Source organism: Onychomys torridus, chromosome 15, assembly GCF_903995425.1.
Source record: "Onychomys torridus chromosome 15, mOncTor1.1, whole genome shotgun sequence".
NCBI lineage: Eukaryota > Metazoa > Chordata > Mammalia > Rodentia > Cricetidae > Onychomys > Onychomys torridus.
Genome location: NC_050457.1, coordinates 45,762,858 through 45,834,946, shown reverse-complemented (window position 1 = coordinate 45,834,946; position 72,089 = coordinate 45,762,858). Strand labels below are relative to the sequence as shown.

The window sequence follows — 72,089 nt, the reverse complement described above, 5'->3', positions numbered from 1 at the left end:
AGACCCTATTCTAAAAGAACACCAAAATAAAGGAGGTTTTTCCACAATTCCAACCACCTCTCCATCCCCGTCAGTGGCCTGGGAGCCTGATGGGAGTCATCAAGGCACTGTAAGAAGTCTGGAAAAGCAGGTGCAGATGTAAGGTCACTTTCAGGGGCATCTAGGAGCCTTCATATTGAGAATAACTGAACTTAATTTTTCATAAGCCTGGATGTTTATGACATAGAAATGTGTTTAAAGATAAAGTTAGCTGAGCCAGGTGGTGGAGGCACACACCTTTAATCCCAGCACTTGGGAGGCAGAGGCAGAGGCAGGTGGATCTCTGTGAGTTTGAGGCCAGCCTGGTATACAAAGAGAGTTCCAGGACAGCCAGGGCTGTTTCACAGAGAAATCCTTTTTCAAGAAAAAACAAAACAAAACAAAAGTTATAGTGGTATTTGTATCTTAGAGTATAGAGAAGTAAATTTACTTTGATAAGAAAAATGGGAATCTAGAAGGGCACAAATTTTCTTTCTACAAAGTTTGCATATAGTGTATATATGCATATAACCTAAATATGACTTTATATAATATACACAGTATGACATCATAATATAATAAACAACATATACATTTTGCATTGAAATACATAAGTAATTATGCCACAGAAATAACCACTTTGGAGAAGAATAGATTAATTTATTCCACATCCACCTGGAAATCACATGGCCGTGACACATTGACAAGACATTATTAGCATGTGTCATGAGTTTTATAATCTTCATTTTATTTTTTTATTATCTAATTAATTAAGACATGTGTATTTATTTTGAGACAGGGTCTCACTGTGTAAACTTGCCTGGCCTCAAACTCAATAAGAAACCAGGCTGGCCTTGACCTTATGGCGGTCCTTCTGTCTTTCTCCCTGCCTGCTGAGATTACAAGTGTGCACGACCACACTTTGTGAACACTCATCCTCCTTTCATTACCTGAGTTTAATGAAGTTCCAACCGGGATTGTGTTCTGACGGTTTACACCATTGCTAGACTGATCTTGAAGTTTAGTGCACGTGCCTTGAATATGTCCTACAAGTTGTACTTTGTAATGACACATAATTATTTTTCAAAAGTTGCCTCACAGCACCTTGCAGAATGCCATGCAAATGAGTAGTTTTAGGAAAGAGATGAATAGATAGATGGATGGGTGAATAAATTACTTGTTTAATTTTTCTCCACATTTAAAAATTTTCCACCCTATTAAGCTTTGCTGTTTGACTTTCAGCTTCATGAAGTGTAAAACTGTGATGAAAATGTCACTTTATTGAACCATATTATGTAATTAGCTCTCCCGTGAAGACTAGGACTTTTAGAAATGTGATGTCATCTTCACACACACAACCAGAGCATGAGTCTGAGACTGGAGAAGGAGAAAGCTCCCCGGAGCAGTGCCTAGCTAGGAGGAAGGTGGGAAACAGCCTCTTTCCTGGTCTGGTCATTGGGATTTGAAGCTGGACAGTGTCTTCTCCTTCTCCTTCTCCTTCTCCTTCTCCTTCTCCTTCTTCTTTTAATAGACGAAATAGGAACATCTAGAATTTCCAAGAAGAATCCATAATAATTTCCATGAGAATTCTAGTCCAGGGGAGACATTGATGAAATGGGTTCTTTACCAGTTCCTGCCTGGTTCCTATTAAATGTTCTAGCCTTACGATTTAAAAAAAAAAGAAAGAAAAAAGAAGAGAAGAAAAGAATAAAGAGAAGGAGTGAGTTCATGCTTTAATTATTCAAGCTGACCTGTTTTCACTGCTATGGCCACCATCAACAAAAAAAAATATAAAATATATTTCCTCATTTTCTGTTTAATCTACTGCATGTTTGATTCCTGCTGCCAGTTCTAGGGGGCAATTGAGAGCTAACCAATGGCTGTGGAAGCTCCAAGATTGGTTTTCTGCTTTGAGAACATTCTGCTTTTCCTTGATTTTCCCATTTGTCAAGTGAATTTTATCTAATGGAAAGTCACCACTTTTCAGAAGCCATTAATGCAGTTTCTCTTGTGTTCCTACAGCATCTGCTATTGCATCGTAAGGGCTGAGTTAAGGTTAAAGTGAACAATGTGAGCACTAGTTTAATTCTTGTGCTTCCTTTCCACCCAGTGTCTCCTGGTCCTCATGTCCTTGAATGCCAACCCACCTGACTTCTCATCCCTCATCTGCCCTTCTGGCTAGGGTTCCCTCCCTCCAGACGAATGTGTCCCGGAAAGTTGTGATTTTGTTTTGACTGAAAATGAACTAAGAATAGAGAATAGTTATAAATGAAAGAATTCTGGACTCTCCCATGGAAAGCAGCACTCATTGGATATCCCCAGACAGTGTTTGAAATTAACCTCTCCAAGCCATTCTCCCCTTCTTCAAAGGGAGAAGTATAATGCCTTCCTCCTAGGGCTGTTTTGGGAAACAAAGAAAATGCAGAGCGCCAAATGTGATCATGCTGCCTTTCCCAAATGAAGGTCAGTGTGTTTCTGGAAATAATGGCTAATCTCTAACTCCTCTGTTAAACTCACCCTACTGTTGCTGACGATTGTTTTCCAACTCCTGTTGCTGATCCTCATTTTTCAAAGATGCTGGGATCCTGATGGACAAATCATATGGGATCCTAGTAGACAAATCATAAGCAAAGAGGCAAGAGGCTATGGGTGGACAACAGAGACTCTGATGTGGACTTTAATATTTCTTCCTAGTCTTTTGAATGGTCTCCAAGCAAGCATAGCCTGCTTTCTGTCATGCTTCAAGCCTCTCTGTTGCATAGACACAGTTTTGCCAGGATGTGAAAATTCCTTAGATGCTCAGCACTTTCTCAAGTTTTACTCATCTACATCCTACATGATTAGAGCTTCTATTCCTTTGAGATATCACCTCTTCTAGTTTTTCTGTATACACTACAGTCTAAAAGGGGCATATTTGGTTCCCATCACATGTCCTGTCTTTCCTGCCCTATCTTATCTATTTGTGTGTACTTGCCCTTCCTCTAACTCTGTGAATGAGCCAGATTCAAATATGACCTTTCCCAAATATTCTCCCTTGATCTTACAAGTAAGAAGAAATCACTCTGCTTATGGAATTGCTAGGCTATTCTTCTATACATCTGTAGTGACCACCAATCTTTCTATACTATACTTATTTTTAATAAGGCCCAGAGAGCTCCCACTTGGCCCAGAGAAAGAGAGAGCTCTCATTGGACAGAGCCATCATCAGACCAAGAGTAAACTCAGGAGACATGGAATCTGCCAGCCATGATTAGACCAAGAGTGGATTTCTGAGAAACAGAATCTGCCACCTCTCATTGGACCAAGAGAGGCTTCCTGCAACACCAAATCTGTCAGCTCTGTCTGGACCAAGAGCACTGATAAGACCAAGAACGAAACCACAAGGAGATGGGCAGACATCAAGGCAGAAATAAATACAACAAAATAAAGAGCAATACAGCATCACCAGAACCTAGCCCTCCTCCAACAGCAAGACCTGAACATCACAAAATGGAAGAAGCAGAAGAAAGCAACCCTAAGAATAACATCATGAAGATGCTAGAGACTTTTAAGGAAGAAATAAAAAAATGAAATTGAGGAAAAGACAAAACAAAAAATGGGAAGAACGCTATAAAAAACTAGAGGAAAGGACAATTAAAGCAGAAGAAAACAATAAATCCCTGAAAGAAAACCATGAAAAAGCATGAAACAGATGAGGGATACAGTCCAAGACCTGAAGAGGGAAATAGACAAAATAAAGAAGACACAAGCAGAGGGAATGATGGAAATAGAAAATCTAAGTAAACAAACAGGAACTACAGATGCAAGTATAACCAACAGAATGCAAGGGATGGAATAACGGATCTCTGGCATTGAAGATACGGTAGGAGAAATAGATTCATCAGTCAAAGAAAACACTAAAGCCAGCAAAGTCATGACCCAAAATGTCCAAGAAATTTGGGACACCATGAAAAGACCAAACCTACAAATAATAGGGATAGAGGAAGGAGAAGAAAACCAACTCAAAGGCACAGAAAATATATTCAACAAGATCATAGAAGAAAACTTTCTCAACTTAAAGAAGGAAATGCCTATGAAGATACAAGAAACCTATAGAACACCAGACTAGACCCCCCCACACCAAAAAAATACCCTTGCCACATAATAATTAAACAACTAAACATACAGAATAAAGAAAGAATTTTAAGAGCAGCAAAGGAAAAAGGCCAAGTGACTTATAAAAGGCAAACCCATCAGAATAACACCCAATTTCTTAATGGAGACTTTGAAAGCCAGAAGGACCTCGACAGATGTAATGCAGAAACTATGAGACCATGGATGCCAGCCTAGACTAATATACACAGCAAAACTTTCAATCATCATAGACGGAGTGAACAAGACATTCCAAGACAAAGCCAGATTTAAACAATACTTATCTATAAACCCAGCCCTACAGAAAGCACTAGAAGGAAAATTCCAACCTAAGGAAGTCAGATACACCCTCAAAAACACAGGCAACAGATAACACCACAGCAGTAAACCCCAAAGAAGAGAAGTACACACACACTATCACCAAAAATAAATAAATAAATATAAATAAATAAATAACAGGAATGAACAATCACTGGTCATTAATATCCCTTAATATCAATGGACTTAATTTAGGCTAACATAATGGATACAAAAGCATGACCCATCTTTCTGCTTCATACAAGAAACACACCTCAAATTTAAAGATAGACACTACCTAAGAATAAAAGGCTGGGAAAAGTCTTTCCAATCAAATGGTCTTAAGAAGCAAGCTGGTATAGCCATCCTAAGATCCAGCAAAATAGACTTCAAACTAAAATCAATCAAAAGATATGATGCTGGACATTACATACTCATCACAGGAAAGATCCACCAAGATGAAGTTTCAATTCTGAACATTTATGCCCCAAACACAAGGGCACCCACATATGTAAAAGAAACATTACTAAAGCTTAAATCACATATAAACTCCACACATTAATAGTGGAAGACTTCAACACCCCACTTTCAACACTGGACAGATCTGCCAAATTGAAACTTAACAGAGAAATAAAGGACTTAACAGATGCTATGACTTGAATGGACTTAATTGATATCTACAGAACATTCCATCCTAACAAGAAAGAATCTACTTTCTTCTCAGCACCCCATGGAACCTTCTCTAAAATCTACCACATACTTGGCCACAAAGCAAATCTCAACAGATACAAAACAATTGGAATAACCTCCTGTGTTCTATCGGACCACCATGGTTTAAAGTTAGACTTAAACAACAACAAAAACTATAGAAAGCCTATAATCTCATGAAAACTGAATAATGCTCAACTGAATCACCAATGGGTTAAGGAAGAAATAAAGAAAGAAATGAAAGACTTTCTAGAGATGAATGAAAATGAACATACCCAAACTTATGGGACACTATGAAAACAGTGGTAAGAGGTAAATTTGTAGCACTAAATGCCCACATAAAGAAGTTGGAGAAATCTCACACTAGTGACTTAACAGCATACCTGAAAGCTCTAGAACAAGAAGAAGCAAAGTCTCCAAGGGAGAATAGATGCCAAGAAAAATTAAAATGAGAGCTGAAATCAACAAAATAGAAACAAAGAGAACAATACAAAAAAATTAATGAAGCAAAGAGTTGGTTCTTTGAGAAAATCAACAAGATAGACAAGTCCTTATCCAAACTAACCAAAAGACAGAGAGAGAGCATCCAAATTTACAAAATCAGAAATGAAAAGGGGGACATAATGACAGACAATGAGGAAATCCAGAGAATCATCAGGTCATACTTCAAAAACCTCTACTCCATAAAACTGGAAAATCTAAAAGAAATGGATAATTTTCTGGATAGGTACTATATACCTAAGTTAAATCAAGACCAGATAAACTATTTAAATAGTCCAATAACCTCTAGGGAAGTAGAATCAGTCATTAAAATCTCCCAACCAAAAAGAAGCCCTGGACCTGATGGTTTCACTGCAGAATTCTACCAGATCTTCAAAGAAGACTTAATACCAATACTCTTTAAATTGTTCCACACAATAGAAGCAGAAGGTATATTACCAAACTCCTTCTATGAGGCTACAATTACCCTGATTCCTAAACCAAACAAAGATGCAACAAAGAAAGAGAATAACAGGCCAATCTCCCTCATGAACACTGATACAAAAATATTCAATAAAATACTGGCAAACAGACTCCCAGAACACATCAAAACAATTATCCACCATGATCAAGTAGGCTTCATCCCAAGGATGCAAGGGTGGTTTAACATACGAAAGTCCGTCAATGTAATACACCATATAAACAAACTGAAAGAAAAAAACATCATGATCATCTCACTAGATGCTGAAAGGCCTTTGCCAAAAATTCCAACACCCCTTCATAATAAAGGTCTTGGAAGCCGGGTAGTGGTGGCACAGGCCTGTGATTCCAGCACTTGGGAGGCAAATGCAGGTGGATCTCTGTGAGTTCGAGGCCAGCCTGGTCTACAAAGTGAGTTCCAGGACAGCCTCCAAAGCTACAGAGGAACCCTGTCTCGAACCCCCCCCCCCCCCAAAAAAAAAGGTCTTGGAATAATCAGGAATACAGGGAACATACCTAAACATAATAAAAGCAATTTACAGCAAGCCAACAGCCAACATCAAATTAAATGGAGAGAAACTCCGTGCCATTCCACTAAAATCAGGAACAAGGCAAGGCTATCTGTTCTCTCCATACTTATTCAATATAGTATTTAAAGTTCTAGCCAGAGCTATAAGACAACATAAAGAGATTAAGGGGATACAAATTGGAAAGGAAGAAGTCAAGCTTTCACTATTTGCAGATGACATGATAGTATACATGAGTGACATCAAAACTTCTACCAAGGAACTGATACAGCTTATAAACACCTTCAGCAACATAGCAGGATACAAGATCAACTCAAAAAAATCAGTAGCCCTCCTATATACAATAGACAAACAGGCTGAGAAGGAAATCAGAGATACTTCACCCTTTACAATAGCCACAAATGATGTAAAATACCTTGGAGTTACTCCAACTAAACATGTGAAGGACCTATATGACAACAACTTTAAGTCCCTGAAAAAAGAAATTGAAGAGGATGTCAGAAAATGGAAAGATCTCCCATGCTCATGGATAGGCAGGATTAACATAGTAAAAATGGCGATCTTACCAAAAGCAATCTACAGATTCAACGTAATCCCCATCAAAATGACAGCACAGTTCTTCACAGACCTGGAAAGAACAATACTCAACTTCATATGGAAAAACAAAAAACCCAGGATAGCCAAAAGAATCCTGTACAACAAAACAACCTCTGGAGGCATCATGATCCCTGACCTCAAGCCCTACTATAGAGCTACAGTAATAAAAACAGCTTGGTACTGGCATAAAAACCGACATGTGGATCAATGGAACCAAACTGAAGACCCTGACATTAATCTGCACACCTATGAACATATAATTTTTGACAAAGAAGCTAAAACTGTACAATGGAAAAAAAGAAAGCATCTTCAACAAATGGTCCTGGCATAACTGGATGTCAACATGTAGAAGGCTGCAAATAGATCCATACCTGTAACTGTGCACAAAACTTAAGTCCAAGTGGATCAAAGACCTCAACATAAATCCAGTTACTCTGAACCTGATAGAAGAGAAAGTAGGAAGCAGTCTTGAATGCATTGGCATAGGAGATCACTTCCTAAATATAACACAATAGCACAGACACTGAGAGAAACAATCAATCAATGGGACCTGTTGAAAATGAGACGCTTTTGCAGAGCAAAGGACATGGTCAACAAAGACAAAGTGACAGCCTACAGAATGGGAAAAGATCTTCACCAACCCCACATCTGACAGAGGGCTGATATCCAGAATATATAAAGAACTCAAGAAATTAGACATCGAAATGCCCAACAGTCCAATTAAGAAATGGGCTATAGAACTAAACAGAGAATTCTCAACAGAAGAAGCTCAAATGGCTGAAAGACATTTAAGGAATTGCTCAACATCCCTAATTATCTGGGAAATACAAATCAAAATGACTCTGAGATACCACCTTACACCTGTCAGAATGGCTAAGATAAAAAACACAGAAGACAGCTTATGCTGGAGAGGATGTGGAGCAAGGGGAACTCTCCTCCACTGTTGGTGGGAATGCAAGCTTGTACAACTACTTTGGAAATCAATATGGCACTTTCTTAGAAAATTGGGAATCCATCTCCCCAAAGACCTAGCTATATCACTCTTGGACATATACCCAAGGAATGCTCAATCATACCACAAGGGCATTTGCTCAGCTATGTTCATATCAGCATTGTTTGTTATAGCCAGAACCTGGAAACAACCTAGATGCCCTTCAATTGAAGAATGGATAAAGAAAATGTGGTACATATACACAATGGAGTACTACTCAGCAGAGAAAAACAATAACATCATGAGGTTTGCAGGCAAATGTATGGATCTAGAAAAAATCATCCTGAGTGAGGTAACCCAGACTCAGAAAGACAAATATGGTATGTTCTCACTCATAGTAGGATACTAGATGTAAAACAAAGGATGGCTAGACTGCTACTCACAATTCCAGGGAGGCTACCTAGAAAACAGGACCCTAAGAAAGACACAGGGATCCCCCAATGACAGAGAAATGGATGAGATCTACATGAGCAAAGTGAATGTGTGTGTGTGGGAGGTAATGAAGGGCAAGGATTGAGGGAAAGAGAGCTTAGCGGAGCAGAAGATACCAGCTAGTCAAGAACAGAGGGGGAGAACAAGGAAAAAGAGAGCATGATAAATGAAGACCCCATGGGAATAGGAAGAAGCAAAGTGCTAGAGAGGTCCCCAGAAATCCACAAAGATATCTCCACTGTAGACTACTGGCAGTGGTTGAGAGAAAGCCTGAACTGACCTACTCTGGTGATCAGGATGGCCGAACACCTTAACTGTCATGCTAGAACTTTCATCCAATGACTGATAGAAGCAGATGCAGAGATCCACAGCCAGGCCCCAGGTGGAGCTCCAGGAGTCCAATTGTCGAGAAAGAGGAGGGATTATATGAGCAAGAATTGTTGAGACCGTGATTGGCAAAAGCACAGGGACAAATAGCCAAACTAATGGAAACACATGAATTATGAACCAAAAGCTGAGGAGCCCCCAACTGGATCAAGCCCTCTGGATAAGTGAGACAGTTGATTAGTTTGATCTGTTTGGGAGGCACCCAGGCAGTGAGACTGTGACCTGTCCTTAGTGCATGAGCTGGCTGTTTGGAACCTGGGGCCTATGCAGGGACACTTTGCTCAGCCTGGGAGGAGGGGACTGGACCTGCCCTGACTGGATCTACCAGGTTGAGCTGAATCCCTAGGGGAGTCCTTACCCTGGAGGAGATGGGAATGGGGGATGGATTAGGGAGAGGATGGGGGGGTCGGAGGAGGGAGGACAGGGGAATCTGTGACTGATATGTAAAGTTAAATTAAAAAATATAAAATAAAATAAATACTACTAATATTATATGTATTGCTAGTTCCAAAGAGGGGTTTAAGTAACCAGCTAAATAGACATAAATAATGCAACTGGTAGCCATGTCTTATCTTGGCCTTGAGGATTTTAGTAATATTCCAAAGGACAGGAAGAGTGAAAAATAATTTAAGACTTCATTGCTTGAAAAGTAGATTTTAGACAAGTAGGGAAAAGATTTTATTTTACATTCCAAAAGTTATTTTTTCCTTTGTGTAAATGATTGTTTAGAATAGGAAAATCAGTCCTTCAGGAAAAGGAGATGTTCTAGGATTCCCACATAGACTCCACATACTCTTTCTTACAGTGCTTCAGCTCTAAGTGTTTTAGATCACACACTTTAGCACTACAACCTGGGACACAGAACCGACATTTTTTCCATTGTGAGACTGAAGCAGAAGCGACAGCTTAAGGGTTAGTATTTTCTTCTGTGTAGCAACACGACTGGGTTGGAATGAATTATAGACACATGGATTACATTTCCCCTCATGGAAATCATTAATATTAAGGTAATGAAAGACTTTCACATGTCTGAATTTTAGTGAAGTTTTAAAAACACAAATTCAAGAACCGAATAAAAGCCAGGCATGTTGCACATCTGGAATCCTAGCATTTTGGAGGTGGAATCAGGAAGATGAAGAGTTCAAGGCCAACATCAGTTACATAGTGAGTTTAAGGCCTGCCTGTGCTATGTTAGAATCTGTCTAAAAATGCAAGCAGGCAAGCAAGCAAAGCAAAGCAAAACTGAATGAAGGAACTGAGTGGGGACATTCTTATTCATGACTATAATATTTTGATTTGGGATTCTGATGAAAGAGAAAAGAATCCTCTTTTTTATGGCATGGTTTACTATCAAGTTTCAGGAATTCAGACATAGACATGGGGGACTTTCAGGGGCTTGGGGGCTTAGGGTCCTTCTTTACTCAGCAGTGTTCCCTATCTCCATAGGCATTATCTTTGAAGACACATTTATAACAACACCTGTTGCTAGTAATAGGGTTGAAAGCTGGGGTAAAATATATCCATGAAAGAGGAAATACTGACCATATACAGAAGGGAATAAATATGTGAGTTCCATATTTAGGCTGACTACCTTGTTTTGTTTGTCTAGAGCTTCTAGTTCCATGTTGAAAGTCTTGTACTGGAGTACCTCAGCCTAGAGTGACCCAAGGACAGTTAATTACCTCCTGTTTTAGTTAATTTTCAGTTACTATGCCAGAACACTATGACTATGGTAACTTTTAAAAGGAATTGTCTGATTTGGGGCTAATGGTTCCAGAGAGTTATAGTCCATGATGGTCATGGTAGAGACAATGGCAACTGATGGGCAGCAATGGCCTGAAGCAGTAGCTGATGGTTCACAACTGAACCCCAAAGCATGAGGCAGAGAGTGAACTTGGAATAGCAAGGACTTTTGAAACCTCAGAGACTTCCTCCAGTGACACACCTCCTCCAACAAGGCCACACTTCCTAATCCTTCCCAAACAGTTCCATCAATTGTGAAGTACATATTCAAATATAGGTGCTTTCAAGAGCCATTCTCATCCAAACCACCACATCCTCTTGAGTTCAGACATCACTGGAAGACACCATTCTCAGACTTCTCTGTACATGCTCTCTATACACAGTACCTGTGGGCTTGGCTAAATCACAGATTTCTGTTTTGCCTATGTGAGGTGAAACTAAAAATTGCATGTGTCTAGCAAACTCTCTCCTGCTGCCAAAGCTACTGCCTGATCAAGAGTCCTCATTTGGAGAATGGGAATTTAGACTCAAAGGCATGTCCAATCTATGGCCTGTGGGTTGCTTGCAGCTACATGCAGCGAAGAATAGCCCTGGATATGATCCAACACACAATCATAGATGTTCTTAAAATATTATGAGCACTTGAGAGACAGCTTAATCAGTGAAGTGCTTGCCTCTTCTTGAATTTTGTCCCCCAGAACTCATGTAAAAATGTCAAGCATGGCACCACATGCATATATAACCCCAGATCTAGTGAAGTAGTGGAGGGCAGATCCTGAGGATTGCTGGCCAGCCAGCCTAGTCTACTTGGAAAACACCAGATCAATGAGAGACACTGTATCAAAGAGATAATGTGGGTACTTGAGGAACAACAGTGGAGATTATCCTCCACCCTTTACATACACACAAATACATGAAGGTTTTTGGGTTTTTCTGGAAGTTTTTGGTATGCCAATTGCATAGTTCTTAGGTGTCACAATGTAAAAGTTAGACACAGCTGGTAATGGATGCGTGTGGACTCAGAGTTATACTAAGATCTGAATTCATGACATTCTGTGTCTCTGAACAAGTTACTTAACCTCTGTAAGCCTTCACTTTTTCATCTCCACAAGATAGTACTCTTAAAGGATTGTTTCAAGGATTCATGGAGATGATTATGACATAGGTTAAGCAATAAATGAATATTAACTATTTTCCAATCATTGGGATTCATATTATGTATCATTGAAGTTATTTCCCAAAGAGTGATGGGAGCTGATTATATAGATAGTACAGGAGAGTTACAGGTAAAATCCTGGTAGAAAGATTCCTAAGCAGTAATGTTTGCAAGGCAAATCAGGATGTTTGAGGAATAAATATTTCACCAGATTGGATGAGAATTAGGTTGACCCATAAAACATATCCTAAAACTGGTATTTCATACAAAATACTAATTTTCTACATATTTTATAATCTGCCTCTCTATTCTGAGTTCACTGGAGCAATAAGCCTATTGCAAAAGGATATCCTACTTAGGAAAAGGCAATTGAACACTAAGAAGTTAGCATGAAGGTCTAGCTCAGTTAGAGTTCCATTTTATGGACTGTGCTACTCTTTACTAGATGAATCTCGAGAAGTTATGATGATAATGTCTTTAAATGGCAGTCTTCTTTCTACAGAGAGCATAATGCTTGCTTCTAAGTGCACAAAACCCAACGTACAGTACATTATAGGCCTGCTTCATATGGCCAGTGTTAAATGTTCAATTAATAATGTCTATATACTACGTGTGCCATAATGAAGCTACTTCCACTTAATATTTGTGTAGAAATACGGGAAGTATCACAGTAGCTGAGCTCACACCACATTGAAGAGCTATAGTAATACAAAGATCATGGTCCTGGCCTACAGACACACAGTCCCAGAGATAAATCCATATAGCTATGGTACACAGAACACACACGGAGAACAGACAAGATCTTCCACCGGCTGTGCTGAAAACATCTGGACATCCACAAAAAGAAAGCTGAAACTGAATCCCTCCCTCTAGAAGACAAGTGAAGGCAATAATGGAAGGTGAGGATGGTCAAAGTACCATCATACAGTGAAACTCATCATTTTGAACACTTCATAGTAATAATTCATTATAGCAATGAAAAGTTATACGAAATATCCTCATAGAAAGGAGAGCTTGGACATACTGGCTCTAGATGTGTGACAGTAGTTTTGGGCTTTCACTGCCAGATCTCACTCTTTCCTGACCACAGCTTATGGACTGAGGCTTATCCCATCTCTCTTTTTCCTCAGCAGAGCTGGAAGCGGGGCTCTTTTGCCTCTAAAACAAAATCATTGTGTCACCAGTGGCCTCTGCCTAAAGCCTGTACTAAGTTAATTTGAATGTTCTATTTCTACATGTGAAATTTGGGGGTTGAGAAGTGAAAATTTGTCAGTTCAATGTTAGAGACTAGCAATTCTTTGTGTTTCATGGAAGATGAGAGAATTTAGGTTAGAAAGCTATAACATGGTGATAATCATGTCAGCAATATGAACAAGCACTGCTGACATCCCAAATCATTTCAGGAACAAAGTTTTTTAAAAATAGTTCTATGATTCACTTCTGATGTAAGATAGAGGAGCAAAAGTCATGTGTTCTCAGAAACAACTCCATTGTCCCATCACAAGTTTTACAAGCATTTTAGTTTGACTCGTGTAAACCAAATAAAAAGCACGACCTCAAGCCCTTCTTGAGAATTACTTGACCAAATGTTGCCTTGTTTTTCAACCGTGGCTATCCACAGTGGATATAGAATTACATTAAATATTTAAAGCTCTTTGGAGAATGTAAGGGGACCGGATAGTATAATATTTAAATGTATACTATACTGACTGAGCACAGTGCGGCATGCCTTTAACTCCACCACTTGGAGGCAAAGGCAGGTGAGTATCCAAAAGTTTGTGTGTTCCTGTAAGTTTTCATTAAGAAGAGCATACACACTCAGTTTCCATTTTTCAAATTTTAGATACCATATTACTGACAACTCTCGCTGTTGAAGTTTGAATCAGTAGAAATAATTTGAGGCTAGACAAATGTTCAATAAAATGTACTCAGGAAGTAATGGTTGGATAAATGTCCTCATCTTTTTTTCTTAACAAGAACCCAATTTCTTGGCTGGCCCAGTGGTAAACGCTCTTATCATACATACAAGCCTGGCAACCTGAGTTCGATACTCATATCTGATGTGGAAAGAAAAAAAACCTATTTCCAAAAGTTGTTCTCGGATCTCCACTGTGTGTCACCCCCACATTATTCTTTCATAAACAGCAAATGGACCTTGTGTATTTACACTTATAAATAGGAAACCTAAGTAATTAGACAAACTGAAGTCTCATTAGAACCCTTATCTTCTTATCTAAGTAATTGGTATCAAGATAGCTTGCTTATGTGAACATAATTCTCTTCATATCTATAATGACGGAGAAAACTAGGAAGATACAAGGGCGTCATCCAACTCTGAAACTTCATCATTCTGCGGAAGCTCTGACTTTTATTAAAATGGTGTGTATTTTTCCTGCTGCACATTGTATAGATATTATGCAAAAGAATGTGCATGTAGGTGTACACTTTGTAAGGGGCTGCTTTTCTCTTTGTAGATGGCCCTGTCCTTGTATTTGACTAGGGAAATCTTAGAATCCTTTAGAAAGCCAAACTACCATCAACAGCTTGGCATAATTAGCTGGGAATCACGGGGGAAGTTGAGCATGAAATTCTAACTAGGGAAGCATTTTATGATTTCTTCTCTGATGAGCCATTGGGCATACTCACTGTTTTAGGTTTAAAAGAATACATCTGTATTTTCTCTAGTTAAGAAATGAAATGTTAGACTCAAGCTGTGATTTTCAAACTGAGTAACAGTGTAGGGCATGGCCTCCTGCAAGTCGGAACAGATGCCAACCACAAAGAATTTCCACCTTGGACACCAGCTAAAAAAACCTAAACCAAACCAAAGAAAATATAACTTAAAAGTACCTTTCCTGCTCCCACCACCAAAAGGAAGTAATTACTTTTCAGTCTCTTAAAAATGCAAATATGTTGACCTTCAGCTTAAAAGGAAACAATGAAAACCCTGCATCAGAATCTTGTCTACCTCTTATGTCTCATCTGACCCCACTGGCCACACACACAGGCCTTCTCTCCATTTCTTGGGCACACACTCATGCACACCTCTGTCCCAAATACTTTCTGAGAATTGTATACAGACTACAGTTGTCTCCTAGTTTAGTCTCTGTTGCTCTGACTAAACATTGACCAAAAAGACCCTGGGGAGGAATGGGCTGTTTCCATCTTATAAATCCCAGTTTACAATTGCTCTCTGTGGGGATTCAGGACAGGAGCTCGAGGCAGGAGCCTGGAGTCAAGAATTGAGGTGGCAACCATGCAGGGACACTGCTTCCTGGTTACCTTCCTAGGGCTTGCTGGCCTTCCTATCCTACACAACCCATAGTCACCTGTTAAGGGACGGTACCTCCCAAAGTGGGCAGTCTCTTCTATATCAATCATCAACCAGGAAAATGCCCTCACAAATATGCTTTTAGGCCAATCTGATGGAAGTAATCCCCTAATTGAGGTTCCTGCCTCCAAGGTTATTATAGTTTTTGTTCAGTTCACAAAAAAGCTCTCTGCCCATCATGCAGACTCTGGAAAGTATCACTCCTATGAACAGGCTTATGCTGGCCATCTCAGATGATGCTGTCCACTTCTGCCATAAACACAACACCTTCCTCTATTTTATTTTCTTATCACAATGTGGTAAGTAATATTTGAGAGCTATATTCATTAATTACTTATTTTCTATATGTTCTATTAATTGCTCCAGGGAACAAGGAAGTTGGGCTACTTTGCACATGCCTAGCTATGAGTCAATTATTGATTAGCATTTTAATAATTATATTAATAATAGTGGAAAGTCTAATATTTTCATGATCATCTACCTTACAAGACTGTACAGAGCTGATCTATTTTCAGCTCAGATCAGCTCCATAAGATCATTTTTCTTGTAGTAGATGAGGAAAAGAGGTTTTTGACAGTTTAGTGAAGGAAACAGACCCAAGATTTCAACAATCTTAATTGTGTAACTCTTTTAATATAGTCATCTTCCTGCATATCTTGATGTACTTTCTCCTTATGTATTCCATATTTAACATACAAAGTAATACATAATTATTGCCTTTTTGGTATTACCAGAGTTCATTGGACTATATTACTCTTTAATCAGAAATCATTCAATCATTCTTAACATTATATCTTCAATGTATTTGCACCTCCTTTCTTGTAACCTACTTTTTTGAGGATGTGTGTCATCATGGTCTTTTCATCTCAGGAATAAAATATAATAATAATAACAACAACAACAAATAATAATGCTCCCAGGCGGTGGTGGCACATGCCTTTAATCCCAGCACTTGGGAGGCAGAGTCAGGTGGATCTCTGTGAGTTCAAGGCCAGCCTGGGCTACCAAGTAAGTTCCAGGAAAGGCACAAAATTACACAGGGAAACCCTGTCTCAAAAAACCAAAAAAAAAAAAAAAAAAAAGAAAGAAAGAAAAAAAGAAAAAAAAATAATGCTCATTTTTGAACTGACTACTACATATAATATTTTCTCTAAATAAGCACTAGAATATAAGAAATGTCAGATGCACTAATATATAGAAGATTTAACAGAAGGATGGATTGCATAAAAGAAATCCAGGAACCAATAATTTAAAAGGTGAACAGGTATACTAGAAGTGGCAGCTCTGTGTAAATATAGTGTTAGTGTTTAAGTTTTGAAGAGTTCCCCAAGATTTCCTTGTTTTTATACTGGGTTCTAAAACTCACTTAAGATAATTCTTAAAACTAGAAATGTCATCCAGTCTCAAGCGTAGTTATGCAACAGAACCTGAACTCAACTGGGGGTGATCAAAAGGAAGAAAACTCAGTAGGCAGACAGAAAGGGGAAGGGAAAAGGGGAGATGTGGAAGAGTTGTGAGGGGGTACAAATTAGATCAAAAAACATTCTATAAAATTCCAGAAGAATTAATATAGAACACATGTTTAAAAACAGGTCAAATACTGTCCTTTCAATTAATCAATTGGTTATAAACTAACTACTAATTCTAGTACAAAAATATGAGCACAAGAATTGATGATTATTGGTCAGTTATAGAGGGTTATACAGAATGGCTAAGAATATGCTATTTCTTTGAAATTATCAATCATGTGAAAAACAATTTAAAAATTAGAAATTTTAGGTCCTAACTCCAGATCAATTAAATAAGGACCTGGGATATGAGTCAGAAAAAGTTAGTTCAGGTGAGTTCCATACTTAAACAACTCTGGAGAGGACACTGCTAAATATTGTGTATTCAGCCAGGTACAGCATCCCAGCACCCAGGAGGCTGCATCAGAAAGAAACAATCCATATATAAGATGTGCAGAGATAATATTAGGTCAGTAAGGCTTTATGGAGCTGTTCACAGCAAACAGCAAGATTAAAAGTTGTTGTTTGACTTCTGTGGTATTTTGTCACCACACACACACAGACACAGACACACACACAGCACACACACACACACACACACACACACACACACACACACACACCGTCAGAACTCACCAACTGTTTAAGATGAATACTTTAAAAGTGCAATGTCTAGAAAACCCTATCATTGAGGTTTTGGGTTAATTTATTGACTCTAAGGGCCCAATTCTTTATTTTACTTAAATGTGTGTACGCCCACACATTCACACAATTCCGTGGCAGCAAAGAAATCTTCACATTCCAAATACGTCTCAGCGAAGCACGATGGTCAAGAATTCTCAATATTTTCACATTACTTAGAGCACCGTAGGTAGGTTGCCCTGGCCCTGTTCCCAGACTTTAACAGTAGGGGCCTTGTGAAATGCTAAACGATGTGTATAACAGCATTTAGGCTCTCCAAGAGCCAATCCGTCAAAACATTTGCTGCTTTGAAAATGTGTTCTTCAAAAAAATGGGCATATGGAACTTATTACTGTGCTTGGTGGAGTTCAGGCTGTGGTGTCCAAAATAAGCACAGAACCTTTTGAGGACACAATCTTACCTAAAGGTGACAGGGTCTCCGACACTGTCCTTCCCTAACCCAAGGGTATGAAAGACTAATGGGAAATGGCAGGCTTCTGAACATTTTTAGGGGGATCCAATGGTTAGAATAGCACAATGCTAGATAGAAACATTAAAAAGAACAAAGATAAGCAGAGTATAAAAGTGTAAAGGACCCCATTAGCAATTTCCAGCTTAGCCTTCAGACCATAGTTGTTTAATCAACATTCATGAACATCTAAATCAGTGACATTTTACTGCTATATATTTAGGTTGAAGTTACAATGTGTAGCTACAAATTTTGGAAACGTGATGAATGGAAGAGAAATTAAAGTGGTCGAAGACCAAGGAAATAATACTTTCACGATGAAGAAAGCAATCAGAAGAACCCAAGATTATCTTACCGAAATTCTCTTTACTATTTACTGTTTACCTGCTCTAGCTCGCCTCTAAGTTACCTATGTTTAAGAAGGTAGATACTCTAAAGTTTACCTGTTCTTATTTAATTGGAATATCAAAGGAATATAGATGATGGCATTTCCAAAGGTTTATTTACTTTTCTTTGAACCTCCATAGCATTTGCTGAACTGGCTATTAAAATAGCACATCTCCATCACAGCTGAGAAAGGAAACACTACTCTCAGTCATTACAGACCAGAGCAGAAGTTCGTTTTTGAAGCTGAAAAGCCTTAAGCGCCTTGCTGTGTTTTATTATGCATAACTGAAATTCTTCACAGTTACAAAAGTGTAAACTTCTCTTGATTGCATCAATATGGACTTGGAACAAGGAGATGTATGGGTCAGTATGACTGGGAATATACACATTTACATATGTGCTTTGAAGAGGTAAAAGTTAATCTATGAAGTATGCACCCCTGCCCCCACTTTTATAAAAATCCATATAAACATACTATTTCTAACTTCTTTAGGATCTTTGAATGTTTTCATTTGCCTCATTGTAAAATTTCCTCTGCTTGATATTTCCTGACTGTTCCAGACACTTCATTTCTAGAGTGTTCAGCTGTATGGGCTGCATTGTGCAGACCACTCTGGTGGCTTAAATTTACCCAGCGATGCTCACATTGCTCAGTCCCTTACTTTTCATTATTTTACGATTTGTGTTTTGCATTTTATGAGTGCTTCCTTGGGGATGCCCCCCTCCCCTAAAAAATGACAGGAATGATCCACATAAGTCCATAAGAGAGGCTATGAAATAAACATTATACCATGTGTGGGGTAAAAAAAATATAACTACAAATGGCTGTTCTCACTTTCTGGCCTTTACACTCATGGCCATCTGTTTGAGGACTGTTTTAGTTGGCTTTTTTCCAGAATTTATGTAACTGGCTAATTCAAAGGAAATGACATCACCACGTTTCCTGACGACTGTCATTGGAGCCACAACATTTTCTGGACACAAGTTGCTTAGTAAAGAGAAAAGACATCTTAAATATCTCTTCTACTTTCACTTTTTTTTCCTAGCATATAAAAGTTATAAAATGGGTTGGGGATTTAGCTCAGTGGTAGAGCACTTGCCTAGCAAGCACAAGGCCCTGGGATTTATTTAAACCTGTGTTTCTTGGGTTGGGGAGTTGGTCAGTGGTAGAGCGCTTGCCTGGCAAGCACAAGGTCCTGGGTTCGGGCCTCAGCTCAAAAACAAAAACAAACAAACAAACAAACAAAAACAAAACAAAAAAAACCCCAAAAGTTATAAAACACTTTTTCCTCCTATTGCTGTATATTTTCTGTTCATGGCTCACAGTCATTTTTATTAGTTGGGGCTTCCCCTTTTCTGCTGTAGGGGTATCAAAGAGGAAAAAGAAGGCTTTTTGTTGAGTATAGACAACATTTTCAGGAGCTGAGGAGATGGCTCAGTGGGTAAAGTGCTTACTGTGTGTACGTGAGGACCTGAGTTCACATCTTCAGAGCCTACAGAAGGCTAGAAGTGCTAGCATGTGTCTGAAAATCCCAGTGCCACTGTGGTGAGATGGCAGGTGGAGATGGGGAAGCTCTGGAAATGTGTGTGTGTAGGGAGGCATGGGGGGGGGGGGGGGGAGGGGGGCAGCTAAACTGTGTGCAGCAGCAGATCACATGAGATCTTGTTTCAAATAAAGTGGAAAGTGAGGACGGACATTCAAGGTTGTCTTCTGACTACCACACGTGTGCCAGGCACCCCCCCCCCACACACACACATTTAAAAACACATTATGATTTGAACATAATAAAAAGTAGAGTTGTTGAGTTCTTCACTGAAGTTGCAAACTTCTGTCATTGTTTGAAATCTGCATCTAAAATAATTCTGCAGAAACCTAAATCAGCCTGCTATGGGGCAGCCGATCAGCTCGTTTCCAGGTTAGCCTGCAGAGAATGATGGACTGAAGAAGGATATTTGGGAATTCACTTGCTGATGACACCAAATGATCAGAACTAGGAAGGGTGAAGGTTTGAAAAGCATCATTTACAGATGCTCTTATCCCAGAGGGTGATCTGGACCACTGCACCAAGGAATCCTTTTATCTGATTCCAAAATTAAAGCATCTCTAGGGGAAACCTAGCAGCTGTTTTCAAGGTTCACAGTTGTATGGAAAAAGAAGTAGTATTAGAAGAAATTAAGTATACCTGCTCTTCAAACTTTCTTGGGAATTCCAGCCAGCAGCATGCCCATCTAAGCAGGAATCCATGCTCCAGTGTTAAACATTTTGGAACTTTTAGATGCCTTCGGATGACTATGGCTGACTTATGGTATCCTACCACACCTGAGTGATGAGGCTGCATTTGCTTCAACCAGCATCCTTCCAAGCCAGGATGTATGTGTCACTTCAACACTTGCCTGGATTAGTTTGCAATTGACTTTCCATCTTTCTTTTCTCCTTCATTTCCTCTTCCTGTCCATCACTATGGGAGAAGACACCCTTGGTACTCCACCTGACTTCCTTTGCTAGCTGGAGCATCTGCTTTTTGGGTGTTTCTGAGTCTTTCCTGAGGCTTGCTAGCCTCTGATGGGCAGAATTGCCTCCTGAAAGAGATTATAGGACCACCAATTTCTTCATTTTCCTGTATGATCACATACGATTGGGGTTTGCAAAAACTTGGCCATACTGGGGGGCGTTCTCCAACCTAAGACAAAACGCCTGTGTGGCCTGGACAGGTGTCTCCATGATGGGTAAGGTGACCTGCTGACGTCCCACACAACCTAAGTCAGAAGCTCATTTTTTAGTAAAGGGGGGGGGCTGTAGGGCCCTGGCCCCTGTTTTGGGTAACTGTTGCAATCCTTGCTGACCTTGACCTTGATATCCTCCCTATGCTAACTCCCTGTGAGATTCCACCATCCTGAATGCTTAAGAGAGGCTCCATGTCTGTGTATCTAGCATATTCGGTGTTAACAGTTTAGATGTAAAATTGTAAAACATCAGAAATGGGTTTGGGGATTTAGCTCAGTGGTAGAGCGCTTGCCTAGCAAGCGCAAGGCTGGGGTTCTATGGGTTTGATCCTCAGCTCACCCCCCCCAACAACAACAACAACAAAAACACACACACAAACAACAACAACAAAAAAACAAACAAGCAAACAAAAAAACATCAGAAGCAAACTTCTGCCCTCCAGGGTTCTCCCATTATGCTGTAAGCCTGTATTTAAGACCTCCCCCCTCCTTCAGGAAACCCACAGAGACAGCTGACCAGTGCTAGTTGGAGCTCACTGACTCTGGACTGACAGCTCAGGAACCTGCATGGGACCGAACTAGGCCCACTTAATGTGGGTGACAGTTGTGTGGCTTGATCTGTTTGTGGGGTCCCTGGTAGTAGGACCAGGACTTAACGAGGTATAAGAACTGACTTTTTGGAGCCCATTCCCTATGGTGGGATACCTTGTTCAGCCTTGATACAATGGGGAGGGGCTAGGTTCTCCTTTCAACTTGGTATGCCAGACTTTGTTGACTGCCATGGGAGGCCTTACCCACTCTGAGAAGTGGATGGGGGTAGAGCCGGAGGGAGGTGTGGAGAAGGGGAGGGAGGGGGAACTGGGGTTGGTATGTAAAATGGAAAAAATTTTAATAAATAAATATATTTAATAAAAAAAGGAGTAAAAAAAAAAACTTGGCCATGTGTCCTCAACGTAAAACAACTCTGATGCTCCAAGCTCCTACACACTAGCCAAGAGTCCATATTCATCCCTAATTCTCTCTCCCTCTCAGCCTAGCTTAATCAACTTCCTCTGGGGGCTCTTTCCTAAAGATTCCTCTCCATAAGTCACATGCTTTAGAAGTCTTTTCTAAGATTGTCTTTGTAGCTCCCTCCTCCTGCTTGAAACATTGATCATCAGTCAGGATTCCTGTGAACTCAGCAAAGGATTAATAAGTAGGTATCTACAAGGTGAGGAGGAAAACTCTTAGAGTGGATAGCAAGGTGGAAATTGAATAGACAGATATGAAAAGGCAGAAATATTAAGGTGAGAGGTTAAGAAAGAAGATAATATTAGTAAATATTTCTGCTGATAAAGGTACCTGATATAAGCTGGTAAGGGTGGTGGAGATTGAAAAGGTGGATAAAAAATACACAATGATACCCCCCCACACACACTCATTGCAGCCCCAGTAGGCAGGACTCCTCCAGGCAGGCCTTACTATTACCCCTTCATCAGACTTCTTAACCTACAAGCCCCACTCCATCCCCCAAACCCACCCATCCTCTCAGACCACAGCTGTTTTCTGAGATACAGACTCTGCCAGCTCTGATTGGACCAAGAGCTCTGATTGGACCAAGAGTCTAAGAAAGGTCCCCATGGACACAGACACTGTTTGCACTGATTGGAGGAAGAGATAGGTAGATGCCAGTTCAAGAATACATTGAACAACATAAAGAGCAATATGGTACCACCAGAACCTAATGGGTCTATGTCAGCAAGACCTGAATATCTCAACGTAGAAGAAGCAGAAGAAAATGACCTTAAAAATGACTTTAAGAAGATGATAAAGGCCTTTAAAGGGGAAATGAAAATTTTCCTTAAAGAAATTGAGGAAAAGACAAACAAAAAATGGACCTCTACATAAATCCAGTTACACTGAACTTGACAGAGGAGAAAATAGGAAGTTGCCTAGAATACACTGGCTCAGGAGACTACTTCCTAAATATAACACCAGTAGCACAGACACTTAGAGCAACAATTAATAAATGGGACCTCCTGAAACTGAGAAGCTTCTATAAGGCAAGGACACAGTAAATAAGAAAAAACCTGACAGCCTACAGAATGGGAAACGATCTTCAACAACCCCACATCTGATAGAGGACTGATCTCCAAAATATATAAAGAACTGAAGAAACTAGACATCAAAATACCAAATAATCCAATTAAAAAATGGGCTACAGCCAGGCAGTGGTGGTGCACATCTTTAATCCCAGCACTCCGGAGGCAGAGCCAGGAGGATCTCTGTGAGTTCAAGGCCACCTGGTCTACAGAGCGAGTTCTAGGAAAGGCTCCACAGCTACAGAGAAACCATGTCTCAAAAAAAAAAAAAAAAAAAACAAAAAATCCAAACAAAAAAAAAAAAATGGGCTACAGATCTAAACAGAGAGTACTCAACAGAAGAATCCCAAATGTCCAAAAGACATTTAAGGAATTGTTCAACATCCTTAGTCATCAGGGAAATGACTCTGAGATACCATCTTACACCTGTCAGAATGGCTAAGATCAAAAACACCAATGACAAGTTATGTTGGAGATGATGTAGAACAAAGGGAACACGGTGGTGGTATTGTGTTCCCCAAAATATTGTGTGTTCCCTGAAATAAACATATCTGGGGTCAGAACAGACAGCCACTAGAACAGAGCCAGAAATGGTTGTTAGAAAATGGGTCAGAGCAAGCTATAGCAGAAGTTGGGTGGTGGGGGTGTGCTGTGGATATTGCTCTGTGTAAATAAAGTTCTGATTGGCCAGTGGCCAGGCAGGAAGGATAGGCGGGACAAGAGAGAAGAGAATTCTGGGAAGTAGAAGGCTGGGGGACTCCGCCAGCCGCCGCCATGAAAAGCAACATGTAAAGACACTGGTAAGCCACAAGACATGTGGCAAAGTATAGACTAACAGAAATGGGTTAATTTAAGATAGAAAAGGTAGATAACAAGCAGCCTGCCATGGCCATACAGTTTGTAAACAATATAAGTTTCTGTGTGCTTTCTTGGTTGGGTCTGAGTGACTGTGGACTGGCGGGTAAGAGAGATTTGGGCCTGACAGGAAAACTCTAACTACAGGGGTGCACGCCTTTAATCCCAGCACTTGGGAGGCAGAGCCAGGTGGATCTCTGTGTGTTCAAGGCCACTTTAGAAACAGCTAAACATGATGACCCACACCTTTAATCCCAGAAACCTAACCTTTAATCCCAGGGAGTGGGGGCAGAAAGAGAAAGGTATATAAGGCGTGAGGACCAGGAACTAAGTGAGTAAAGCATGTAGTCAGTTAAGCATTTGGTTGGTTAAGCGTTCAGGCTTTGGAGCAACACAGTTCAGCTGAGATTCATGTGGAGGAGGACTCAGAAGCTTCCAGCCTGAGGAAACAGGATCACCTGAGGAACTAGCAAGGTGAGAGAGCCGTGGCTTGTTCTGTGTCTCTGATCTTCCAGCATTCACCACAATAACTGGCCTTGGGTTTGAGTTTTATTAACAAGTACCTTTAAGATTCATGCAACAGAACACTCCTCCACTGTTGGTGGGAGTGCAAACTTATACAGCCACTTTGGAAATTGGTATGGCAGTTTCTCAGAAAATTCGGACTCAATCTATGTCAATACCAAGGATATCGCTTGGGCATATACCCAAAAGATGCTCAATTATACCACAAAGATACTTGCTCAACTCTGTTTGTAGCAGTGTTATTTGTAATAGCCGGCACCTGGAAGCAACCTAGGTGCCCCTCAACCAAAAAATGGATAAAGAAAATGTGGTAGATATACACAATGGAGTATTAATCAGATGTAAAAAACAATGACATCATGAAATATGCAGGCAAATGAATGGAATAGGAAATATCTTCCCGAGTGAGGTAACCCAGACTCAGAAAGACAAACATGGTATGTACTCACTCATAAGTGGATACTAGATGTAAAGCAAAGAATAATCAGACCAGAACCCACAGCTCCAGAAAAGCTAGAAAACAAAGGAGGACCCTAAGAGGGATACACAAATCACCTTGGGAAGGGGAAACAGAGAAGATCTTCATGAGTAAACTGGGGATGGAGGGGGCAAGAGAGGGGAGGGGTTGGGGGATGAGAACATGAGGGAGCAGGATGGTCGAGCTAGAGGAGGGATGGAGTGAGAGAGTAATTAATGAAAGAGACATCTTGATAGAGGGAGACATTATTGGGCTAGGGAAAACCTGGTGCTAGGGAAATTCCTAGCAATCCACAAGGATGACCCCAGGTGAAACTACTAGCAAGAGTGGTGAGGGTGCTTAACTGGCCTACCTTGGTAATCAGATTGGTAAATACCCTAACTGTCATCATAGAGCCTTCATCTAGTAACTGATGGAAGCAGATGCAAAGATCCATAACCAAGTACCAGGCTTAGCTCCGGGGGTCGAATTGAAGAGAGAGAAGAGGGATTATATGAGCAAGGGCAGGTCAAGATCATGATGGGGAAAGCTACAGGGACAACTGAACCAAGCTCATAGGAACTCATGAACATTAGCCCAACAGCTGTGGAACCTGCATGGGGCTGGACTAGACCCTCTGCATACGGGACAATTGTGTAGCTGGGTCTATTTGAGGAGCCCTGGCAGTGTGATCAGAATCAGTCCCTGGTGCATGAGCTGGCTTTCTGAGCCCATTTCCTTGCTCACCCTTGATGCAGAGAGGAGGGGCTTGGTCCTGCCTCAAATGTATGTTCCAGGCTTAGCTGTCCCTCCATGGGAGAACTTACCCTTTTGGAGGAGGGGATGAGAGGTGGAGGATGCAGAGGAAGGGGAGGCAGAGTGGGAGGAGGGGTGATGGGGGATCTGTGCTTGGTATGTAAAATAAATTAAAAAAAAAATAAAAAAATACACAGTGCTTTACAATCCTAGTACCTAGGAGGCAGAGGAAGACAGATGTTTGTTTATTTAAGGACAACCTGGTCTAGATAGCGAATTCTAGGCTACCAGTGCTATATAGTTAGACTTTGTCTAAAAAAAAAAAAAAAATCAATCAGAGACTGGAGAGACAGCTCCCATTTAAAAACATTGGCTGCTCTTCCGGAGAACATAGGTTCAATTCCCAGCACCCACATTGCAGCTCACAACTGTCTGTAACTCCAGTTCTAGGGAATCTGACACCCTTTTCTGGCCTTGAAGGTACTGAACTCACAAAGTACACACACACACACACACACACACACACACACACACACACACACGTAGGCAAAACACTTATACACATAAACAACAGTAGACTAACAACCCTCCCCCACCCACCCCAAAAACAATTGAATTGTGTAGCTGTCTTTAATCTTACCACTGAGCAAGTTGAGCCAGAAGGATTAGGCACTTGAGGTATTCTTTAGCTATATAGTGAGTTCTGGGCCAGTTTGAGCTACCCAAGACATTTTTGCAACCCGCTCTATCCTTACAAAATTATATGACTGGAACACAGAAAGGAACAAAAATAGTTTAAAAATTACTCATAATCCTACTATTAAAATATAACCAGTATTTTGATATATTTAATAGCAGTTTTTTTTATATTTATGTTTTATTCATATATTACATTTATAGATGCAATTATATATAATTTCATTTCCTACATTTCTTTGTGAATTCTACATGCATTTTAAATGTCCATCTTAACTGACTTCCTTTCAATAATTTCTTTAAGATAATAGAAATAGAAACAGTTTATTAAGGAAGTGAAAGACATTCATGAGACTAGGAAAGGTCCAGTGAGCTAGGGAAGGAGATACATTCAACAGCCCCTTTCATACTTGTCTTAAAGATTCTTTCCTCCACAAACCACATAAACCCAAACCTCTTCTCACACATTGTGCGTTTGTTGTTGTTGGTGGTGGGTTGGTGGTATTTTGAAGCAGGATTGCATTATGTCTCAGGTTGACTTTTAACTCACTGTGTGGCTGGAGTTGACCATATGTAATTCTTGAACCTCCTCCCTCTACCTTCTGAAAACTGGAGTTATAGATATGTACCACTACGTCTGTCTTAAAACTCTGACTTTTGTTTCCCTGAACTTAAGATACTTGGCTGAATTGAGACCTGGCTGATTGACCTACAAAGCGCTAATCTGAAATATGCCTAGAAACCTAATTCTCAGTCTATGCATAATATTAAGATGTATTAATTCATGGACATTTATAGCTATCATCATAAGTTGCTGTCAATATTTTGCTGTTTAGAAGCCACTGTAAAGGATAATAAGTCTTATTTCTGCTGTGTATTGATGGAGTAATATTGGATCAGATGTATGAAATTTTCAAATAAGTTGTCAACTTATATTCCAATATTTTGTTGACATAGTGCTGATCATTTTCCGGAATGGATTTGCTAGTGCATAACAGCTGTCATTTATGATGTCATAATGTTCCTTATTAAGTATTGCAGCAAAATTTATCATTGACCACATGCTTCTTCTTTTTTTGTAATTTTTTTGCTCTTTATGGAATATTGTTTATGTGGTTGTTTTTCTCCTTCTTCGTCACTGGAGACTGAACCCAAGGCCATACACATGGCAAGCAAATGCTCTACCAATAAGCTTTATCCTATGCCTATTATAACTTAGAAATAAACTTGACTGTTTTCTTTTAGTAAGGCCTTATTTAAGATTAGAAAAAAATACCCCAAAGAAATCATATGTTTCAAACAGGAGAAAGAGAACTAAATTGTTGGGTGAGTAGAGAAGAAGAAGGCAATCAACTTATTGTTTCAGGATTTTGAACCCAAATAATCAGTGTAATGCTTCTTTGTTCTAGTTGTATTCTCTTACTTGTTGACAGGGTATGCCACAAAACAAGTGATCTGTGCTTTTGTCTTAGGAATATTTCACCCCAAATTAATGTCACAACACACTCAAGTGATTCAAGAACTGTGCTCCATGACAATAAGATTATAATAAGAAGAGCCCAGAAGTCAGTATGGTATAAAACAAATTTAACATGGTGCAGAAGTATCATATGGCAAGAAGGAGCATAGAGATGAAGATGACTGGGTGACAGACACTAGGCTAGGCATGCACAAAGAACCAGCCAGGCTGTGGGCACAGGGAAAGAAACAGCTGTAGATTCCTTTTGTATTTACCAAAATGTTTCATCTGGGCTAGAATGATTCTTTATTTCATAATACATTGAGTGATATGCAGGGTAAAGGCATGGTGCGGTAATAGTTAAGTTGCTCATTTAACATATATCCTGTTTTTTAAACATTTATTATTTATTATTTTTATCTTATGTATATTAGTGTTTTGCCTGCATCTGTATGCACATCTTGTGTGTGTCTGGTACCCAGGGAGGTCAGAAGAGAGCATTGGATCCTCTAGAACTGAAATTATGGATGACTGAGCTATCACGTAGGTGATAGGCACTGAACCTTGGTCCTCTGGGAGAGCATCCAGTGCTCTTTAACCACTGAGATATCTCTCCAGTCCCTACATGGATTCTACTACAAGCAACCTTAAAATATTATCCTTATTTGACTTAGGACAGTGAGGTTTTACAGATGTTTGGCACATGATATGTGCTTACAAATGCAATGATTTCAATAGTAAAACATCATTTAATTTTTTAAATACATGGTGTATGTTGCCAGCAGGGGAAAAAAAAAAAACAAAAAACAGCAGATGAAGAGGAAGAAGAGGAGGTGGTGAAGGAGAAATAAAGGAGAAGGGATTCCTCAAGTGGTTAAAAGAATAGAGCAGTGAGGAACTGGTCAGGGTGACTGGTATCTAACAGAACTCTGCAGCAAAAACCCTCAGATATGAAGCTGATCGAGGCTTTCTGTGATCAAATACATAGCTCATTTTCTGTGTGCTTTGGATTCTCAGGTTCCTCTTTGTTGGCTCCCCAATGAGGCACTTTCCTCACCGTTATCAGTGTGCCTTCTACAGCTGTGATAAACACCATGATCAAGAACAACCTGGAGAGGAAAGAGTTTACTTCCTTTTACAACACCCAGGTCACAACTCTGTCACTGAGGGAAGTCAGTGCGAGGACCAGGGCAGGAACTGAAGGCAGGAACTGAAGCATGGACCACAGAGGAGTGCTGCTGACTGGCTTGCTACCCATGATTTGCTCAGCCTGCCTTCTTATACAACTCAGGACCACCTACCTGTCCAGATCTGATACCACCCCAAATGGACTAGGCTCTCCCACATCAACCATTAATTAAGAAAATGCCCAGTAGACTTGCCTAATGGCCGATCTTATGGAGTCATTTTCTCAACTGAAGTTCCCACTTCCCAGATGACTCTGGCCTGTGTCATGCTGGCAAAAACACTAACAAGTCTACTTACCTTCATTTCTCCTCCTTCCCTCTTCTTCTTTTTCCTTTTCTTTTTTGGTTAACATACAAAAAAGTGGGTGTCATTGTGACTTTTCCAATCCATTTACATTGTTACACTATACTTGATTCTTATTTACCTTTCCTGACACTCATCCCTTCTTGCTGATGCCCTTCCTTCTACAAACAGTGGTCCTTTCTGCATGCTTGCTCTTTATTTTTGGTAGGTTTTCTTGTCGTTGTTATTTGTTGGTTTGTTTGATACAAGTTCTCACTATGGACCCCTGGTTGGCCTTGAACTTAGAGCAATTCTCCTGCCTCAGCCTATCTAGTGCTGAGATGATGGGCGTACCCCACCAGGTCCAGCTCTCCCTTTTGCTTTCATGACACATGTATTTGTTCTCTCTTTATCTTCCACTCTCTTCCACTCTTCTCATGGTCCTCTTTTTATTTTTCTGTCACACATATACTTATCATTATGTTCTGCATAGTTACAACAACATTTATAAATATGTTCTGCATAGGAGAGAATGTGTGAGGTATTCGTCTTTCTGAGTTTGGCTTATTTCCCTTAGCCTCACAATCTCCAGTTCTATCCATTTTCCTGCAGTAGAATTCCATTGTGTATATGGACCATGTTTCCTGTACTCATTCATCTCCCAGGGGATTTCTATGATGGTTTTGTGCTTTGTGAATAGTGCAGCAGTAAACATGGGTGTACGTTGTCTTCTGTGGTATACGGAATTAGAATCCTTCAGGTGGTACGTTCCCAGGTGTGGGTTTCCAGGGCCACCTGATAGCTCTACTTTTAGTTTTCTCAGGAAAATCCACACTGATTTCCAAGTGAATTCCAGTTTACATTCCCAGCAGGAGGGATGACTCTTCTCTCCAGGTTCTTCTCCAGTACTTCCTGTTATTTCCCTTTTTCTCGGTGATGGGCGTCTGGTCAGGGTAAGAGGAAAACTCAGAGCACTTTCAATCTGTATGTCCCTGAGGGCTAAAAGTATAGAACTTTTTTTCAAGTAAACATTGACCATTTGTATTTTTTTTCTTTGAGAACAGTCCAGCTCATTAGCCCAGTTATTGATCAGATGATTTGGCATTTTGATGTGAAATTTCTTTGTTCCTTACTGTATGTGTAAATACGATGCCGTTGCATTTTTAGGAAAATCATACATTTCCCTTGCACCTTCATGTTCATAATTGATACCGGCCATTCATTTTACAACATAGCATTAATGGATGCCTTTTAACCTTTCTTTACCCTACCCTCACTTCAAAATTAATTTGATGAGCTTTAACTTTGGAAAAACTGTGAATTCAATCAGCTTTCATTGGCTTGTTACCAAATTGTGTCATTTTAAATGCATTGCTCTGGTCTTGTATCAAGCTTGCCTCTTGTCTTTCATTCTTGTCTACTTTTGGATTATGACATGCAGCCTCATAAAGCATTCAGCTCCCTGGAAAATGATTGCCCTGCCAGATTGAATGACATAAGCTTCAGCATTTTCCAAATTATAACTTCAAAATCTAACACACCTTAATGCAGACCTGGAGTGCGTGTTCAACAAGTATGTACCAAACTGTGTCGACTCCCTCAAATTTGCTTTCTACAGGTGACTTCAGTCAGAGGATACCTTGAGGGATAATGCTTAATGGCATTTCTGACTTGAGCCACTAAGCAATTTTGTACACAGGAAAAGATCAAGATGGTGCCTGAGAGTTCGAGAGACTGATTTCAAGTGTACATGGTTTTCCATCTCTTCCTCTTAAGATATAGCAATAGCTAACAGCTTCTCTGAGTGAAAAAAAAAATACAGTGCATAGGTGTTTTCAAACTTCTGGGTATGTTTCTCTCTTTCTTTTTCTCCTCTCTCTCTCTCTCTCTCTCTCTCTCTCTCTCTCTATGTGTGTGTGTGTGTGTGTGTGTGTGTGTGTGTGTGTGTGTGAAAGAGAGAGAGAGAGAACTTAATGAGTCCTATTAGTCATCTGAACTAATTATATAATGTGAGATGTATATTTAAAAATATGTACATGATAAACGCATGAAAGATACATCCCACATTTAACAACATTTGTAGGTGTGTATATGTGTGTGTTTATGTGTGGATATGGATGTATCTACAGAGAGAAACAGATTGTCCTGGAAGTGTCCTGTGTTTGATAACCATTTCTAAAAAAAAAAATAAAATGAAATAAAACATACTCATATAGTTTCCCTGTACCTATCTAAAGTCATGCAATGATGTTTATATGTGTATGCAAAGTTTTATAAATCATACCTTGGTTGGTGTTACTATTTTTCCCTCTGACCATACAATCTTGTTTTGAATGTGAAGTAATGGGCTTAAAATATTAATTATAGATGCCAAGCTCCTCTGAGTCACACAGTGACCTTCCTCCACACCATCCCACCCCATCCCCTCCCACTGTTATTTTTGTACATTTGGCATTACCAGTTTCTTGAATGAAACAGAGATTTCCTTTCCCAGATAGGAGTCCAAGCCCCAGACTAAAACCATGAAAACACTAACAAATGATGCTTGCTTCACCCAAGTTGTTCTTTCTAGGTGTGTTGCGCACGTGTTATTATTTGCTAGTGTGTGAAGAGTCCCATTTCCTTCATCAGAATGTTCAATTTCTAAGGAACAAGAATGTCCACTCCGTAAAACAATGGTGTAAACTTTGGCTGCCAGGGATTTTACTCCCACCCCCCACCCCCTTTGTCAGGACAAGAACCTTTATCTTGCTAATCCAAACCTAGAAAGAACTTTATACCCAAGACTTAAACATTAAACAAAAGTATATCCATTGAAAATGTTTGTCCGGATGGTAAACAGGTGGCTTTAGTTCAGTCTTGGAAACAACTGGGGTGGACTTCCTGAGTGGGGAGTGGGCAGGACCTGTCTGTTTTGCTCTCTCAAGAGGTTTGATCCGGAAACAGTAAAAGGCTTTAACTCCAAGTCTAAGGAATTAAGAAGGTCAAAAGACAAACAGAAACAGGACTGCAGCTTCAGAGGCTGGGTTCCTTATTGCTTATGTCGTAACTTGAAGGACTAGTTCCCTGTCGGTCACATGGTCTCAGTGTCATCTATCCCTTGCTACAAATTCATTCCTTCAAAAGCAAGAAGTGAGTAATTGCAGATGTACAGTGACTACCAGACTGTTTTTTTGTCACTGCTTTCCTGTTTCAGCTGGGAGGAAGTGGCGGAGCGAGCTGAGCTGAGCTGTGAGGGTGGGGAACCCAACTATTGCAGTGACCCAGCGAGCTCAGAAGCCTTCTTTTGCCTTAGTGGAAGAGTGATGAAAACACTTTAAACAGTTGCCAACAGCCCAGGGGGAAATATTTGACATCTCACCTATATCAACAAGCAAGAGTTAAAGGTTAAATCACACACAAGTCAAGTGCTGGGAAAAAGGATATGTTTATGTCATCAACTTTCTTTGTTCTACAATGGTCTTATGTCAACAAGGAGACACATTCCCCATTCCTGGCTGGAGTCACAGAGACAATGGAGATTGGTGACAGATACTTTGTGCATGAACCTCAAGCAAATCCCTTTCTAAGCACCTACAGTTTGCCTCTGGTTTCATGGGCACCCTTACCATTCATTAACTGCTCTAACAGCCATCTGTTTAGGATGCTGTGGTAGATGACCTTCTTGTGTCCTTACTAGATTCTTGAGATTCCAAGCAGAAAGATTAGTGTGGAAGCAGGAAAACCTAGGAAAAGAGAGACAGAGAGACGCTTCAATTTATACATTACCTGTATTAATTTCAACTCAGTGAGCTCCTCCCTAAAATGCTTTGAGTGGGAGGGATGCTGAGGAGTCATGCACAGCCAGTTTTCACGTGCTATAGGTTCAGTGAGAGGGAGATCTTCCAGGAAAGGCAACTGGCCAAAGCTTAACCTCAAAGTCAAAATAACTTTAAATCAGACTTTGTGTAAAAAGGGCAATATGCCCAAAGGAAAAATGCAAAACTTACATTATGGAGGCAAGGGCAAAAAGTAGTGTAGAAAGCATGGTGGTGTATTCCCGTAACTCTAACACTCATTAAGCAGAGGCAGGAGGATTGTGAGTTTAAAAGTCAGCCTAGGGACTAGGTGGCTCAGTTGGTAAAGTTCGCCATGCAAGCACAAGGACATGAGTTTGGATCCCCAGCACCCAGATAAAAAGCCATATGTACTAGTGCCCTATTGTAATCCCAGGGCTTGGGGGACAGAGGCAGGTGGGTCTCTAAAGTTGATCATAGCCAAATCATTGAGTCCAGTCAGAGACCCCACCTCATAAAGTAAGGTGGGGAACAACTGAGGGAGATAATTAAATTTGTCCACACATGCAGGGGATCGAGAGAGTGAGAGAGAGAGAGAGAGAGAGAGAGAGAGAGAGAGAGAGAGAGAGAGAGAGATATTCAGACATGCATGCATATCCACACAGTCCTTAGTCAAGTGCTTTGGATATAGAGGGTCTTTGTGGCATAAGGAACAATAGCCCCCATTCTATCTCAGAATTTTGAGAGCTAGATAAAAAGTTAAAGAAGGCCAATCTCAACAGTAAAGATCAGGTATAGTCAAAAGCACTTTCACAGTGTATCATTTTCTTTCTAAAAGATATTTTGTTTTATCTGTTTGGGTGGTTTGCCTGAACGTATGCCACATACATGCTTGGTGCCCTTACAGGCCAAGAGAGGTCACTGGATGCTCTGGAACAAGATTTACAGAGGGTTCTGAGTCACTGTGGGGTGCTGGGAATTGAACCAGGGTCTTCTGTAGGCACAGCCAGTACTCCTTACTGCTGATTTATGTCTCCAGTCTTACTGTAATATTTTCTAAAAACAGGATTCTCTACACATTTCTCTGGATAATGCTGGCATAACAAGCTCTGCTGTACCCACTGGCAAAGGTATGGTTTCTGTAGATAGCTCTATAAATATACAGATCAATTGCTAGATTATTTTCATCTCTGAATATTCTCTTTTAAGTTAAAATATAATTCACTTGCTGTTCTTATTTGTAGACTATGAAACACTTGGCTATACCCAAGAATGTGCTTTCTCATGTGAAATGTCAGTTAGTGCAGATAACTCAAAATAAAATTGGTTCTTTTCTACTTAAAATCTACAGTAGGTTTTAGATGTTTTTGTTCAATGCTTGAAAAATAGAAACAACATTTAAAAAATTATTTTGATAATTATTTTCTACAATAGTTTGCTTTCTTTAAAATGCCACTTATTTGTTTAGATTTATTTTATTCTGTCTGAATGCCATGTTATGTGCACCACAGAGGCCAGAAAAGGTCATCAGATCCCCTGAAACTGGAGTTATAGATGGTTGTGAGCCATGATATGGGAGCTGAGAACTGAACCTGGATCCTTTGCAAGAGCACCAAATGCTCTTAACAAACTGAAACAAACCATCTCTTCAGCTCTAAATAGAAAATACTATTTAGATTATTTTATTTTTATTTTATGTTTATGAGAGTTTGCCCATAAATGCACCCACATGTATGCCTAGTACTCACAGAGGCCAGCAAAGGATGCCAGATCCCCTGTAACTGGAACTACACATGATTTTAAGCCACTATGATGGGAATCAAACCTGAGTCCTCTTCAAGAGAAGCAAGTGCTCTTAACTACTGAGCCTTTGCTCCAGCCCAACAGAATACGATGTTTAATACATACTTGAAATGTAATAGTAATATATAAATGAAAAGTGGTCCATGATTTTCATTAACCAGAGCCCATGCTCCATGCACAGAATATTTAACAATCTTATCAAAAAGATGATAGAAATAATTTTCCTTGGAACACGGATCAGAACTTAAAGTTTGAGGACTTTTGAGGTGTTCAAAAGTATCACTGGCTTTGCCTTAATGGGAAGCAATTTATAAGGTTAAAGGCATCTTGTCACTAAGTAGAGGATTGTATAAACCGGTCAGAGTAGGAGTCAAGCTGCTTTGCCAGCTGGTTCTGTCTGCCTTGAGTAAAGCATTCCTGTAAGGCGTTTCTCAGAGTAATTGAGGCAGACACAGGGAACAAATTTATGAACTTGTGGGGTTTTTTTTTTTTTCTGTCCCATTGTTACTAAACATTAAAAAAAAAAAACCTTCAGAATTTAGATTGAGGATTCTTTCATCACAATCTAAGCACATGACATGATATGGTTTGGGGGAAGGAATCTGTGCCCTTACTTCTGACTATACGTTTAGAACCTACTAAAAGGAGCTCATGAGTTGAGTAGCTGTAGACACAGGATGTCCTTGTATAGCCTTGGCTGGCCTTGCATTTATGATTCTCTTGCCATAGCCTCCCAAATGCTGGAAGTATAGGCATGTACCACCATAGCCAAATTTCTCTAATTTTTATTAGTCTTAGCACTGATAAGTGCAGTGGCCTGGAACTCCTAATCCTCTTGTCTCTAACTTCCAACTTTTAGAATAACAGTCATATACCATCGTGCCTGGCTCATTGCAGTGTTCACAACAGGCAAATTATTTGCCTTTATTTTTAGTTTATAAATCTTGTGGTAGACCATTTTCTCCTTTGTTTTGGTTGTTTGATGGTTGAGTTAAATCATTTGACACCCCTAGACTGTAAATAAAGTTCCACAGCATAACTTCTATCTTTTGATTTCTTTCCTAGGGAGCATGGTGAAAGCATGAACTGTGGAGGCAGATAACTTGGACTCCAAACTAGCAGCTAACTAGCCAAGTGACCTTGGATATGTTGGCTTTTCAGTTAATTTGTTAAACCTATAGGAGCCTCTAGGAAGCATATAAGACCTAGACTAGCATCCAAGTACCTGCGTGGCCATTGTGAGTATTTATATTATTTGTGATTTCATCCTTGTTTTGTCTATTTCCTCACTACTTTTATTTACTAAAATATTGCCACATTTTAAAAGGACTTTTTGGCAAACTTTCTCAATTCCACTTGGAATCTTGACAGAAATATGGAAGATGAATTTGGAAGGACTAGATTGGAAGTAGACTATAAGAAAAATCAGTTTTGTTAGAAAATAACTAAGATAGTAACAGCAGGGATGTATAGAGGAGAGCTATTTTGGAGAGACTTGTAAGACAAATTGATGAGACCTGGTGACACATTTATGGGAAGGGTAAATAATAGCAAATCCAAAGTGGCTCCTAGATTCCTGGCCAGCAGATGATGGCATCATTTATCAAGATCAGGAAAACAGGAAATGTCATGGAGGTGGTTGGGGATTGTGATAAATAATGGCATAAGTTTTGACCAAGTTGAGTTTGAGGGGTTTTGTGGGATAATTTAGTGGAGTCTAGTAAACCACTGACAAGACGCATCTGGAGCCAGAAGAGGTTGTAGAGCTGGTTTACAATTTAGTAAAGTTTACATTTTTCAGTTCAAGTAATGATTAGAGACAAAACTGTCCAGTGATAAGCAAAGGCCAAGAGAATTTAGGGAAATGGCTTTTAAAACAACAGATGTGATTTAGCTTTTTTGTATTTCCAGCACTCAGTCGAGTCCCTGGCATGGTGGAAATATTCAATAATTAATATTTGTTTTGTGACTTATAAATGAGTGAGAGAAGAAGCAGAAAATGACTTCAGAAGATGTTGAGAAAGAGCAGGGAGAAAGATAGTAGAGATCTAGGGATGGGTGACTTCATAGAAGATACTTGAGTAAAATGTGTGTGTGTGTGTGTGTGTGTGTGTGTGTGTGTGTGTGTGTGTGTTGTATCTCTGTGTGTGTATGCCCATAGGTCTTCCTTTAGTGTCTTTTAACATTCTACACTTTATTTTCTTTAAGGTAAGGTCTGTCATTGGACCTAGAGCTCACTATTTTGGCTAGACTAGCTGGCCAGCTAGCCTCTAGAATCCATAGTCTCCATTCTACCCCAGCACTCAGGTTCCAGATGTTAGCTGCCTTGGCTAGCTTTGATGTTGATGGTGGGGATCTAAAGTCAGGTCCTTATGTTTTTGATGCAATCACTGTTAGCCAATGAGCCATTTCCCTAGCCCTGAGAGTTGAATTTGAAGAATGGATATACACTAAAAAAAAATGTGAATGACTTGAACATTTGAGAGTTCTGGATGACATATAACTGAGACTAGATATCCAAACAAAGACTCAGAAAGATCTCAAAGGTATAATATTAGAATTAAATCTCATGGACATTTATCACAAATATATGTAAACTCCAACTTATATTCACAAAATCAAATGCATAAGTCCTATAAGCAGATGACCTGGTCTAATCACATTCCTGGTATTTAATAATGTGCTGAGCGTTCACTATAAATTAACAGTAGAGCCTGACAGCAAAAAGTATGTAATTAAGTGATGTTAATAATAGAAATATAGGATAACCATGCCTGTTGGAATGCATAGTCGAAAAGTGTACCTATACATTTCAGGAGGAAAAAAATCATAAAAATGTGCAGAGAATGATAAACAGAAAAATGAAAGATCTATAAGCCAGTCATTCATTTAAAAATTGTCTGGCTTTCTCTTCGCCATCTTTCCTCTGGCCAGCAGCTCTCACCAGGAAGGTCAAGCTGTGCAGTTCCAGTGGGTACAAGGTCTACCCCGAAGGGCAGCTCTATGCCAGGACCGACTGGAAGGTTTTCCAATTTCTTTCTTTCTTTCTTTCTTTCTTTCTTTCTTTCTTTCTTTCTTTCTTTCTTTCTTTCTTTCTTTCTTTCTTTCTTTCTTATTTATTTTTTTGTATGTGGAGCTGAGGATCGAACCCAGGGCCTTGAGCTTGCTAGGCAAGCGCTCTACCACTGAGCTACATCCCCAACCAGTTTCTTAATGGGAGTCCGCATTCCTTCCCAGAAGGAATCCTCGGCAGGTAAACTGGACTGTCCTCTACAGAAGAAAACACAAAGAAGGACAGTTGGAAGAAATTCAAAAGAGAAGAACCGGCCGAACAGTCAAGATCCAGCAAGCTATCACTGGTGCATCTCTTGATGATATAATGGTTAAGGGGAATCAGAAACCAGAAGTTAGGAAAGCTCAAGGAGAGCAGGCTATCAGGGCTGCCAAGGAAGCAAAGAAAAAAAAAAAAAAGGCTAAGCAGGCATCCAAGAAGACAGCAAAGGCTGGAGCCAAGGCTTCTACAAAAGCAGCACCTAAGCAATAGATTGGGAAGCCTGTGAAGGTCTCTGCTCCCCGAGTTGGTGGAAAGTGCTAACTTGATGCTAACTTGGTGTATCAGAGTTTTGGATAAAGATCGATCTCTAACTCTTAAAAAATAATAATAAAATAAAACTTGGATGTGGAAAGGAAATGACATGCTCTGTCTTTATGGGGGAGGAGAGAGAGAGAGAGAGAGAGAGAGAGAGAGAGAGAGAGAGAGAGAGAGAGAGAGAGAGAACATCCTTTGTGTGGTCTAGAACAAAGGTCAAGAATTTATAGATGGAAAGAATTTAAGGGCTTGTTGTTTGAGCAAGCAGGAGACCCTGTCATTCATTTACCTGTATTTGAGGAGCTTCTCGGCCAGTTTCTACACATCCCTAGATAGCAGAGTTATAACAACCAACTAGAGATGTTACATAGCTCCAGCTCTAATGGAGCTTTTTTGGGTGTGTATGATAAAGCCTCTTCTATATCACCAGAGGTACAGTAACAAAGGTTTCTGCACTTAGGCCTTTATAGATTGTAGGAAAAAAATAGATGAAGCAAAAAAAAAATCATAAAACCACACCTAAAATTTCAAATTCATCAGTCATTTGCTACATGGAAGGATGGGCGGATTCTAAAAGGGAGACACTGGCAACTCATGGAGTTTGGTGATGTTAAGAAAGGTTTTCCTGAATAAGTGATGTCAGTGACAATCTGGGAGGTGGGTAGAATGTAGGTCATTATGGAGGGAACAGTACATTCTTCCATGGTACATATAAGAAACTCAGGAGAAGTCAGTGACCAGAGCATGGGAGACAAGACGTCAGCATGTGCTGAATTTAGTGAGATTAAAGAAAGTCACTCCGGGAAAATCTTGGAAACTTTTGAGAAACATTGTTTTTATTCTAAGCACAATAGTGATTCATTGGATACTGTTTAACAGAGAGGGTGATGAAATAAAACACATCAAACAAAATAAATCTGGGTTCTGTATAGAGTATGCAGTAGAGACAGGAAAATTAGACATGAAGAAAACAAGAATCCTATAGCTTTGGTCTATACTGAAGTTGGTGTTTTGGAAGAAGACAGAGGCCTTAGATTAATTGAATCATTAAGTTCAAAAAGATACTTTGGCAATGTTATCATGACTTGAGCTGACATCCATTCACTTGGTATGGGGAAATAGGATGGGGGATGAATGTTTCCAATGCACCTCTCCAGATCCCGGCTCATATAACTTGATGGACTGAGACTGATTTTGGAAGGAATCTTGGGAGATGCATTGTTAATTGGCAGTGAAGAGGATTTATCATGCATGGAGGTCAGTGGGCATGTGAAATCTAGAGTGATTGTAGGCCTCCAGTTAGAACCAAATAAAGGTTGCAGTAAATGATATGGCTCTTAAGGACAGGGTGATCTGTAGACCAAGCTTGGCCTCTAAGTAGAGATCCGCCTGCCTCTGCCTCCTGAGTGCTAATATTAAAGGCATGTGCCACCACTGCCCAGCCTATTTTATTTATTTTTTGCAGTGATTTTTAAGTCTTATTTTTTTTTTTAGAAGGAATCTGTGATACCATTGTGTATTCAAATCAGAGCTTTAGAAATGCTGGCTGATTATCTGTGGAGTTACACTGGGGATCTCCTGCTCCTTGTTCCTTCTCAGTACTAAGGGTGATCTCAGTACTTAGCTTAATATGGTGAGGATATTCTCTACACTGTTTCCATGCAGTGAGATAACTCATTGGAACGCATGCTGTTAAGCTCTCTCTCCAGAATTAGGCTATGCGTGTTTCATGCCAGAGATCTCCTAGAAGTGGGTCAAGGCTAGTAGTTTTTGATAAGATTGGGTGAATTTGAGGGAGAAGGTATTACAGCTTATGATATGCTCTGGTAAGCATGTTCAAATGCCAAGGGGGCTTTCAAATAAGTTTTTGAATTGGAGAGGAAGACTAGGCATTGAGTCTCCCCACCTGCTTCCTCTGTGCAGCGCTCAGTTCCTTGAACACGTTAAGCATACATTCTGCCACTGGCCTTTGCATTAAATGAAGTGTCATCCCTATTACTATCTTTCAACCCCAGCAACTCTTTTTATTTTATCCAGACTCTTGATTACTCCAGTTAATCCAACAATTTCCTCTGACAACTTACTTCAGCCATTATCTGCTGTATGGCCAATTCAAATAAGCTCCTCTCTGTCTTTCTCCTGCCCTCCTCCACTTCACCATCAATTTGAAGTTTCTAACACGCTTCTCTCCTAATATCTTTCTAGGGTTCTAGATCCTTCATTAAATCTATATGTTACAACAGTAAAAGGAAAAAAAATCCCATCTTCTTAGGTTGGAAATTAAGAACCTTTGAAATCGGACACAGTGTTGCACACCTGTAATCACAGCACTTAGAACCTGGAGGGAGGAGGAGGCTATGTAGTGAGTTTGAGGACAGTGAGTATTATATAAGACTCTATCTCAGAAAACAAAGCAAAACAGAGCAGCCAAACAAAGGGAAACAAAGATGGGAAAAATCATTTTAAATATTGTAAAAGACTTGAGCATGGTTGTACCTACCTGGGAGGCTGATCCAGGAGGTGATGAGTTTGAGGCTAACCTGGATTATATAACAAGAACTCATATTTAAAAAGGGGGAGGGGAATGTCTATGTTTCACTACATAAACATTTTCTGGAGTATTTTGCTAAAGCTGTCTTTCACCATTCCTACTTCCAAAAGTGAGCTTTGAAATCCACCCATGTTCTTTCCTCTTTTATTGTTTCATTATTCTGTTTTGTTATTTTTCTGACTCAGCATCTCCATCTCCTGCTGTCCAAGCTGGCCTGAAACTGGTTATATAGATGAAGATGACCTTGAACTCCAGATCCTGCCTCTACCTCCCAAATGCTAGCATTACAGGCATGTGCACCGCCCCCCCCCCCTCAAGTTTAGAGGACTTGAACTTTCAGATAGCCAATGGGGGGGGGGTTTCTTGTGTTTGCCTTTATAATACACACAGAGATTAAATCTCTGTGTAAAGTGGTTGTTTTTGAGAGAAACCACTGCCTTAGATCATTTGTATGTTATGTAGTGAACAGTGTTGTTAGATGCATGTACAGGATGGTGTTGTCATGATTTCTAAAGTGAATTGATGCTTTTCCTAGCTGTGAAACCACATTTACTCACTCTCAGGCAAAGTAGTAGTTTCCTTCCTTCTGATTAAAACAAGTTCTTGTCATAACAGTCCTAATCTCTTGGGTGTTATTTACTCAGCATATAACAGCAACAGATAAACTCAAAACAATTGTCTAAATGTGAACTCCGTCCTGGGAGGGGAAGGAGGGAAATGGAGTACATAAAATTTAAAATGAATATATATATATTTTACACTAGCACTTAGTGAGTTTCCTTCTAATGTGGCAGATCCGAGAGTGGGATCAGAAAACTTAACCCTCAATTAGGCATAATGCTCATACCCCTTCTCCCAACACTTGGGAGGCTGAGGCAGGAGAATTTTGAGTTTGAGGCCAATATGTTCTACATATTGAGACTATTTGAAAAACAAACAACAAACAAACAAAACAAAACCAAAGGTAAAACTCAAATATACAATACTAAATCATAAAATTTTTTGAAATTCTGCTTTCCTGAAATTTTTCCAGATTGCAAATGAAAGAGCTCATTAATTTGAAAAAATGCCAATGTTTCTCTTAAAGTGTGAAACTATTTTTCTTCCACTTCTGAATACACTTCACTTAATTCCTGAGTGTATTTTGGTGCAGTTTCTAGGGACTTGAGTTTTCTCTAGCCTGAGTCTTTCTATACATTTTTGACCTTCTAAATTTTTGCCATATCTTCTGGTGACTTTATAAATGAAACAAAATATTAAGAATTACAATTGTTGATATGCATTTAGTAGTTAACATAAGTGGAGATTTGGAGAGCACAAGATCAATGTTTTATACTAAAGCTGTGTGAAAAGATTAATTGATTTTGATGTAGCTCATACTCATGATCATGTTGATGTTATTAAAACAGAGTCTCAGCTGGACAAAGTGAAGAATCAGGAGCTCAGAGTCACCCTCAGCTACAGAGTAAGTTCAAGGCCAGCCTCAGCTACAGGAGACCCTGTCTCAAAAGAACAACAGACAGATACATGTGTGGTATTGATCTTAGTGCTCTTTTTGTGACTCCAACCATCATTTCACAGTTCTAAAACTTCAGATTCAGTCTCTATATAGGTTATATTTATTTTTAGGACCTTACGTATTTTAATGACAGCTACAACAAAGCGAATGAATACCGATGGAGCCTGATTCATGGAACCAATACCATTTCCCTGTGCAACTAATAGAAAGAAATAGATATTAAGACTAGAAACCCACTTGGACTTCTAATATATGGTATCATTACTTTAAAATAATGCAGATTATTATCTAAATTAGAAATATGAAAGCTGGGCATGGTGGTGCATCCCTTTAATCTCATCACTGAAGGAGGCAGAGGCAGGAGTTTCTCTGTGAGTTTGAGACTAGCCTGGTCTACAAAGCAAGTTCCAGTACAGCCAGGGATATTACACAGAGAAGCCCTGTCTCAAAAAAAAAAAAAAAAAAAAAAGGAAAAAGAAGAAATATGACTGTCGGAACATAAATAATGTGTGGAATGTGCAGAATGATATTCAATACTCCTTAAAACCTCTTTCAGAACTGTTTCTTAGTATGGCTGATATTTTTTGATGTTTCATCATATAAGTGATGATAAATCAGGCTATCCTGTGCTGTTCTTGTGATGAGAAGCTTCCAGGTTACTTGTGTTTATTCCCAGAAGTAACATTATGCTTAGTGGGTTCCTTGTGGCCTGTTCCACAGAGCAATAGGTGTTCTTCCCAGTGCCCTCTACGTTCATTGTGTCCGTTCGTCCCCACAGCAACCCTAGGTCATAATTAAAGTGCAGAGATGAAATAACTGGCCACAGAGTTAATAAGGACTTTTGAACTTGGGTGGTTTTACTCCCCAAGTCAGGCTTCACCTCTTTCCTATCAGTCTATTCCTTCAATTCTTGCTCAGCAGTCCTGGAGTAGAGTTGTGAAGATTTTTAGCATAAAAGTGAGAAGAAGAAACTCCCTTCATGCTATAGAACAAGAAAAACAAAACCAAGACACTCTCCCACAGTGTGGTTTCCTACAGAGATGACTTACTTATTCCAAATGATACATCAATTAACTTGTAATTCACTCCCTCTTTCCCGTCACTGTAAATCACAGATGGACCTGTGATTTACACTCATAACCTGTGTGTAAGGAGAGGGGACACATTGCAAACATGTTTCAGTAGAGGAATTTTTAAGTTAGTGTGGTTGCTTCATAGAAACGAATGAGAGAATGTTTGGAGGGTCCCGTAAAACATCAGTGTGCCGCCAGTGACTTGTGTATAATTTACTCCATTTAGTCTTTCCAAGGAATGTGTGAGCTCATTATTATCTGGCAGATGGGAAAACTGAGATTCAAGAAGTCTCACTAACTATCCTAAAACTGTGAAGAGCAGAGGCAGAGTACAAACCCATTTTTTTTTTTTTCCAGAGCTGAGGACCAAACCCAGGGCCTTGCGCTTGCTAGGCAAATGCTCTACCACTGAGCTGAATCTCCAACACCCACAAACCCAGTTTTGCTGGCATCCAGAATCCACACCCATCATTTCGGAGTACCCAGAGATTGTCCTGTTGAATGTTGGACAGGTTGAGATTTGTACTGAGCCGTCTTGGATGCAAAGCAGCAAGCTGTGGTCTTGGCAAAGGCACCTTCTGTTACCGATCGGGGCAAGGAGGTGGATGCAGAGGACAATAGAGGGTTGAGATTTCTGGTATGATGTGTTATATTTACTGGGGATATAGTTTGCTTGGGAAAGTGACTATAAAAGCAAGTAATGAGCTGAATTTGGGGCATGTTAAGTTTGAAGTGACATTTGAACATACTGACACAGCTGGCTAAAAGGCGACAGAGTCTCAAGAATGAAGTTTGAACTGGATTTAAGAGTACTCAGTGTATAGATGGGGCGGGTGAGTCTATCAGTATGTAAGATTCTTCAGGTTGCTAAGATAAAAGGAGCCAGGGACTAAGAGAATCCTGTGAAATGCCAAACGGCTGTAGCTTGGAACCAGAGTGCAGTAAAGGAGGTTGTCGAGTAAGTAATTAAGAAGATAGGATATTTAGGGCAGGCTAGAGTTTCTGAACACAAAGTGAAAATCCAAAAACAAAAATCCCAACTTTCAAACAGAAAACAAGGTTGCCATAACGACAATTTAAAATGAAGAGTTGAAAGAGATTACATGACAAAAAGTGTAGTAAGCCAACTGGAAAAGCAAAAAACAAAATGTTTTATTAGTGGAATTTATAGACATTGTTCCCAAATCACAAACCAACCTAGCTTTTTACCATAAACAATTTCTCCCCAGACCAAGCTAATTTCTCCCTGTAGCCCAAACAATAAATTCCTACAAAGAGGCAAAACTTGCTAGTAGCTCATTAGGTATGGATCACATTATCACTTGGGGTGAGTTGAGTCACTTGATGAGCTTGAAGGATGGCAGATCAGCCTGTGTGGTTCAAGCAGAGTTGATGACACAGAGAGATGCAGGAGATGGAGCCAGGAAAGAACTCCGAGGAGAGAGCTTGGGTCCTAAGAAATTACTGGGTAAGTAGGATTCACTTAAAATAAGAGAAAATGTATGGGCCTGAGCATAGGAGAACTAGAGGGTTTGGATTTGACATATTCTTCAACAGGAGCACTCCAGATACTTTTCTGGGAAAAGTATGGGAACAAGGTAGAAACAAGCGCTGGCAGGCCAGTTTGGAAACTTCTGGGTCTAACATTGAAATGAGAGGGGCTTGGATTGGGCTGTGAGTGGTACATAAGGAGACTAAACAATTCAGACACAAGATATGCTTTGAAATCAAAGTCTATAGAACTGTATGAAACTATAAAGATACACAATTTTCCTACACTCCCTCAGAATCTTGGTTTTTTTTTTTTTTCCCTCTCTATCTCTCCTCAGTAAAATTTAATTGCCTGGGACAGGAACTGGTTTGTGGATGGACTGAGAAAATTGAGTAGAAATCAGAAAAACTTGCTTGGTGAGGACCAAGGGGTAGTAGGAAAAAAGGTCAAGTCTATGAGCAGACAAGCCAGTAAGAAACTCTACCCACAGCCAAGGAGAGACTCCTGGAAACAGTGAACTTTGACCTGGTAGCCCTGAACTTTTTGTCAGTAGATCCCTTTAATATTAACAATTTCCCAAAGCTCCCCGTGTTAGAGTTATACTTTGAATGCTCACTCATGAAGGAAACACAGAACGATGGCTTTATTGCTAATCATCACAGTAAATAAATTGCAGTTAAGAGAATAACTCTGGGCATATTTTTGCTGTCTTCTTGGCTAGTCACATCTTTGGCGCATGTGTGGGCAGACACGTCTCTTAAAGCCTTGGAGACACGTGTGCAACATACAGTTGCTCCTGTTTGTTTTCTGAGTAGTCTGGGTGCTTGTACCTTTGCCCCTCCTTCAGGAGGCCCTTTGGTCTCACGTGTCCATCAGGGCAAAGGACCATTCTTTTGACAAAGACTTCTCAATGCCTGTCAGACTTCACATCCTCCTTTGGGTCCCAGGTGCCGTTTGTTTTCGAACTTTGCACTCAGGTTCTGTTTAAACAGCGATTCATTTTACAGCCTGTATTTCTGGGCACTCAAATACTTTAAAAATGTGTCCTATCCATGTATCTGTAGGAATGTTTTATTTCTTCTGTTACCTAATGTTATATTAGCCTGGGATTATGTCTCCTTTATCTAGTTCCCAGGAGTGAACAGTTCGGTCCCGAGTGGCTTAAAAACATTACAGAAACTGGACATATCAACCTGTACTTAAGGAAATCGATTTGGGACTAGCAGGCAAAATAAACAAGAAGAAAGAGTTTTGGCTTAAGAAAAGGAAAGACTTTGTAATGTTTTGAGATTTCAAAACAAAAAGGGGGATAAGTTACTATTGAAATAATGAGTCTGGGGTAACTATAAACAGTCAAGTCGCTTTCGTCTCAACTACCATCTAAGCTCCAGGTAATGGAACAAGTGTGTGACAACGCAGTGTCATGTACAGTCATTGTAATGCTGTCTCAGAAAAAGGGCATTTAGCAATCCCGATTTTTCTTACTATAGCTAGGCACCTTGCGTGATCCCACAACTTATATACAACAATGTATAGATTGGAATTCAAACCTGTATAATGATGACTAAATCCAGGCATTGAACACACTTGCCTCATGGTACAGAAGGGACTCCCACATTAGTCGGGTCAATTTCGGAGGGGACAATGGTATATGAAGGTCTAGGGAAATGCAGAAGATTTAGGCAGCATCCTTTGCGCTTGCTGTGGTTGAGCAGATATTTCTGATGGAGAGCCAGGAGCTGGCAACTTGAATAAGAGATAGGTCGGTCTATAGTGAGATATCTGAGAAAATATGATTCAGTTTATCCACACCTATCAATTTTTATTTCAAAAATAATTGAACAGGTCCAAGATGAGAGATTTGTAATTCCTTTGTTGTAGTTTGAGACAGGATCTCATGCAGTTCAAGGTGACCTCAAAGTACTAGTCAGCTGAAGGTGGCTTTGAACCTCCCCAGGGCTGGGATAATAGCCATGGCTCACCGTCTCTGATAATTTTTTATTCCTCACGAGACAAACATCCAGTGGCACAATGGGGAGCTCAGAAGATCCCTCTCAGGGTTCAGAGAACATTCTAACTCTATGAGAAGAAGGTAAAAGGAATCCACTATGCCATTAAGGCGACCACAATCCTCAGCAGGAGCCAAACCAAACCAAAACCAAAACCAAAACCAAAACAACAACAGAAACAGTGAGAATTTAATTATCTCCCTTTTTCTTTACACTTTCTGAATTTGTACGTATTCTACATGACTTCTTGGTTAGAATGAAGAAATGAAACAAACACTTTAAACTGGAAATGCAAGTATACACCTGCAAGGCCGGCTACCTAAGAGGCCAAGGCAAATGGATCACAAGTTTGATGCTGTTTTAAACAAGAATATACAGAATAATAGTGCACATTTATATGATGGGCCCTCAACCTACGCTTTACCAAAGGAGAATGCCATACTTGTCAGGATCGTTTCTTTGTGGTGTTTTGTTAAAGTATTTCAGTGCACAGACGAGATGATGCTGAACAGCCAAAAACATTCTACAAACTTCCTTAGATTCCAGGACGTTTGCTCTTTCAGCAAACAATCTGACTGACAGCTGGGGCATATGGAGACATCACCATCCTATCCTGTTGTTCCTGCTGTTTAGTCTCACATTCCACTCAGCGTAACTGAAGTGAGCTTTATTTAAGTGACCATAGTCCTCAATTTCCACTGAACTCTGACCTTAAAAAAAAGAAATCTCTCGACTTCCTTTGGGGAGACATGTGACTAACTGCCTTGTCAGCAAGCTGCTTTTCCTGAATCCGAGTTATTTCCTTTCCTACAGAGAAAGACCGTGGCTATCACTTCCAACGTTCTTAATAATGGTCTTTTGTGTGGACCGGGCATGCTTTAAGACAGAAAAGGAAAAAAATGTCTCTTCCTTTTTGCTTATTTGTGCAAGAATTGTTTACCCTAAAGAAAAATGTAAGGCTTTAAGCACATTTCATGGTTTCAAAAATTAGCATTTGCAGAGATTTCTGGTGCAAGAAAGTTCTCTTTTGAGAGTCCATTTTTAAAACACCCGTTTCAAAGATCTGAACATAAGAGAAACAGTCTAGTGAAGCCCCACATCACTCACGTACTTAGCAATCTCCTTATCTCCTGGCCTCCTTTTCAGTTGGTTTCCTGATCAACTTTCCTCCAACAGTTAACTTTGGAACTGGTCTGGCAGTCTTCCCCTTGTGTTGGGCTTTGTATGGGGCTATCTTGATTTCATTCTTTATCTGCTCCCTTTGTTGGCCTTGCTTTCCATTCTCTGACTGGTCCGTCCTTTGCTCTCTGCCTTCTTTCTCCATCTGCAACTGGAAAGTCCTCACATGTGCTCACCTAACCTCCAGCCTCATCTTGTCTCACACTGTCCCATAGTCAGCCTGTGTTGCTCTGAACTCCAGCCCTGTGCCTCCTATAAAGCTTTTAAATGTCCCTTGTCCCCTTAAACTCAACGTGACCTAGGTGAATTCAGCAATTTCTGTGCGCTTCACTTATTTCCAGACACTAACTTCCAATAACAAGACTGCAAGTGATTTGTACCTTCATTCTCTTATTTGACATTCACTCACATCCGGCCTTGTGCTCCTGCCCATTACTCTCACCAGCTCTTTCCAAGCATGCCTGAGTCATGATTGAATGCTCTAGTTTCTTAGGTATCTTGTCTAAATGGATGGCAGAGACTTATTGTTAAAATAACACCCACAAAGCATTCGTTTAACTTAAAGCCTTCCTCATTTCATGTAAAGATTCCAAATTCCTTCACACGCACTATATAGGCATTTCCCACCCAGTCACTGCTGTTTCTCCATGGCCCAGCCTTCACACCCTTACCTTCCACTGCAATGGTGCACACCCTGACTTTGCTATAACCTTTGTATGTGTGTTCTTTCACACACTGTTATCATCTCCCCTTGAAATGGTTCTCTTTTCCTTGCCTAAGATTGCTGCTCTCCCTCCCCCAGAATTAACTCAAATAATCCACCTCCAAGTGTCTCCATAGCATCTGTTCTTCCAGTCTGCCTCTCCCACTGCCCCTACTTACCTATTAACAGACTAGGGTTTGAATTTTAAATGCTGAACAATAAAGAGTCGTATTTAGAACGCAGGGGGTATCGTCTCGTCTGACTTGTAGTGGGCTTTTGCTTGTTATTCACTAACCACACGGAACTAATGAGTGATGAAAGCAAGCCTTATCAATGAATGAACTGACTTCAAACACAAGTTCTAAATGTTTATATCTATGTTTCCCTTCTTCCAAAGAACTTTATCTATTTTCACCTTTTTATAAGTGACTAGTGAGATTCCCGAAATTCACAGTTCAGACTCAAGGCAAGGGCAGAGAATATTCAGTACCTGAACTGAGAGTCTGTGAAGTCAGTCAAAGGAGGATGAATGGATATATGTGGGTGACTCTTACCTGCCTCTGTTCTTTACATAGCATCATTGAGCACAATTCCAAAAGGGTCAGGTTCCAGGGCTACAGAACACTTGTGTGCATGCGATGAGAAACAATTTCTCTTTTTCTCAATGGGAAGAAAAGTGGGGGTGCCTGGCCTTCCTCTCTAAAATCTCTTGGAGATGAGCACCAAAAGAACCATTCACCTAGACTTAACTAATTCAGTTACTTGCTTGGGCATTTGTTGAGGAAAAGGACTTCCAAATTTGCCTGTGTGTCACAGTAGTACAGGAAAACAGTCTTGGAGAGAGAAGGAATACAGGAAGCAGTGTGACCCCAGTTAGCTTAAGGGCCCAAATAGGGGGGTTTCTGTGAGTTAAGAGGTTGTTACTTAGAATGTAATTGAGTTTGCTCAATGACTTTATCAAGACAGGTTTCCAGCTACAAGAACCTATAGAATACATATGCCCAGCATTAGGAGTTGAGGGTTTTGGAGATGTTAAATGTGAGTTCTCAAATCATTGGGCCTGGAAAACTCAGTTCTACTCTCTAGAGGGAGCAAAATTTAGGGGGCCTGATTCTCAAAGAAAATCAACAGCTAGGCTATGTTGGCCAAATAAACAGCAAGGTCACATGCCCACAACACCACACATACACACACTACCAACACACACACACACACACACACACACACACACACACACACACACACCACAAACAGAAGGGAGAGAGAGAGAGAGAGAGAGAGAGAGAGAGAGAGAGAGAGAGAGAGAGAACGAAGCTTTGATAGCAGTAGATGCACATGATACCTCTTTCCATTTTCTGTCTTGTCTCTTAGGTCCCCACCCTAGAGGAGTAATTAATCTTCACTCTCCTGCTTCCGCTCCATGTGCTGGAAGTATAGACACATAGTACTGCATTGGCTTCACTAAAGTAGTTTCCGTGAACTAATTCAGGACTCCTTTGGACCAGGTATTTTTCAAAACCTCTGCATCTTACTCCTGGGGATGTTCTTGACAACTACAAATGCATATCACACACACACACATATATATGCATATGGCATCCCCAGAAATATATAAAGCAATGTCAGTAACATAAGGGGGATGTTATCTCAGTAAGATAATGTTCATAATTGATGCTGGAAGGACCTGGGTACCCAGAGGTAGGTGAGTGTGAGAGTTGCTTACAATATCAATAGTCATATAATTCTTGACTTGGCAGAGAATTGCACTGTGTGGATGTAGTGTAGGACTTCAAACACCTTGGTGAACTTAGAGGCAAAGACTGGCTGTGACAATCATCGCTGTGTCTGACTTCCCTGTCTTACTCCTCCTCAAGTTTTAAAATTGAAAATGAAGGTGTACCAGACAGTTCAATAGTCTTGGCAGCTGGGATGTGGCAAGGGTAGGTACATTTTGGTGGTCTTTTTATAGTGGTTCTTTTATATGCCCCAGAAGTCCCATTTAGACACCCAAGAGCCATTTTGTTACACAATGACCAAAGCAATCATGAAATAATGCTGGATTTTTTCTGGAAATTTATTTAAATATCTAAGCTTTTTTTCCTCTTTGGATTTATGTAGCATGAAGGCTTTGCATTAAATAAGAAATATAAGGGTGACTAGTAAGCATTTTAGTTTTTAGGTAGTCCCTGATCCCCAAAATGATATGTAGTAGAGAAAGTTGACTAGATTCAGACGTTGCCTTTGTCCAAGAAGCCTTGGGTTTCTTTGTCATTACAGCGCCCTCTGCTGCTTCAGGATGAGGCCTACAATGCTTACCCTCTTCCTTCAGCGTTTCAGGGCCTCTGGAAACAAGACTGGAAAACATTATCCTCAACTGAACCGTAGCCAGGAAAATCTCAGGAGGGAATTCTTTCCTGACATAAAATTAAACCTGGCTTCAGCATATCTGAAGGCGGGGAAGAAGGGAAACTTACTGTTGATGTTTCTTGCCCCCCCCCCCTTTTTCCCCTGTTCTTAAAGCAACATTATTTTTAAAAGTTAAAAGCTGAAACAAAACCTGTCATCTGCCAACTTGGCCTGTCTTTCCATTTCCTTCAGTTCAAATTTCACCGTCTTGTCCTGTTTCATGCCTTTGCTCGACTCAGAAATTTGTTTTCAACAAATGAATGCTTTTCAACATATTGGGAGGAACAAGTAGAGGGTGTCTTTTGTCTTCATGTGGGATGGCAGGGAACCTGGTGTGAGAAGTTCCACAAAGTCCCAGACATTGCGTCCCCAATGTGGTAGATCTAAGCCACTGACCAACCAGATCCTCAGGTAATTTTGTCCGAAACAACCCTCAGTAATCCATATTCTGGGCCAACTGGGTGCACTGCCGAGTTAGACAGACATCTGGAAGGTTGAGCTGATTTGCCTCTCTATGCCTGTGCTAGGCAGTGCAATGATTATATGAGCTGATGCAGCCAGGGCTCATGTCTCATGTGGTTTAACAAAACAAAACAAAACAAAGCCAAACCACCACCTCTACCAGGGCATCTGTGACCTGGTAAGTGAGACATCCATTGTATTTCAGACATGCTTGCCAAGTTAGTACTAATTTGAGGTCAGCTTTTTGTCATGATTTTTTTTCTTCCCATCAAAAACTATAGTATGGGCTATTTATCATCCATCTGCACTACCATTAAATACTATGTTGCTCTTCATTAGGCAGTGTTCACTGTCCTCTAGTATTGCTTCAAAAAATCCTTTCTTTGTTACAATGTAATGCCCCCTTTATCATGAGTTGGGTAATTATTTGTGTGAGACTTCTCCTTAACTTTTTTATTGGCCAATTCCTCTCCCCATGCGTCACTATCAACGTCTTCGTTACTATAGCTTCAGAACAGGCCTCGATGACACTGGACCACTTCCACCGTGGAAAGGGCAGCACTTTGTCCTTACAGGAAACAGTCCTTATTTTGGATATGGATTTGCCATTCCCATGCTTGTTATTCCTTTAAGCAGGTCTGCCACCCTTCCCCATCTGAACCATTTAATAGTCTTCCTACTCCCCCTGCCTTATGTACACTGATAAAGACACCCAATGGTGATATTGACCACTAAAGATACTAAGCATTTGTATTGTGTCAACTTCTTATTGGCAGTAAGTTGATCTATTTTTTCCTAAACATTTGTCCTTCCTTCCTGGGAAGTGAGTGTATTCCCCAGTGTTTGGCTATGGGACCTCCAGTGCTTACTGTGCTGGGAGGGTATCCTGTGTTCTATCTCCATCAGGCTTGATTTGTTTCGGCCCACAGGCTGTAAGCAGACATGGCATATGGCTTATTCATAATGGAAGCTTCAAACGCCATGACATGTTTCTGAAAGTCCTGTCTGTTGGGAAGCTCCTTTGGCTGAGAGCAGAGAACAGTGTGAGGAAAGCACATGAAAGAGAGTCACAGCAGCTGGTCACAGCCACTACTATGTCGTGTGAATGTCACATGAATGAGAAACAAATATATGTCTTATAAACCACTGAGAATTGGAATTCTTTCCTTTGTTCCTTCCTTCGTTCCTTCGTTCCTTCCTTCCTTCCTTCCTTCCTTCCTTCCTTCCTTTCTCTTTCTTTCTTTTTTTTGAGACAGGGTTTCTCTGTGTAGACCTGGCTGTCATGGAACTCAATTTGTAGATCAGGCTGGCCTCGAACTCATAGAGATCCGCCTACGTCTGCCTTCTGAGGGCTAGTATTAAAGGTGTGACCACCACTACCCAGCTTCCCATACTATCTTTTTAGACGTCTGCAGAACTGTGACACAGCCTGTCGGTTACGTGCCAGCCAATGCTGAAACATCTCTGGCCTCTAGATTCTCTTTCTGTTCTCATTCTTTCCCTAGCTCAAATTGCCTCTTCCTGATCTTCAGTAAAACTTAAGCTTTGAGATCTTGGCAGATAGTTCAAAACAGCTCAACATCTAAATGCCTTGGTTCGAAATGAGTTTTTCCCTTATTTGAGTTTCCGCAAGGACTTTTTTCTTATGTTTCTTGTTACTTGTTTTGTTGTTAGTAATAAGCAGTGTTCTTTATTGAGCTCTTCATTACACAGCAGATGCTACTTTTAAACATGCTGCGCTGGTTTGGAGACACTAAGACGGACCAAAATGAAAAAGATTTACTGGGGGTCAAGGAAAGATCAAGCAGGATAAAAGAAAAGGGAGCAACAGGAAGTTGTAGATGCTTCATACCAGAGTGAGGGTCTGACAGGTGAGGAAGGAGGGAGGCAGGGAAGGAGGACTAGGTAGGAGCACCTCTGGCTGCAGTCCCATCCCAAAGAATGCTTAATCAAACCAATGGCTAATCTGTAAGCCAAAGCCACATTGGAGAGGATTCAATAGCTCACAGGAATAGCCTGCATTGGCCTCCCCACTCTGGGTGGTCATTGACCATTAGCAGCTCTGTGAACTATTGTGGTGAACAATAGCTGGAGTTGTGGCCAATCATGCTTAAACAGCATGATATTTGATTATATTATTTTCATGGCTATACCCTATATCCTCTGAAGTCAAGATTGTTATCATGCCTGCTTTTTATTTTAATTTTTAATCATGGCTATGCCCATATATCTGTGTGTGGGGTATATGCACATGAATGTTTACATGCAGAGGCTAGAAGAAGGTATCCGATTTTCTAGGAGCTGGAATTACAGGCACTTGTGAGCTGCCTAATGTGGATGCTGGGGGCCTAATTTACGTTCTCTACAAGAGCAGCATATGCTCTTAACCACTGAGACCTCTCCAGTCCCTATCATTCTTGTTTTAAGGCAAGGGGCAGGGAACCAGAGATACTTAGGAGATTTCATTATCTTTCCTATGATGAGATGGAGCCAAAGCCCCTCTTCCCAAATTATCGCATTATGGCATTCACTTTGGTGTTGATTAAGTGTGTAAATGAGTAAGGGTAGTGTGGGCTGCCTAGGAGAAGGTGCAAATATGATATGTCACACATGCTTCTATTTTTGTTGACCTGATTGCAGACTATACTTTCTAGATTTGTGAATGTGAGTACCCTGGCTCTCAAGAATGGCCTGTATTGCTTACAAGCTTGTTCCCCCACCTGTGGGCCAGGGGGTAGAATTGGACTTTTTGGTTTTTGTTTTAAGCTCACTACTTTTCTAATACAGTATTCTGAAACACTATATGAATAACACACCTCATTAGAAACACTTCCCCAGACACCATGGAAATACATGTGGCTCCTACTTGCTGATTCCTTTCATCCCTGGCAGCTACCTCAGGTCCACCTGCTGCCAGGTCAAATGCAGGAAAGATTGTTGATCATATAGCTTGTTGTATTATGCCAAGGAAAAGCCTGCTCAATTTTGTTTTGAGAAGGATCCTCATGGCTTCAGTATAGGCTTATAAATGGCCTCCTCTCATTGGGGACCCTGGTGCAACTTGAGATTTGAGTTATATTTCTCTAAAACCTGAGCCTCTGAAATGGAATCTCCATTGACGAGCTCATATGAACATGGCTTCTTTAAACTGGAGTAAAAAGAAAAACAAAACCCCCAAACGATTCTAAAACCTTTATTCTGTGATGTGATGTGGCATTTTAATGCCATTCCTTATGTTTCCTAAACCACACACACACAGCTGAGACTTGACAGTAATTATGCCCTCAAGTTTTCAACCCTTGACTAGTAGGCAGTATGTTATGGCTTTGAGTTTTCAAGAAGAGAGACGTGGTCTCCCTTATCTTTCTCTGTCCACTTCCCTCTGTCTGTGTGCTAATACACTGTGCTGATGGAATCACTTGCCCAGGATGCAAGAGTGGCCTGAGTTGCCTGAAGAATAGTCTCCTACATGCTTGTACAGGACATGGCTATACATGTGGAGTAAACAGTGGCAGCTCCTCCAAGAGCAAGTGGTTGGCTGGGTGACTGCCTTTTGGATGAACACGAAGATTCTTGAAGAAAACATGAGGGACGGTTCTTAGGTTATCACAGCAAAGAGGGCTCTCTTTTTCTCCTACCCTCTTCCTTGCTTGGAGACCGACAGCATGTATTTGCTATGTGGGACTCTCAGCACAGCACTACTGTGAATGGAGCACCCCATGTGGTATTGGCAAGCCACCCAGAAGGTGTGATGATGGAGGGGAAGTCCTGGATCCCTTGTAGCTTGAGTTTTCTCTTTGTAGTTAGTTTTCTTTCCTGGCCCACAGTCAGGACAAATCTCTTTGACTACAGGCCCCGCCAAGCTCCAGCAGTCCTGTAGCCCACTTATAAAATAAACACACAGAGACTTATATTACAAACTGTATGGTCATGGCAGGCTTCTTGATAACTGTTCTTATATCTTAAATTAACCCATTTCTATCAATCTGTAAGTTGCCACATAGCTTGTGGCTTACCGGTATCTTACATCTTGCTTGTCATGGTGGCGGCTGGCAGTGTCTCTCTGCCTCAACCTTCTGTTCCCAGAATTCTCCTCTCTGCTTGTCCCGCCTATATTTCCTGCCTGGCTACTGGTGAATCAGTGTTTTATTTATTTATTTATTAACCAATCAGAGCAACACATTTGACATACAGAACATCCCACAGCAATTGCTAAAGATTTAGATGATTGTTTTTCATTGACCAAACTTTATCCTTGGGTTGGAATAAGTTTTTTTTTCTGAGTGGCAGGAGGCTTGAGGGGGAAGCTGGTGGCTCTTTCTTACATTCTATATCTGGAATGACAAGAACCCTTCTTATAAATTAGAAAAACAAACTGCTTAAAAAATTATTTCATTTTTAGGAAGTAGTCATTTTAAATTAAAATTACTTTGCAAAGAATGGAGGAATAACATCTAGTGGGTAATTAGGTAACTTACATTTCTATATTTTACTGAAGTGCTGGCGATCACTTGGAGGGCCTTACCCAAGCTAGAGCAGCATTCTACCATGAGCTATACCGTCAGCCCAATAATTCATATCTGGAAGCTGGAAAAGGAGGATCAAAGCTGTATCAACAGAGAGAGCCTGCCTCCTCCATGAACAACCCCAGAACACTCCAGCCCTCTTCTCTGCTTTCATATGTGTAGCTGTACATGCCACCTCATTCATAAATATGCGCTATACTTCACACTAAATGATTGTTTTATGCATTCTCTCTCAACTCCCTAGCCATATATTTTTTTGGGGAATGAGAACATATGGTATATTTTTATTCAGCAGCAAAGCAACTCCTGGCTTAGTTTTTGGTCTAAAGTATGTCTTCAGAAAGTCTTGGTTTCTTAGTTAGTGACCAAGTCACAGGGATTATCAGGTATATTGAGCAACCTAATGGTTGAAATTCAGTTGGCTCCTATGGACTCTCTATTGATGATATTAATAATAGCGGCAAATTAACATTAAATATGCACAAATGCAGGGGAAGATGCTGTCAGCTCTATTGCATTCATGGGAGATAAGTATAATGTTGTGGAATTAGTTTAAGATGTGTTACATTTGTTTATGTTGTGGAATATTTGTTTAGTGATGCAAAGATGTGTTGTACTCTTTTATGTTGCATTTGTTTAACTCTGTAAAGCTGTGTTACTTTGCCTGTCTCCAACATGTGATTGGTCTAACAAAGAGTTGAATGGCCAATAGCTAGGCAGGAGAGAGAAACAGGAAGGGCTGGAGGAAGAGAGAATAAATAGGAAGAAGAGAGAAAAGAAAGGAGAAGGAGAGGAGGACACCAGGGGCCAGCCACCCAGCTCCACAAGCAGCCACAGAGTAAGAAGAAGAAAAAGGAATATAGACTAGAGAAAGGTAAAAGCCCAGAGGCAAAAAGTAGATGGGATAATTTAAGAAAAGGTGGCTAGAAATAAGCCAAGTTAAGGCCAAGCATCCATAAGTAAGAATATGTCTCCATGTATTTATTTGGGAGCTGGGGGATGGGCCCCCAAAGACAAGGAGTAAAAATAACCAGCTTAGTGTAATCTATTCAAAATGCTGAAGCTTAATGTATATTAAATATAACTGTAATTTTTCCTTGTTTGTCAGTGAGGAGAAACCATTTTTCTGTCAACAGTATTTAAATTGCCTCATGATACAAAGATTTTCATCTTTGGAACATTTACATCATAGTTTGTTATTGATTATGCCTCTGAAAAATCCTTAAACACTAAGCTTCACTTTCAAAATTCTCTAACATAGCGATAATAACAGGATTGGAGTCAAACACCAGTGAGCTCCTGCTCATGAAACGAGCAGTTATTCTAAAACTATCTTTAACATACTGCAAAATGATGTTATTTATAACTTTATTACTGTAAATGACTTTAATTCCAGCTCATTGTAACTAATTTTTGTTTTGCAATGTGGTGAAAATGGTTAAGAGTATAAATCTCAGAGGTCAATAAAGCTGTTTTTTTAAAAATCCTTATTGCCTCTTTTTGTGTGAATTGGGATAATTTTCCACTTTTTAAAAAAAATTGTCCTGTGTCATAGTGTTGTGCTTGTTGGGGAAGGCTAATGTGAAAAAAATCTAAATTTGTCATAGTGTCACAGTGGTGGTGAGGGTAATGAGATAATATTCTAAAGATTCTAAAGCTGTGCTGGGCAGGGTTTCTGGCAGGAAAAAAAAAAAAAGGTGATGCACTCCAATGGGAAGTTTAAGAAGAGTTTATGGAAGTTAGAGGTATCTGCAGGGCGGCTAGAAAGACCATCCCTTCCCTGTCCATTTTCCTTTCTTTCTTTTTCTTTTTTGGTTTTTTAAGACAGGGTTTCCCTGTGTAGCTTTGCACCTTTCCTGGAACTCACTTTGTAGACCAGGCTGGCCTCAAACTCACAGAGATCCACCAGCCTCTGCCTCCCGAGTGCTGGGATTAAAGGCGTGCACCACCACAGCCCAGCAAAATGTGTAGCCCAGGCTGGCCTCGAACTCATGATCCTCCTGCCTCCGCCTCCTTCAGCAAATCCTACTGGCGTGTGCCACCATAACCGGCCCCTGTCCATTTTTCTAAGCCTGAGGGATCTGAAGAGAGGGGGATGGCTTAAATCTGGAGGTAAAGAGCTGTGTGAAACATTCTTAATTCTCCCATGTACACCATCTGTCCCTTCCTAAAAGTCTTGCTCCTGCTTAGTCATCTAGCTCACACAATGCCATCTCCGTCTCTTTGTAGATACTAAGCTGTAGCCCTCACGTCCACCTTGTGTGCATCATGGAGCTGCCTTTCTTTCCCCTCGCCTGCTTTGGAACCAGGCAGACCTACGTTCACAAGTCAATCCCATCAGCTGTGCCTTAAAACATTTTCACACCTTCACCACCTTGGTAACTGTTGGCTTGGTTTGCGCCTCATCATCTGAATTTGAATTAGCAGCCTCTAAATTACGTCATCATATCCACAGGTTCCTCATCTCCCATTTTGCAGCCATGCTTCCCACACAGTCAGGTCATACTGCTTCACTGCCCAGTATCTAAAATTGCTTAACTCACTCCAAGTCAGAGTCTCATTTTGTGCACTCCAAATTCACCATGTGATCTCAGCCATCAGTCTCTCTGTCCAATTGTCTCATCTCTCTGTTATCAATTGTTCTTTTCCTGTCACACGGGGCTTCCTGGCTGATCCATGAGTATGCTCTCAGAATTACCTACCAGGGCAGGGCATCCATATCTGTTCCCTCAGCTTTGTGGTCCCCTTCTTCCCCTAATCTGATTTCCTCTCCTTCTTCTTCAGCCTTGCTCAAGATCTCTTGCTAGATGAGGCCTTCCCTGACCATGAAGTAGCACAGTTGCTGCACTTTCTACTCTGCTTCCTTGATTAAGCCTTCTGCGTACTGAGACCATCACCTTGCTTGGAGTTACGCTCATGTCTTTGTGTTTAATCTCCTTCTTAGCATATAAAACCTTCTAGCAGGTCAGAGATTGGCTGTCACACTTGATGCTGCATGCCCATGGCTAGGACGGTGGATGAACTAACACATCATTCAGAATTGTTGGGTTAGTTAACATGCTATGGTTCCTCCCCGAGACATTGTGATCTTCTAATATGAAATAAGTTCTTGGATCCTTGTCTGTGCTGTCATGGGTTCAACTCTTTATTGACAGTTAAAATGTGAATGAAGAAAGAAGGTAATTTTAAGTTGAGTTTTGTTTTTAAAGGAAATAAATTTCCTTTCTAAACATTTATTTTACTACTAAGTCTTAAGATGCAAACACTAAGATGACAAAGATTTCCACCAATGATAGTTGTGAGATTGTCTGTTTGGGCACTCAGAACACTCAAGATGCCGGTCATTTGTCTGTATTCTTCTGGATCCAGAGTGATTTGGGGGAAATGATTTTCCCTGAGTTTGGGGGAGGAGTTAGAATTTTATAAAACCTGTTAATCTAGTCACAGAGCCCTTCCAGTTTCTATCACTCAAAGCCACTGGGGTTAAACATAAGAACAAGAGCACTGTCTTGGTGACACATCTATAGATTCCCTAGTTGTCTCCTGTTGCTGAAGGTTTTCCTGTGTCCCACCCAGTTCGCAGCCACTCAGACCCAAGTAAACACACAGAAGCTTATATTAATTAAAACTGCTCGGCCATTAGCTCAGGCTTACTACTGACTTGCTCTTATACTTAAACTCAGCCCATTTCTGTTAATCTATATGTCACCACATGTTCCATGGCTTTACCTGTGTGTCATTACATGCTGCTCCCTGGACAGCAGGCTGACATCTCCTGACTCAGCCTTCCTCTTCCTAGAATTCTCCTTGACTGCTTACCCTGCCTATACTTCCTGCCTGGCTACTGGCCAATCAGCATTCTATTAAACCAGTGTACAAAAGCATTATCTCACAGCAGTCCCCCTTTTGGTTTCCAACAAAAAAATACTCTTTTCAAAATATTAGATTTATTTACTGCCAGTGTCTGGAGGGAGTGGTTCATGCTTGCTCTGGTGTGCATATAGAGGTCAGAGGAACTAGGTTCTTTCCTTCTCCCATGTGTGTTTCTGGGATCAAACTTGACAGCAGACACCTGTACCCACTGAGCAACCTCCTTAGCCCCCAGGAGTATCTCCTAATGGAACAATGCGCTGTTTTCTGAGCTGCACTCTGAAGGAATACAACTGTACATGACCTATTCATGGGATTTCTTCCATGGAAATTCTTAACCATCAAAATGGTTTGGTGGAAGGCTAGCTAAAACAGGCTAAAGAGACAATAAATTACAAGTAGTCATTATGTCTTTCCTACAGCAGCACATGCTGTTAAGTCTTCAGGAGAGAAATCATGTATATTGGATTTTCTAAACTGACTTCACCACAGACTCTGTTTTCACAGACCTCAAGTTGAACTGAGCATATTTTGGAAATCCCACTATACTTTAGAAAGATTTTGTTTAATTTTCATATGAGCCCATTAGCTTTGTTTTACACTTAAAACAAACAAAGGGTTAGCATTTGAATGGGATGTCCTCAGGGGTTGCAATGGACAGAGTGAGATGAAATAAAGTCCCCTCCCCCCATTTTAACTTTTCATTACGTTGTACCATGATGCCATCTGGATTATTTCCCTGGGTTTGTATGCCCATTTGTAACTGAGCATGGCTGATTTTTTTTTTTTTAAGAGATTTCTTTCTCACTGTTCTGTAGGTTGCAGAGTTCAGTTATAAGAGGCTAGTATCAGATAAGGGCTTATCATAACATATCGTAACATTTCATAATACGAAGAAAGACATCACGTGGTGAGTGAACATTTCAGAGAGCCAGAAGTTCTGAGCAAAAGAGCCCGTGCAAGAGACGGCTCACTTGGAGAGTCCCACCTCCAGATGCTGTCACAGCTGCAGCTAAACTTCAGCATGAATTCTGGAGGAACGTTCAAACCGCAGCACCACATCAAGTCACCACAAACTGGGTCGCTTAAGCAACAAACACAACAGCAAAGTTATTCTCTCAGCCTCTGACAGAGGCTCTTTTCCTCTTTCCTTGCTTCTGGTGGGTGAGCAATTCTGGAAGTTCTTGAGTTTCTTGCCCCCTTCTCTCCCCCCCTCTCTCCCTCTCTTTTCTTTCTTTTTCTTGATGCGAACTTAACCCAGAACCTTGAGTATAAACAAGCTAAGTCTTACTCTACTGCTAAATTCCACTTTAGGCCCATTTCCTATTTCAACTAAATTCTTTCGATGCAATCTTAACTTAATTGTTTAACACTCAGAAGATTTCTGATATTAGTTAGATAGTAGTTAAAATCAACGAATTTCTTCCAAGCATTCTAGGTCCAGTAATGATAATAGCTATCTTTATTAGGCGGTTTCTGTGTACTATCCAGACTTTCATGTTTTGTGCTTTCTTAACTTTATTAAATTGTTTCTCACAGCAGTCTTGTGAATGAAACACTTCTTACCATCCTCAGTTTATTACTAGGGATAATGTCACATAACTCACAGGTGACAAAACACAAACCTGAACCTGAGCCTTTGATTTGACTATCATAGTGACAGCTGATTCAGAATTGAAAGCCACATCTCTGTCTTAGTCTGTCCACAGGATGCACAGCTGGGAAGTCCTATAGTCAGAGGTTAGCTCTGGGCAAGGGCTGAGCCTCTCACTGGGCTCTGGCGTAGAAAGTTCTCATGTTTACTGTTCCAGTTGTGTCTGGGAAGCCCTTTGGTGGCTTTTTTGGTGGAAGAAGCCAACATATAGTTGTGTAAGTGCTTGTAATCAAGGACAGGAGCAAACAGCCATAACTTCTTCTCTCTCTGTGCTTCCTTGTCTGTCTTCTCTTTTCTTCTTCCTCTTGTCCCTGGTATGTCCAAGTCCTGAGTCACCCCCACCAGACCCTGAGTTCCATTAGTGACCCTCTCAAGTACCTACTTCGGTAAAGTGTGTGAGTATAAATGCTTCTCTACTTCTGTCTGGGTACAATGGGTCAAAGCAAGGGACATGACCACAGCGCCAAAGATGAGTGTATACAAGGCATTGGTTGTCATAACACTATGTATCATCACATGTGACTTAAGTCTGACTCCTACTCAACTTTTCATGTGTTTATGAAGTCATGATTCATATAAAAATAACTCATGTCAAACTCAAAACTTCTGCAGCTGAATTTATTAATCTTAACTCTTTTTCAAATATTTATTTATCTATTTATTTATTTATTTTGATCTACTATGTTGTATAGCCTGAGACTTGCTATGCAGACCTGGCAGGTTTTGAACTCACAAGGATTCATTTACCTTTGACTCCAGAGTGCTAGGATTAAAGGTATATGGCACTGTACCTGTTTTTTCCTCATTTTTTTTTTGCTACATGAATATGCATATTATTATCTCCAGATAACAAACTGTGCATGTATACCATAATTTATGGACGACACATGCTGCACATGTGCTCCTCTCTAATGTGGTACTCAAAACTAGTTTGTGTTAAAATCATTTGATTAATGAAGCCATTCCAGAATACTCCTTCTATCTTGGGTATTTGAGAATGGCATGTGTATGTCTTAAAGTCAGAACAGCTCCATGCATTTAAGTGGATGGTACCTTTGCAAAGATGCCTGGAGAAAGGAACATTGAGGATCTGAGGTTGTGCCAAGTCTTCTCCATTCTCTCTGTCTCAGAATAGTGCTGTGACCTTGTAGAGAAAGCCACATGCCAAAAACCCCTATTCATTTTCTAGGCCATCTTCCTAAGGTGCTGAAATGTCCCAGGGGCTTGCCTCTCTTATTTATTTCCCTTTGCATAAACTTGTTGTATGTAGGCTTGGAACTCTGAATTTTGTACGTTGGAGACTAATTTTCATTTTGTGATCCAACACAGAATCTTCTTCATAAACTTAGGTGAGGAAATGTCTTTGAAAATTGGTCAGTTTATTTCATTTTCCTTACTTGAGTTTACCAGAATCCCACACATTGCTCTAGGCACATTATATCCACTGGTGCCAAAAAGTCACAGGGATAATTTTCTGATGATTCTCAGCAGTTGAAGGCTTCTACTCATGCTAGTCTTTTGAATACCCTCTATGAAGTTTTACAAGTGTCATATTCCATGTCGAGACTTTTGTGTTGGCAAAGTTTAATCCTAGCCTTGCTGGCTGCTGTGCTTACAGCTCCTGGGGACAAGCTCCATGACTATACAGCCAGCATGGAGGAAGAAAGACGAGGAAAGTAGGTAGGAAAGAGGAAAATGGAAGGTAGAAGAGGATCTAAAAGATTTAATGAACCTATTCCATATCAGGGCACCCATCCAGCCATTTCAACTGTCTGAGAAAGAGCAAGACAAAACAAAACTGAAAAAAAAAAAAAGGAAGCCCATGTTTTTTCACTGAAAGCAGTGCAACTGACTCCTATCTTTTGTCTGACACATTTTACATAAATACTGTGTAAAATCCCTTGTGTGTGTTTACAGTACACTAGCCGTGAATGAGATAGGGCCATGAGTGAAAGCCCGCTTTGCTTAGGCTGTCTCAGTACATTATATATGAAAGCAGTTAGTTCCATCACAGCTTGCTCAATTAGGTATTTCCAACCATAAATGCAGACATCAAAACATCAGAGTAGTTAGGGTACTATTCCTTTTGAATGAGAAATAGAGTGTAAATCTAAAATTTGATATATGTGCACATTTATTCCTATGTTTGTATGTATGTGTATAAGTTCACATACAGTCTGTCAATATCCATGGATTGTGCATCCTGTATTCATCCAATAGCACACAATTAAAAGCATTTAAAAAAATTCTGTCTATAATAAACCTGTACAAGCTTTCCTTGTCATTGTTCCTAAGTAAGCCAGTATAACAATTAGACACATAGTATTTATTTTTTAGTAATGCTAGGGAACAATGCAAGGATGCACCCTACCACTGAACTTTAATTTCAGCCAAACATAGTATTTACATTATCTTAGGGATTTACAGAAACCTCCAGATGATGGTAAGAATACAGGAGAATCTATAAGGGTTATCTGTAAATATAACACCATTTTTTCTAGTGAAAATTTGTGCATCCTTGAAGGTTTGCATTTGTGGGATGTCTCAATGGACACCAAGAGATGATCGAATATTTATGCATATGGTATATGTATCTACTTATGGTACAGTACAAGTTTATTAAGTAGTGTGAAACAAAACTGATTCATTAGTGGTAAGGTGAACTCTGTTCAGCTCCCTATTTTGAATCATGTGAAATTTTCCCCAAGTTACAAGTTGTTGACTTATTTGTGGCAAGGAAGTCCACTTTTTGCTTTTTCTAATTTCTTTTGAGAAAAAGTTATGTTGCCCAGGTTAGCCCCTAACTTGCTATCCTCCTGCTTTCTCAGCTGAAGTTACAAGTGTACACCACTGTCCTTGGCTTGGAATGAACTTTTAATTGAAGCCTGGATTCACATGTAAATACTGTGAAAATTTTCTGATTTCACTAAAGAGAAGCGGTCTGAAAGAAGACACCATTGGGATGTTCTAAATGACTACAAATAAGTGGAAGAAGGTAAAGATCAGTTGAAGATTAAGTTTCAAGCATCTTTTTCTACGCTTAGTACTTTTAAGGGAAATATGTTGGCTTTAAAACATGGCACCCACTGTCCATAATACCCCATGGCTGCATACATTCTTTGAGATGACACTAATGGCCTTGATGTAAAAAAACCAAGTGGAGTCACACTACTGTGGACAATAATACAGCACATAGTTATCTCCAGTTTCTGATTTTTGCTCAGAGTAAGCACATTATGTTTTAGTGCCTTGACATCATTCATAAGGTGAGACCTCTGAGCATCTAGAGATTTGACTGTGTGTTTACCTGAGAAGACTTTATCCTCACTCATAGCTTGCACATCCCTTAAACCAATCAGTTTCACAGGCTCATCACAAGTAGTCAGCACTTCCAACTTTTGAGCAAGGTATTCCTTCTGCCAGGTTCCCCTTTCCTAGTCCCTACTTACCCAACAAGCATCAAACTTTGTAGGTACCACTGTAGGTATCTTAGATGAGGTGCCTCAATCACCTTGACCAAGAGTAACCATCTTGTCCCCCAGGCTTTTGTAACAAGCAGTTTTGTTGTTTGATTGTTTTTTTTTGTTCTCCTTCAGTGCCTTGCTCAGCCATCATCAGAGAAGCTTCTTCTCTTGTAGAAGATGGAAACCAACACTGAGACCCACGACAGGACAATGTGCAGAGAGTAGGAGAGTTTGGAGTAGTCAGTCCTAAACTGGATGTCTTCATCAAACTCCTCCTCTCAGGGTTCAGGGAGCTATGTGGGAGAGGAAACAGACACAGTGAAGAGCCAGAAGTGGTATATGACTCCAAGGAACATGTCCTCCAGACACAAGAGGACTGATGAACAAATGATCTGAAGACTGAGGCAGCCGGTACACACAGTGACCTCCACAGCTTCCTGCTGAGCAGGTTAAGTGGACATGGCCTCCTACCCCTAACCAAGAAGCTATCTGTAATTGATATCCTTGGCTAAGGACAATTTATTTTCTCTGATGGAGTCTCACTGTACTGGATGGATATATTAACCACACTTCAGGGCAGGCCCCATGCCGAGGAGTAGTTTACCAATACCAAACAAAACTCAATGGCATTTTTGTAGAATTTTTTTTTGTCCTATATGGATTGCTTTCTTTCTTCCTTCCTTCCTCCCTCCCTCTCTCTTTTCTTTCTTTCTTTCTTTCTTTCTTTCTTTCTTTCTTTCTTTCTTTCTTTCTTTCTTTCTTTCTTTCTTGTCTTATAGGTCTTTTTGCTTATGTATTTTGGCTTCTGTTTTGTGGAAGATTTTTTTTTTTTTTGGTATGTGCGTTTCTTATTTTTTTTGTTCATTTTTGTTTTTTAAAGAGAGAGAAAGAAAAGGTGTGGAGTTGAGCATGTGAGGAGGATGAGATGAGGATCTGGTATGAGTTGTGGAGGAGAAAAGCATGATCAGAATATAATGTATGAGAAAATAGTTCTCAATAAAAATCCTGATATAGATTATACTTCATGCAACACCCACTGAAAAAAGGACTAGTTTTGCTTTGGGAAATAGTTTGAGTCAGACTGCTTAAATTAAATCTTTTATTGTTTTACTATTGTCTCAATATTTATGCTGAGGCAGGGTCTTGCTATGTAGCCCAGATGAGTCTTAACCTTGGGACCATTCTGCTTCAGCCTTCAGGGCTAGTTCTATATCTTATCCATTGCAGGATTCTATATACTTTTACCTTCTTTAGGTCTCTGTTTTCTTATAAAAAATGAGGGTGGTAACATTACAAGTTAATAAGATTACTATGGAGAAAAATTGATACAGTCCATCTGCCATGAGTACCACTCAGTTTTCTCCTCCTCCTCCTCCTCCTCCTCCTCCTCCTCCTTCTTCTTTCTTTTTTGGTTTTTTAAGACAGGGTTTCTCTGTGTAGCTTTGCACCTTTCCTGGATCTCACTCTATAGACCAGGCTGGCCTTGAACTCAAAAAGATCCGCCTGCCTCTGCCTTCTGAGTGCTGGGATTAAAGGCATGCACCACTTCCGTTTTCTAAGAAAGAAGGGTTCCCACTGCTTGACTGACCACAGTTCTGTCCAGAGCACAACTGCTCCTGTGTCCATATGGTGCCAGGTGCCTGTCTTGCTTTCCTTTCTTGCTTGTGTGGGTCAGCCACTGTGAAGAGGAAAGAACCAGCCTTTTGTCAGTTGGCAGAGTCTTTAACATTTGGATTTTATCGCTTTGGTCTACTTTCTGAGACATGGTCTTCCTATAATATGTAGCTTAGACCAGCATCCACCTCACACTCCATTTCCCTCACCCTCCTCAGTGTTGAGATCTTGAGATCACAGGCAAGCAACACCATAGCCAGTTCAAGTTTGGACCTTTCTAAGACTCTGCTCAGTTGGTCCACCTGCTTTTGACCTTGTCCAAAGGCTAGCCTGTGGATGAATGGATATAATACAGTCTTGTTAAGTTGTAGTCCTTCTACACTCAAACATAATAATCACCAACCCTTTATTTACTTTTCCAAAAAGGTGCATTTAAAAAAACATTGTACAGTAGGAACAGTAGACACAGCAGAGCAGCCTGGCCTAGCCAGCCAGAATTGCTCAGTTAAACCAGCTAATTTATTGTCGCTACCCAACAAGCATCCTTTCCAGTGAATATGATTGCATGTGTTGGACTGCAGCTTTTGTGGAAAGGGACAGCGTACACCTGTGATATCCTGATTATTGAGAACACTCCTAGGTGTGTTCTCTCCTGACTATAGGGTAGTGTTTTCTTCATGGGTTGTGCTTCTACAAAACCAAATGACATCGATGTGCTTAGATTATCTGGGTTTCCTTAGTCTGGGTTACTTTATCTGTTTTTCTCCAAAATGGAAGATTCTGGAAGCCCTCTTCAGAAATGAACATAGAGAGTTTTTAAGTGTCATAATGGAGATTTCCCTGTGAGCCAGGAGGACTGATTGATTCTTTACTTTTCCTTCAAGGATTTTTAAGACAAACCAACATCCACCGATTGAGCAAGGCACCAGATTATACTTTAACAAAATCAATGCTCATTTTGACCTTTGATTCTTGAGTGGTGGCCACAGTGAGCACTCCTATCTAATCTGTTCGTCTTGTAAACAGAGTTTCAGGCATTTGCTTTTGTTGAAAACAACCCAGACGTTTCAGTGAAGACAGAGGTCAGCCTCAATCAAAGCAGCATTTTGAGGCAGTTTCCTGGTCCTTTTTGGAGGCCTGATAAAAGCTACTTTTATCCCCCGATTCTTTTTTAAAAGATGTTTAACAAATAATATTAAACTAAAAATTTAAATCAAAAGCCTGGATGATCAACTTTTAAAGTAAACACTTTGCTGTTGCTGTTAGCCCCAGGATCTGAAACAAGTATTTCATTTTGCTAGTGTGGGATTGGGATGCTGCACTTTCTCTTCTTGCTCATAGAAATGATTTCTAGTCCAGTACCATGGGGGCTCTTCAGCTATGGGTTCACAGTTCATGTGTTGTCACTAGTTTGGCTAGTTGTCCCTGTACTTTTTCCAATCATGTTCTCTTGCTCATAGAATCCCTCCTCTTTCTCTGGTCGATTAGACTCCTGGAGATCTGCCTGGGACCCATTCGTGGATCTCTGCATCTGATTCCATCAGTCACTGGATGAGGGTTCTATCATGACAGTTAGGTCCTCTGGATAAGTGTGTAGCAGGAATCTTAAAAGTACTTGTTAATGAAATTCAAACCCGAGGCCAGTTATTGGGGTGAATGCTGGAAGATCAGAGAAGCAGAACAAGCCACAGCTATCTCACCTTGCTAGTTCCTCAGGTGATCCTGTTTCCTCAGGCTGGAAGCTTCTGAGTCCTCCTCCACATGAATCTCAGCTGAACTGTGTTGCTCCAAAGCCTGAATGCTTAACCAACCAAATGCTTAACCAACTACATGCTTTTCTCTTCTAGTTCCTGGTCCTCACGCCTTATATACCTTTCTCTTTCTGCCTCCACTCCCTGGGATTAAAGGTTGGGTTTCTGGGATTAAAGGTGTGGGTCACCATATTTAGCTGTTTCTAAAGTGGCCTTGAATACATAGAGATCCACCTGGCTCTGCCTCCCAAGTGCTGGGATTAAAGGCGTGTGCTACCACTGCCCAACTTCTGTTATGGCTTGCTCTGACCCATTTTCTAGCCACCATTTTTGGCTTTGTTCTAGTGGCTGTCTGTTCTCTGACCCCAGATATGTTTATTTCGGGGAACACACAATATTTCAGGGAACACAATACCTACCACATAAGTGAGACAGTTGTTTAGCTTGAACTGTTTAGGGGGCCCCAGGGAGTGGGGTCAGGACCTGTCCCTAGTGCATGAGCCGGCTTTTTGGAGCCTAGTGCCTATGGTGAGACACTGCACAGTCTTGGTGCAGGGAGGAGGGCCTTGGACTTGCCTCAACTGAATGTACCAGGCTCTGTTGACTCCCCATGGGGAGACCTTGCCTTGGAGGAGGTGGGAATGGGGTATGGGCTGGGGAGAGAGGTTGGGGGGGTGGAAGGAGGGAGGACAGGTGAATCTGAGGTTGATATGTAAAAAGAATAGAAAATCTAATTTAAAAAATGCAAAATTAAAAAAAAGAATGATTTCTAAATGTAAGGTGACATTTTTTACCCACCTCTTTAGAATGAGACAGATCCTTTCAACCTTGACAAACACAAACTTCATGTATGGAAGTTTTGTAACCACGGGATGACATTCTCACTTGCTTTCCTTGGGCAAAGGAAAGATCATGCGGCCACTTAGAGACAGGTCTTGGGGTTGTTTGTAAAAATGATCTAATGTGGGGAAGGTAGGGATGGGGCGGGAGGGGAGGATGGGGGAATCCATGGCTGATGTGTAAAATTAAAGCACTAATCATCATCATCATCATCATCATCATCAAATGTGAATTGAGGAAATACTTATTGAACTTTGGCCAAACATCATGATTAGGATAATGTGAGGATAAGGGAGAACTGAAAGATAAAATGCTTCTGTCAAGGAATTTGGAGTGCTAGAGAGCTGGAGTTAGAGGGTACACTTGGGCATCTTGCAGCTCTCCCCTTCTCCCGCTCTCTAAGTTAGCACCTTCATCTGTCCAGTTCTCTTCTGTCGAATTCTCTCCTGCTGTCTGTCTTCTTGGCCATGAACTTGAATCTCTGCTGTGTATCTGACCTCATTCACAAATTGCTCTATTTTCTTCTTTTCCGGAATGATTTATTTGACCCAGTATAACTTACCTGTGGTTATATCACTGAACAATATGACTCGTCCTTTGCCTTTTCTGGCAACTGTTAACTGCCTAGAGTTCTTCAGGGATGGGTGTGTCCTCAGGAGCCCCTTCTCTTTCCGTGGTGTGATGTTGATGGGCCCAGTCTTGTACAGGCCTTCTGCATGTTGTCACACCTACTGTGAATTCACATGTGTGTCTGCCCTGTGGAGTCTGCACAACACTGTCTCCTTGAAGTCATCCACCACCTCTGGCTCTTAATATTTCCCAATTCGCTTGATTTATTTTGTTTTTTTAAAGAGTGAAATAAATATCTTATCTCATAAACAGACAAAATTGCTTAACAAAAGTTTATCGAATTTAATCTAGTAGAGAGGGAAGATGAATGCATCATAACCAAGTGAGGCTGACGAAAATAACAAGCATTTGTTTAATAATTGCAGTGAATCAGTGTAAACCCTGTAATGATTCACTAATATAGATGTAGCAAAACCATTTGACCGTATTCAATTTACTGAGGAAAATGTTCTGTAGATTAGGAATGGAATGTGTGGCACCAAATTATTAAAGGCTATACCTAAAAATTATGTAGTCAACACAATCGGTGAATGACTCAATACCAATCATTCGTTGTAATTGGTAACCAGTACAATAATGATTTTTACAAAGACGTGCATATTAGAATGAAAGAAAACAAAGCTAGTCAGGTAGCTCTGTAGGCAAAGATATTTGCTACAACACTGAGGATCCGAGTTGGATTTCCTGGATCCACAAGGTAGGAAAGAGCTGACTCTTGTGGGTTGTCCTCTGGCCTGCATTTTCACACTGTGGCATGCACTCATGCACACACATATGTGTGTGCACAAACACACTCAATCATGAACACACAAAATGAATAAATATCATTTATGAAGAAGAAAATAGAGCCGGGCAGTGGTGGCACACACCTTTAATCCCAGCACTTGGGAGGCAGAGCCAGCCTGATCTACAGAGCAAGTTTCAGGACAGGGACCAAAAGTACACAGAGAAACCCTGTCTCAAACAACAACAACAACAACAAAAAGATGTTTATAAGCAACATTATTGTACATATAAAGTCACAAGTTACATATAAAAACTAACACAGGGGGTTGGGAATTTAGCTCATATATGTTCAAAAAAATTTTGACAAAAGGTAAAAATAATGACATGGTGATAAGATCCCTCTTAACAAAGAGTGCCATGGTCACTGAATATATGGGAAATGTTTTACTCTCAACTTCTACTGCATATGGCATACCCAAATTAACTCAAGATAGATAATCCTAAATGTAGAGAGAGTCTGTACTAAAAAGGAAACAAAATCATCACAGGAAAAGGTCGAGAATCAAAGACATTTAAGGATACCTACATTTTCCTAAGACAGATATGATATAAAAATAAAGTAAATGAGACCTCACCAAAATTAACTTTATTCTAGTACCAGAGGTCCAGTCCAGGACATTGTGAGCTTTAGACAATTCTACCCCACCAGCATTCCAAACCCCAAATTAAAGCATTTGCTCTGTAAAGAGGAGTTTGACAAGATGGCAAATGAGCTACTAGCTATGAGATAACCTTTGCAAAGGACACATCTTCTCATAGCTGGATTAGACAATAAATTACAAAACACACAAAAGATATGACTGAGTGGCAGGTATGATTTGCGAATAAAATTGCAAGTGAAAAGAATGTTCCACATTACATATAGAACAGCTAAATTAAATGATATTGAATTTATTACGTATTTGCCAGAATTCAACTTTGCTGATAGGACCATGGAACAATACAACCATTTGGTAGTTTTAGATAACAAATATCCATTTAATCATCCAAGCTAACACACTCTCTAAGTATTTATGAAATGGAAATAAAAACCCGAGTCTTCAAAA

General features: G+C 40.3%; 1 pseudogene; it reads left to right on the top strand.

Moving 5' to 3' along the window:
* The first annotated feature begins 15,456 nt into the window (after positions 1-15,456).
* Positions 15,457-38,520, top strand: LOC118596176 (annotated as a pseudogene).
* The last annotated feature ends 33,569 nt before the right edge of the window (positions 38,521-72,089 follow it).